Genomic DNA, 72,089 nt, shown 5'->3' on the forward strand with positions numbered 1-72,089 from the left:
GACAAGTAGTACTAAAAATTAATCAAATTTGTATCATCAAATCTTTGAACAAGATTTATATCTCAGTGTAAATTAATTAGCTCCATTTCCAAATTTTCTGTGACGTCACTCATGTTCATTTTTGGTCATGAAAATAATATAAAATTGGACCCCAAACCATAAAAATTTTAAACATTTTCTTCAAATTCTTTTCATAAGAATGCTAATTAATTTACGGGCAATGTATTCGAGAGCCGCATAAAGTTGCTTCGGAGGCCACCAGTTTCAGAGCCCAATGTTAACCATTTACACTTCAAGGGGGCATAGGGATGAATAATATTATACATTACTTTCTTTCCTATTTAAACGGAGTCGCTGAACACTGGTAGTTCGGTCCGAGGTTTGAATCCCGCAAACGGGCTGGCTGCATGGGCGTCTTCATGGTTTTCCCCATGTGTAACGTGTACACGAGCCAGTTTCCCTTAGAAGGTCCTCCACGAAGGCATCTCTCCCTTAAGGCAGATAGCCCTGGAGTGCTTTGCCGTAATCTAATAAACCAAACCAAACCTATTTAAATGGCAGCTAGGGTATGCAGGAGATACAGTCTTTCAGATCGTGAGGCGGACAAGCTATTACCCACCAGACTATACTTCAGGGGCTGCTGAAGACGTTATTAGTTATTCATTATTATTCATTATTAGTTATTAGTTATTCATTATTAGGTTTTCCTGGAACGAGGGAGGAAAAAGGGCCTCCCTCGTTTCCGAGGAAAACGGCCTGATAATTGCCTTTGCCGGGTTTCGAGCCACGGATCATCCAATAGTAATTAGAAATAATAACTATATACACATTCTTCATATGTCAGCCTATAATAAAACAAAAAAGAAACAAAGTCTTCCACACCGCGATTTTCGATGGACAGATCATAGACCATAGATTAAATATAGCTTGTAGATCATAGATCGAATGCTTACAAGAAACAAAGGATGGGCAAATGGTCAATCAGAGAGATATCGTTTACCTCCGAGAGCTCGGAAAGTGAGTGAACCAGTGATTTATACTGAATTTTCTTCGTTTTCGAATATACGTTAATATAAATTTTATTTCCAGTGGCTAGATTAAAAGTTACAAAGAACTAAAATCTGATAGACAAAGGGTACAAACAATAAAAGTAAGAACAAAAGGACCGAAGTCATTGCCTAAACAGCGTTCTTGTCTCCCAGTATCTCGTTAATATAAAATACAACTTAACAAAATTACTTCCGGATTTGAAACTCTAAAGTGTACAATTGCCTTTCTCAAAGATGCATAAAAGCTCATCCAAAATTGAGCTCTGTTCTCTTTCTTAATATACAGTGGATTAAAAAAGTATTGGTAATTGCCTATAATTGATCATATTAGCTAACAAAGGAAATGATTGACAATTTTATCTGGAGATAACGAACACAAGAGATTGTAAGGATTATGTTAATTTTATTAACAGTTAAATTTTGAATTAAACTTCCTTTCCTATCGATTCGTAATTTCAACTTACCATTTCCAGCCAGAACGTAGTTCTAGAATCACGTCTGAATGCTAATGAGGAAAAGCGGTATTTTACCGCGGAGTTCTACTGTCTTAGAGAAAGAGAGATACCAGATATTCTGGTTGCACGCTTCCGCCTTTTTAGGCTACTCTCTCGTAACCTAATATTACGCTCAACCGTACTTTAAGCCCTTGATAGCTTTGCAGTCAATTAGCGTGAAGGGGCCAACTCTGCTAGAATTTTGATAGCTTCGGCTATATCTCTTTAGTTAAGATTAGTTTAGTTTAATTCTTAGTTTCTTAAGTTGAAGCCCAAGTAAGACGGAGTTCTGTTAAATCTTGATTGTGATAATAAAGGGTTATTTTACCCTTCTATCTTGTTGTTTCTTGTCACACGAACTCAAGCGATTATTCGCTTATCAGTTCTTAAGATTCTTCACTTTCAACGGTAACTTAGAATGACACAGTGGAGAATTCTACAAGGTAATAAACACACAAATCTAATGAAACCGCCATTTTAATATGCTTTTTACGCAAAATATACTAGAAAAACGTAAATTTGCATGTCAAAACTGTATTGACAAAGTTTTTACTAATAAAAATGTGTAAGTATAAAATATGCAGTGATACTTCAAAACTTATAAAACGTTATTTTCTAATACTGTGATAAAATGGTTTCGAAGTCGAAGGATTTGGATGTTAATGTTAAAAACATGATTATTCAGCTCAGAAATGAGAGTTTAACTTATCGTGCTGGAGGAATATAACTGAACATAAATTTATTTAATGTTAGAGGTGTTGTAAAAAAGTTGAACCAGACAGGATGGACGGGAAATAAGATTAGAAGTGGACGTCCTCGAATATTTTCTGCAAGGGAAAAACGTGGCATTATCAAAGAGGTAAAAAAAACCTAAAATAAGTACACCCCAGGTAGCCAAACACGATGCTAATAATTCACATAAAACCTTTAGTGTACAGACTAGACGGATTATTTTACATGAAGGAAGTCATTATGGAAGAGCAGCTAGAAAGAACCCTTTTATTTCAGAAATAAACAAGAGAAACAATTGTTACTTTGGTGTTCCAATTTTCTTATAACATGCTTCCATTGTACATAGTCCAACAAGGGCCGAACACTGAAATCGCTGAGCATTGATAGTTCCACCTGTATTCAAACCCTGGCGAACGACTTAGCTACAAAAGAGGTTTCGTCCTTTTTATTCATGTGTAATATGAATATGAGCCAGTTTCCAAACTCTGGAAAACATGCGCCTAACCGTTTTTCTGGCAACCTTGCTCATAACAGTTCTTAATATTAAAGAACCTTGAGTCAGGCAACGCCGCCATTTTCTTATTTATTGTATTCCGAGCTGCAACAATTTTTCTACAAAAATCGTGATATTTTTTGCCACAAATTTACTTTTAAAATATGAGTTTGTGGAATTTGCGAGCAATGGAAGAAACCACGGTAAAATTTCTGCAGGAATATAGAATTTTGCTGAACATTTTCTAAAGAGAACAACTAAGAAATGGGTTGCCTAGCCGCCGAGTCTTTGCAATTTTCCTGACATTTTTCTATGAGAAAACAGATCATTGTGTAGGTTGAGAGAAGATTAGTACAAAAAACGTACAGAAAGATGTGAAAAGGAACGTAAGTGTTTTAATTTTTTTAGTGTATCACGTAATCCTTATTTAATTATTCAGATTTGTATTTTAAACTGTTAAAGTATGTTTTCTTTTCGTATGTTGATAATGTTTATCAACTTACGATAAATATCAATAGTTTAGGAATCTTTCTTAAAAAAAAAAAAAAAAAAAAAAAAAAAAGGCGGAAAACCACCAGTTTGGGCACCCGATAAGTAACGTTTACGTCTTCTCGTGCAAAAACTTGCTCAACTGAGCGAAGGTGGTTGCGTTAATATATACTAAATACCCTAACATTATGCATGTTTATCATTGACGTGACTATTTCGTCTAGGAAAAATCAAAATGAACCAGAAAATGAATCTTACTAAACTTCGTTAGATTCTTAGCTGCTCTTTAATTATTTCTGTATTATTATCTATCTACCTGTAACTCTCATGCAAGCAACGGTGTAATTTTCTTTCTTCACTTTTTTTAAAAACAACTTCCATGCATCAAATTCAAACCATGAATTATCATAGAAACGTGAAACAGCCCATCTTCAGCGTACTTTTGAATTAAAGGTTATTTATTAATTCACATATTAGAGGGCCGGAAGGTGTTTTCTTTCACTTTTCATTAATTTTAGAACTGTCTTTATTTTTAGAAATCAAAATCATTCTTTTTTTCCAAATATTGAATTTTTGAAATTTTTTCATCCTAATTACTACATGTGAAGAGGTAGCAAGTATGTTCTGTAAAGTCTTAGCTCAGAAGTACACATATTTGACGCAGAAACAAAGTTTTCCCTCCCAGTATTTAACATTTTTCTTTCAGATCAAATTTGTAAATAAAACGTTGCTCGCCTTTCATATTATGCGCTTCAGCACCAAAAGCATGGAATTTTTAGAAGAGTTAGGTTCCTCCTTCAATTTATCGCAGACATACAATAAGCATTTCTCGTAATACACACTCCTTGAAAAATTTTTATATTGTCACGTGATTCTTTCATAATGGCATTAACGTGTATATAGTGTTTACATTACCAAGAAAAGCTACTTCAAAGTTTCTTTCAGATGCTTGATGACGTATTTACATTCATCCGGAATGCGTTGGTGCTCCAAGGTTGCAGGCATTCAATTTGTTTTACTGTAGAATTAGTGATCATCACTTTTGAAATTAAGTGTTAGAGGTCTTTGTTTCTCTCATGAAAACTACACATTGTTATACCTTTTTCTGAAAGACTGCATACCTTTAATTTTAATAATGAAAGCTCGGCTATCTTCGATAATTTGAGATTGCGAATAAGATCCTCTAAGCTAATGCCTGACTTAAGTAAGACATTTCAAGTAACAGCCTAAGGATTTGGTACTTACGTATTAACGTAACCACCTTAGCATTGTTTGGGGGTTTTTTAAAGATGGAAAGTTAAAAGTCACTTACGGGATGCAAGTTAGTTGTTTTAGCGATTTGTTTTTTAATTTTCAAATTATCGATATTCATCGTAACCTGGCAAACATTATCAACATATGAAAAACCATGAACATATTTTAGCAATTTAAAATGAAAATTTTAATTATTAAATAAAAATTACGGGATACATCAGAAAAATAAAGCACGTAATTTGTCTTCAAATATTGCGGCATTTTTTTTTTTTTTTTTTTTTTTGTTATGCTGTTTTTCTCTCCAAGCATACAGAGATCTAATTTCTCTTAAAAAAACATCAGAGAATTGTAAAGACTTGGCATCGCACAAACCACGGCAATCCGAGTTATCTATCAAACGTTATTTCCTTGGTGTTCCCTTTAGACATTTTCTATATTTTCACAAAAAGTTTACAGTTTAATCTATTGCTGACAAATTCTCAATTTTTCTCAATTTCTCTCAATTTTTCTCAAAATCAAATTTTAAAATTAAATTTTAAAAAAATGACAAAATTTTAAAATTAGGCAAAAATATCAGAGTTCCTTCATAAAAAACATTGGAGCTTGGAATGCAACATAAAGAACACATACGAAAATGGCGACGTTGTTAAGAGATTACTGTGAGCATGGCTGCCTGAAGTGCACGGTCGCCAGAGTTCGGTACCTTCTCAAAATTTTTTGATTTCTACTACGATGGCTGCGATAATACGGAAGTACCAAGAATTATATAATCTAAATCATCACCACAAATTGGGCTAGGTTAAACAATAATAACAACAACAACAAAAAAAGACTGAGTAATTAAACTCCTTAAAACGCAGTATTAATATACAATCTCTTATTCTTTTCTGAATGACTGAATTGACTAGATTCACGGGTTTTTACTGGTTTTTCGTGCATGTGAGGTTTTCATTAGTTCGTTAGTTTTTATTAGGAGCCAGTTTTCGTTAGAATGCTGTCCACTGTTTTTCCAGGATTAAAAGCTATATCGGATTAGATCAAAATAATGGGACTTGTTTTAAATTAAGTAATATAAAATTGTGTAGCTTATTAGCTTCCGAATGAATAAACAAACGAATGATAATAATTCATCTGAAGCTCAATGGAGATCGACTACTTTCATGTTTTACATGAATGCAAGCCTATTTCGGTTTGGAAGTCTACAATAAAAGTGAGATTCCTAAGACAGAGATAATCCATTATGTTTCCTAGTAATATATAACCGTAATATTTGTGTTTGGGTTTATGTGATTACGGCAAAACCTCGAGGGCTAGCTGCCTAAGAGGAGGGATGCCTTCGTGGAGGTCTTCCTAAGGGAACTGGCTCGTATACACGTTACATATGGAAAAAAAAAAAACACACGGAAACACCCATGCAGCCAGCCCGTTCAAGGAATTTGAACCTCGGTTCGAACTACCAGTATTCAGCGAATTTACCGCTCGGACCTCATAACTTAAATAACCTAAGCGTACTTGATACGACAAACATATGTATGGACCATCATTGTGAAATGTAGGTTAACAATGTCAGACGTTCACGAAATAAAACATTTTTATTAAAAAAAAAAAACACAGAGCTCTCAAATATTTGCAATTTTTTTCACTTAAAATAGTATTTAATTAAACTTTTAAGACGTTTAATATATATTATTTGATTACTTCCTTACTTAAAATGCAAATAATTTATTTTAGTTATTCGTTTGCTTAAGATTGTTATGAATTTTAATGTATCGAACTTCGTATTAAGCTAAATGTCTCAACAAGTAAATTTTCTGCAGACCTTAATTCAACTATGGCCCTTTCTTAATCAACACTCTCCACCCTATTTCATTTTTTTTGCAATGGTAAAGAACTGAATAGTTCCTGTCGTCAGCCCGAAAGTCTGTTTACTGAGTGACCTATAAGCTCATGACGCAAACAATACCAAACAATGCCATCACACACCTCAGATAAGTTACGCAATTGAAATTGTATTGGACTTTCTATTTTTCTGATGCATTTCATCTCATTTGAAATGAGGTTTGATATAAATGACTTGCCTAAAGCAGGAATCACGAATTAGTATTTAGAAAATAATTATGCTGATTCTTTAGCAGTTTTAGTGAACGGTTAATAATACCTTCTTAAGAGAGAATTTTTTTTTCTTTTTGGTTTTGAAGCATGTCTTGATGATTGGTTATAATTGAAATTCATTGCTCAATTTTCATGTTGTATGTACCTGACCAAGAGGTCAGTAAGCAACCAAACACATTTCATTTCCAGTTTCTTTCTAGAATTAAACCATTCAACTTTCATCAGTTTTTTATTAATATAAAATCTGGTGGGTACACCCCTTGACTTCCTTATACGGAATATTAAATTATACGCATTTTTTTCTGCATTTCATTTAAACTTATTGAATTAAATCTACTTCGTCAATAGCGCGTAAACCACAATAGAATAAATGCGCTTTTTTAAAATTCACTATATTTATTTACCATAGCGATACTCTGGCGCTAGGTTCACATAACAGCGTTACATCTCATTAATTTTATAGCCCACCAGCGGCCGAGCGGTAAAGTCGCTGAACACTGGTAGTTCGGTTCGAGGTTCGAATCCCGCGAACGGTCTGGCTGCATGGGCGTTTTCGTGGTTTTCCCCATGTGTAACGTATATACGAGCCAGTTTCCCTTATAAAGTCCTCCAGGAAGGCATCCCTCCTCTTAGGCAGCTAGCCCTAGTGTGCTTTGCCATAATTAAATACACCGTTAATTTTATAACTCAGAATGCACATAAATTATAGCATCTGAAGAATTATCTAATCATTGCCACATATTCTATTTAAATACTATAATAAATCTTATACAATGTGTAAAAGAAATAAACAATAAAATAATTAAAAAAAAAAGTTTTTCCACAGACGATTCAACGCTGCTTACAAGAGAACCCTGCTACCCATTTTCGGGCAGAGGAGTATGTATACGAGTAGCGCATGTGCTACTCGTAAACATTCTGCCCGAAACAGACTGGCGACAGTATTTTCTTTTAATATCAAACACTTATTTCCTCGAATTTCATTAGAGATATATTTCTCATTCATTTAATTCAGTTCTCACTTCGCGACAAGTCAAAAATAATAAAAACTCAAAATATCTTCATTAGAAATTGAAAGATATAGAAAACATAAAACACCAAATACAGTTAAAAAATTTTTTAAATTAAAATTACAGTTTCTACGTAAAAACAAGTAATTCGGCCAGCGGACAAGAAGATAGATTTTTCGGTGCACAAAACTGAAAGTTTACTTTTGGTCTCACTTGGCATAAAAGACACTGAAGGCGTAGAAATTTGTTGTAGACGCTATGCTGAGTCAATATATGAGATAATTTAATAACTTAAATGATAACTACAGAATGGATTAAGCATACTTTAATTCGCAATAATAAAAGAAGAGGTTTTCTTAGCAGCCATTAAACAGCTTTTAAGTTGTTGATAATTCTACAGCTATAACATTCAAATTAACTAAAGGTATAAAAACACTAACTGGAAGGTAAAAACAAAATAATTCACTCATTTTTAAAGCAAAAAAGCACAATTTACAAACATCTATAAATAAAGAAACTGAGCCAGGTAACAGTATCCACACTGTTACCTGGTTCAGTGAGCACCAAAAGTATATATATACTTTTGGTGCGGCCGATTGCAACCAAAACGGGTGGTGCACATTTACATGTTATAGCAGTCGCCACATACAAACGTTCAACCTTCTGAGTTTATTCGCTTTTCAGTTATGTGAGATACATACATACGTATGTACGTACAGACGCCACGAAAAAAAAAAAATCTCTTCTGAATCTATTTTAAATTAGTTTTATAATTCCTTTTGGGGAAAATGTGTCTTTTATTCTGTCCCTTACGTACAGATGTCACGCAAAAACATAGTTAAATTGCATTCGATAGCCGTCAAAATGGATATTTTCGTTGAAATTCTATGCCCGGAATTTTTCGTGATAACAATACTTCCTTTACTTCGTACAAGGAAGTAAAAACTGATGAAAGATTGTTAATGTTAAATCTACTTTTAAATAATGACTTTAAAAAGGAATGCTTCATGAAACATCCTCGATTTTTGCTCGATTTGATCAAAGAAAATAGACAGTTTCGGATAATTAACTCATAAAAGCATTTTCTGCCAATAAAAATTCATTTGTTGCCTATAAACATCGACAGAAGTTTGAGAGTTTCCATTACTAACGTAATTGGTTTTTAATTCAGAATAGGCTGGATAATTAGGTGCGGCAAAAGACGCAAGGTTTTTTTTGCATTAGGATGAATGCTTTCATAGAGGGCATTCATAAGGTAATTATGCATATTCAAATTACATATTGAGGAAGTCGTGCAAGCGACGTACAGGAACCTATTTCATGAAAAGCCGAATCTGGAACCAATGTTCAATGCTTACCAACTGATGAACAAATTAATTATTTAATGAAAATTGTGCAGTAGAATCTTATTAATCGAGGCATTGTGAAGTATTGTTCTGTGTCGGACTAAAACTGAAGACTAAACCAGAGAGTCACAATAATTTAAAAATCAGAATATTAGTAAAATTTGCCTATTAACTGGGTATGGTCTTTGATTCACAACGTTTCTGTGTGAAGCCACACTGAGAGTGTATTCATGTTACACACGAGAAAAACCCATAGATCTCCCATGCCAGTCTGTTTGCTCGGATTTGACTTCTGGTCTACATATGTGCTTTGCCATCAAGAAACTATTACATCAGTTGTGTACAAATAATAATAATAACGGAACTGTAATCTCAGTTTAAGACTATTTTAACTTAAAGTATACTTATTTATATCAAATAGGCCGAAAAGGGCCTATATTAAGCAACCTCGAAAATAAAAAACAAACTGCTCTCTTTCTTTGGTAACTGAGGCCCACCAGCGGCCGAGCGGTAAAGTTGCTGAACAGTGGTAGTTCGGTCCGAGGTTCGAATCCCGCGAACGGGCTGGCTGCATGGGCGTTTTCGTGGTTTTTCCCACGTGTAACGTGTATACGAGCCAGTTTCCCTTAGAAAGTCCTCCACGAAGGCATCTCTCCTCTTAGGCAGATAGCCCTAGTGTGCTTAGCCATAATTAAATACACACTCTTTGGTAACTGCACTCATAAGTAAGCGAGTGAGTAACTGAACTGTGGTTGTTCGATTCGGGTTCAAATCCTGAAGAAAATGATAGCTGCAGGAAAATGTTCATGGTTTTTCACATACATAACGTGACTAGAAACTATTAATTTACCTTAAAATGATCTTCATGAAGGCATTATTGAAAACATGTGGTCATGGACTGCTGAGAGACTGACCCATGCTTACAAATATAATCATTTTGTCTTCACGACATACTGTTTACGTGTAATAAATATCTTTTTTGTATTTGCTTTCCTTCATAGTGTTGCAATTTTAATAGCCAGCAGTGTAGTTTCCCACGGATGTAACATGAAATCAGTTAGTTTGCCTTAGAAAGACCTCTATGAAGGCATTCTTTTCCTTAGTCAGATTATCTTCGTATAATTCAAATAACTAATTTTTACTTTCTTGTACGAAGTAAAGGAAATATTGCAATCCCGAAAATTTTAGAAATCATCAATGGAAATGTCAATTTTGATAATTCCGAATTCATTTGGACGATTTTTTTTGCTTGACATCTGTACAGACGGAGAAAATAAAGGACCGTAACAGCTTTAAATAATATTAAAATCTTGTAGTTTAAATAATTTAAATAGATGAACATTAGGGTATTTGTGAATGGCAATATTTGAAACCAGACTCGAGTGCCTCGTGCGACTCTCGCACGAAGAATGTAATTTATTTTTAAATGTTAGAATATGTTTTTTTTTTCTTGTTTGTATGTCGCCATTTTTTTTAGTGTTAAAAAAACGTTTTTTCCTGTGTTCCATCATTGGAGTTGCTTCATTTCGCCAAAGAAGTATTACAGGACTCTTTTTCCCAAAACGGATTGTAAAATGGATTTAGAAGATATTTTTTACCCCTGACATCTGTACTTACCTATGTAAGTATGTATGTATTTCGCAAAACTAAAAAATTATTAGCTGTAACACGCTAAAATTTTATATATGGAACTGCTATAGCGTCTTTAGTTGTGCACCTCCCTTTTTCATTGCGATCGGTAGAATGAAACGTATATGTATATATACCCACCTCCTTATTCGGCCATACTGTCCTTACCCAGCCTTTATTTGCGCAATCGTTTGTAATTGTCATATACTTCTAAATACAGAAATGTTTTAAAGGACGAAAATATTTATCTTTCGGCAATGTCAAATTAAAAAAAAAATAGTTCTCGATAAATAATAAAATGTAACTTTAAAAAAAAATCTCCAGGTTCCTGTACTTATATTTGTGAAAGATTTATACTCGTTATGCAAAAATAAAATTGCAAGATGTTTGATACCTATATGACAAAAATTGACTGAAATATTACTTTCAAAATTTACGATTTTTGATGTCATTTTCAACTTACTTTAAGGGGTCGGTTAATTTAGACTAATTTGAGAAAATAAATTTAAATAAGTGCAATAAAAATGTGTGCGAGGTCGTATAAGGAAATCATATGGCGTGCACATCAGACGTTTTTTTCTTTTATGTTTGAATCTTGTAGCTAGGGGTATTTTTCTCCCATCATTTCCAGTAAACAAATTTAACTTTTTTTTTTAGACAGTCCGGTTATTCTGCAGTGTGTGTAATAAGTCTCCGGTTGATTAAGATATTTTCAAAATCAGTTCATTTTCAATTTATCAACTGTATTGAGGTTTTTAAAAAGTGCACAGTCTCATTATTTAATTGTAATACTTTATAATTATTACACATGTAGTTAGTAGTTATAGTTCAACCGTCTCAAACCCAACTTTGGCTGCCATTTTGACAAAACACATAAACTCGTTCAAAAGGGAGCGTTATTACTTGCTGTGAAGTGAAAGACTTCTCTTCGTAGATTGTAGATCATTCTTTTGCCATTTTGTTTCAACTACAAGGAGTTTTTACCTATCGTTTTTATTTGCCATTGGCCATTTGCGGTAGTTAGAAAAATTTAGATGTACATTTGTAAATCTTTCACCCGAAGGCGTGAGTCGTGAAGTCATGCATTTTAAGATCAAAGTTCGTACATAGCAATTATAAGCAACTACATAGCATATCACTATGGTAGTAACCAGTCGTCCTTACATTTAAAACAGATTAAGTTAAATTCTTTCTAAGTATTTGAGTTCGAGTAAAGTTTGAGAGCACTGTCAGTTCCGTAATTAAATGCGATTTCATAGGCATTCTTTTCTTCTACAGGGTGTATCAGAACAGCGGTGACAAACTTTCAGGAGAGATAGAGTACACCTAGGTGACGGGAAATCACATAGGAATGCATGGTCAGAAACGCTTTCCTGACGCGGTATTGACGACACTAAATGCAAAAAAGGAAGGACACAAACAGTGAGACAAAACATGTTTTATTATGTTTAATACAGCAGAAATCTATAAATAAGAACAAAAACAAACAACGATCTTATTTAAAAAGGTGCGCGAAATTACTACTCCGGACCGTGATGGACATTCTACAATACACTTCTCTGGCGCATGGAAGATCTGCATCACGAATGGAAGATCTCATAGAAGATGCATGACGCACGGTTCTTGCATCACGGTCCGGGTTGTAATTTCGAACACCTTCTTTTAATGGTGAACGCTGTCTCTTTATGTTGTTTTCTTTGTTTTTGTTGTACTACAGATAATAAACATGTTTTCTCACCCCTTTCGTGTCCTTCCTTTCTTGACTTTTCTGTCGTCATTACCGCGCCAGGAAAGCGTTTCCGACTATGCATTCCTATGTGATTTCCTATCGTCTAGGTGTACTCTGTCTCTCCTGAAAGTTTGTCACCGCTGTACTAATACACCCTGTATATTATGCGGTAATTTTCACTTGACAACACTTTCGTCATGCGCTAGCTTAGGTAAAAAAGGTCCAGCAAAGAAAAATTACATTTAAAATCTTGATTTATTTTAGGAAAAACTGAATTCTCCCGTTGAGATTTTCAGAATACGTGAAACATTCGAACGAATCAGAAGCCTTTCTGATAAATTATGTTAATTCCATTTCTAGTTTCAATTTTTGTAAGAGATCTTAAATTAATTTTGCTGTTCACAATACTTCCTTGTACACAATATTAAAATGCAGTAGAATAAAATAAGTAAAAATATTAAATAAGTATAATAAGAATAATATGATGAAAAGCAAAGTCCTTTTCCTGGCTTTGTCAAGAGCACAAAGTCTACGTTTATCTGCTTTGTCAGGTAAAATTACGAAAAACACTAAAAACACAGTTCTTGACTATTTACATTTATACATCACCAGGAAGCATTGTGGTAGATGGTTTTTTGCGTTTAACCACATTTTCAATTGTTGGGTCATAGTTTATGAGACTTGTAATGGAGTGTAGGGAGAGTTACGTAAACTTTCGAAAAATCTGTGTGGGATGATAAGTTCATGAATTGATTTGATTTAAAGATCATTCTGAATTTGTGAGCTTCTCACGTATATTCACAATGGCACAGAGGATCGTGTTTTGGAGAACAACTAATTTAGCTCTTTCGGTCTTATTAGCAGTCGCCCATGCAGGAACGACGTATAAGATGATCGGACGAATTAATGTGAGATGCATAGTCCTTTTGATTTTTATGTTAAGTTTTGACTTTCTTCTAATGATGCAGTAAAGGGCCATAAAGGCTGCTTTAGCTTTATTCAGGATTTATTTAATGTGATACTTGAACGAAAGTGTTTTATCTACAGTCACACCCAAATATTTATATGAATCTGCTGTGGGTATGATGTCATTTCCGATTTTTACATTTATTTGCACATTCGCAGCTTTTTTATATCTGCGGAATAACATTATACAGCATTTATTTGAATTAAGCTTGATTTCCCAGTCAACACACCAATTTTTGACTTTGTTGACTTAAAATTAAGATATCGATGGCAGTTTGTGGGTTAAAAGAGTCTGTAAGAATAACCGAGTCGTCTGCATATTTTAATAGCTTGGCTTCAAGTGGATTTGGGAGATCGTTAATAAAGACGTTGAAGAGACTTGGCCTCAAGACCGAGCCTTGAGTTTTTTCTTCTCCGGAAAGACAGAATTTATATGTTGGAAGGAAAGAAAGTCTCCATTCTTCCACCCTATTTTGAGAATAATTCGGTTCGAATGGCTTATGTGTGTTTGCGCTCACGGTCGCTGATGAGACGGTTGTATTTCAATGAAGGTTTAATGCGTCTGGGAGGTTGAAAGATCAATCAATAGTGAAACAGATATATAAACTGCGTTACTTTCTCTCAAATTCAATTTTGGGTTCCCAGGTCTTTTTTTTTTTTTTTTTTTTTTGAAAAAAAGTTTATAATGTTTTTCATTATACAAACAAATCAGTTTTTAAATTTGATTAGATTAACCGAGCTTTCTTCTTTCAGGGACGGATAGGCCCCTAAACTGCCATTTTATACTCAGTTTTTACTCATTTTTTACAGTTGGTATTAAAAAAAGTGTTTACCTTCAAGATTTATTTTACAGCTCTTTTTTAGCCGGTTTAGTCAGCTTAAAATAGGAGTTGTTCAGCCTTTTTCTTCTACGTTACGTTTCATTTGCGGATTCACCGTTTCGTACTTTTTGGTATCACCCCTCTTAGTGTTTATTTGCTTTCCTCCTAGAGTTTTTAATTTTTCCTTAGGGCGAATTATTTGTATTATTTTTATTTCTGCTTGTATTTATTTCTCTGTGCACTGTTTTCATTTGAATGTGATATCTGTCTATTGGTTTTGAATTTTATTCTTGATTCAGCGGTGCTTTCACCATTTAAATTTCAGTTATTTTTCCTGATTTGTTTTACCTTTTACGATACTTGGGTTTCTATTTTTACTGAAGTTTTCCTTTTTCTTTCTTTCTTTTTTTCTTTAAACCTTGTATTGTAATGTATTCAGCAGGTGTTTTCTTATCGATCGCTTTAGAGAATTGCTCTTTAGGTAATAGAATAATGGAAACTTTGGAATCATCTTCCATTTTGATTGATTTAGGAATGAAAAAAAATCCTCAAAATTTATTCGGGCTGAAAGTAACCACAAAACTTTTATTTCTATTTTCTAAATTACTTTTATAGTGTAAAGTATGCTCCGATGTTTTGTACGTAAACTATGCTGTATTAAGCATACATTTTGAAAATTCGGCTCGAAAATTGGTTGCGGCAGAACAAAGCTTTAATAAATTTGCAATCATGATAAAAAATTATTTTTTGTAAGTTTCAAATTTTCCCTCTTTGGTTTTTAGTTTTATTATTTCTAAAAATAATCCACTTAAATAACGATTTGATTACTTTAGCTTATCTCAGAAAAAATGAAAATATTGAGTATTTGCTTTTACTTGGCTTGAAAACTTTAAAAAAACTTCTAATTTTAGAACTGTTGCTTTCAGCAAAAAACCTATTAAATTCAGAAAATGTCTGAAACTTAAAATAATCTATACGTGATATTATCCTTCATTACATGAAATTTAACACTAAAACTTAACTTTCAATTAAAATCTCAGAAAAAGAATTTAAATATCATTCTAATCCGGATGTCGGTACCGCCGAAACTCGTAGATGGCAAGCGCAAGATAACTATTATAAAGAGCACATATTCTGAACACGTATGCACATAATTAAACTTTTAAACTTCATGAACGTAATATAATGATATTATGTTTCTGGGATAGATATATGGTTATGTTACAATTCGTACCAAAAATAATTTCTTCTTCTTCAGTTATAAAAATAATTCCTACCTTCTGCTAGGCATATTTATATTTACTGCTTTCCAAAAATTCACAAGTCCACCAGCGGCCAAGCGATAAAGACGCTGAACACTGGTAGTTCGATTCAACGTTCGAATCTCGTGATTGGGCTGGCTGCATGGGTGTTTTGTGGTTTTCCTCATGGTTAACGGGTATACGAGCCAGTTTCCCTTAAGTCCTCCACAAAGATGTCTCTTCCCTGAAGCAGATAGCCCTCGAGGTATTGCCGTAATCTCAGTAAACCAAACCAAAAATTCACAAAATTAGATTTTGACTCAGACGTATTGCTTTAATTTAAACTTTCCCTCATATCTACTGCATAAATATCTAGTCACTAGATCTTTTGCATTATTGGCTCAGTAAATGCTTTTAATAGAAAATTTTCATCTCTTTGTATATTATGTTCATAACACTTTTATCACGATTTCATTTCATGTTATGCCTTAAGTACATTTCGATGTTCGATGACAGTAAGGACTAAGATATCTGGAAACTAGGAATAGAGAAGTTTCTTTTCCAAGTTTAAAAGTTAGTTCCAAGTTAAGCTTGCTACTACGTTACTGAAATTTAAGCAAATCTAAGGCTACTACTTTACTAAAATTTTTCTTATGCAAGTCTAAAAGTTAACTTCAAAGTCACATTATTGTGAAATAGAATGATTAGCTAATGAGAATCCTCTCAGGTTTTGTTTCTGCTGATATTACATCTCTGCTTGAAATCTAAATCGCTCAAAAATGTCCGATATAAATGTTTGAGTTTGCGTTTGGTTTTTTGACGACATATTTACTCTCTTTGAGGGCAACAATGGCTATCTAACAAAAGTGTATTAGTTATGAGTCAAGATATAAAAAAAATCAATTGAACTTTGAACTCGAAGCGTTTAATTTCCTTCCTATCTCCAATATTCCAATTATAATAATGAAATTAATTTTATTGATACATATCAAATGCATACAGCGGATGTTTACACGTTTCTAAAATGATTTCAATAAAGAATGAAAAAGAAAGCAATGGTTTTGAATTTCTGGGAATAGCCTATTATTTGAAACGAGAAATAGGGTCTGCTACTTTTAAATTTATTTTTCTTCTAAAATGTCGCATGTAAACAAGCTGTTGATTGTAGGATATGTTTTTGCATGTATCCGAAGAGAAATATTCCCATTCCATGAGTGAAAAACGCTGTGAAATGCACGGTATTAAAATTTCCAAGTGCGAAGTAAGAAACGTTTTTCATCGGAAAGGGAAAAACCGCCAGTCAGTATTTCTATATAGAAAGAAAACTCCAAACGAATACCCGAAAAGTTACGTCCTATTTTTAATGTTTCTGAAGTTAAATCTTTGGTAACAAGAGACAATCCTCCAACTCGGAAATCAAATGAAAAGTCTTTAAATGCATCTATAGCAAGAATAAACGAAATAATAAACCAAGGTTTACAATATAAAAGAGCTAAAAAAAGTAATGTTCGCCAGCTTTTGCCAAAGCATGTAACTCGACGCACAACAGTTTGTAGAACTTTCTATGATAACTACAAATTTGGTTTAATTTGGTTTGTTTGATTACGGCAAAGCACTCGAGGGCTATCTGCCTAAGAAGAGGGATGCCTTTGTGGAGAACTTTCCAAAGGAACTTGGCTCTTCTCTCTTCTGGCGATTATTTTGAAATAGATAAATTTATTTGAAAGTTAGTAATCTTTTCCTTATTTATAAGAAATTATCTGATTACTCTACTCAGTTTGTATTTAGCGGAAGATACATTATGACCCTTGATAAAACATGGATTTACTTAAATGATTGCAACAAATTAAGGTCTATTTATTATGGAAAACAAACCTAGTTCCTAAAAAAAAAAAAAAAAAAAAAAAAAAAAAAACTAAAAGAAAAAAAAACCTACAAACCTAGTTCTGTCAATGCTAAGTAAGTTTCAATAAGGGATTTATGATTGCCGAAGGATAGAAAATTAAAAATAAGAAGAATGTAAAAAAATGTTAACGTCAACTCAACGTACTATCAAGAGATAGTTTTCCTATATTTTCCATTTCTTTATCCCAATGAATTTCAAAGAGCGAAATTTCATCAAAACAAAGCAATATATCATACTTCAAAAAGTACCATTACATTCCTTGTTACAGGTAATACATATATACGTTTTAAACGTATTCCTGCAAAAATCTCCTGATGTTTCACTCTCGAAAACGTTTTTTTTTTTTTTTTTTTTTTTTATTATTATTTCTTTAAACCCACTTCGATTGATGGACCCTAGAATGTAGTGGGAGAAGAATGGAAATCAATATCTCTCGAAATTTTACGAAAAGCCTTTCTATCATGGAAATCACGATGAAGAATTGTAGTCCAGAAAAGAAGGTTATCAGATCGCTCCTCTACAAAATACTCTTCACATTTTAAACATTAATTAAATGTGTAAACGCCTTTAGAGACATTAGGTTATTTCGAAGCAGGAGAGATGAAAAATGGGCACGCCCTGGCCGAGAAGCGAACCACTGACCTCTGGAATACGCGCGCAGCTTGCAGACCACTACACTACGAAGGCATGCTAAGAAGGCGGGAAAAATACCTTATATGCTTCTCCTTTTAAAGGGCGGTTTTAGAGGACCCAGTCGCCAAATCCTGGGTGTGGAGCATCCTCATCCACCACCCTTTTAGTTCGGGCGCCAATGTAGAGACACTAGGTTATTTCGAAGCAGGAGAGCTGAAAAATGAGCAACGCCCTCACCGGGAATCGAACCACGGACCTCTGGAATACGCGTCCAGCGTGCAGACTACTACACTACGAAGGCATGGTAAGAAGGCGGGAGAAATACCTTATAAGTGTTATTAAATCAAATTAGGAAAAGAATATGTAGATTATTTATCGCTAAATTTTCTGCAATCCAGAATTTGTATACAGAGAAATTTTCAAAACTTTAATTTTAAAAGCATTTAAAACTTCATGCTTCTTCAATTTAAGTGGTCATTTATTTGACATAGACGATATTGAATGATGAAATCTTTTTGGTTTTCGTAGAAGTGGAAGGGGTTCGAAATATTCTCTGATCCGAATGCTAAAAGGTTTCAAATCTCTTGAACTTTTGGAATCCTTCACATGAAAATAACAAAAAGAAGGAAAACGAAAAAACAAATATTTGATATTAAAAGGATTTATTAAAAGCAGCATTTTAACCTTTTGCGTACGAGAAACGTATTTGGCTTAATAACTAAGAGGACAGAGACTGCCATGAATGTTTTCTTTCCAAAAGAAAACATGTCCTTTGTCGTTAAACTTAATTTATAGAAAACTGTATAAAAAAATTCTTTATTTAGAACTGATAAATAATAGCTTTCTTTAGAGCTTAATTACTTTATTCATGTACTTATGGATAAATATTTCCTTATTTTATCTTTTAAAGTTGTAAAAGATGGAAGGAACACTGCTTTTAAGAAATGAAATATTTAATAGATTATACGTTATACATTTCCCAGCATAGTATGTAAATATTACACCAGGATATAATCTTGAAAGTTCAAGGAAGGGATCATGAAAGAGTCTTTATAACAGCGAACAGGCTTCGTACGTATATATCTCACCCATTGAAACTGTTTCTGAGCTGTGAAGCCAGCTCTAGGAAGTCTAGGAGTCTTCATTATCTGTATCACTATCATTCACTGTCATTATTGATTATGTTGATTATGATATTGATTATAATTGCTGAACAAAAAATAAAATATCTTCTTGAAATAAACAACATAGATTTTATAAGCTTTTTTCATTTTGATATATCTATTCTGATATAAATGGAAAATTATTCCTTTGAAAAATAATAAAACAGAAACACATAAAAATTAATGAAATAACTTAGAAAAAATAATAACTGCCCCAAACGAAAGGGATGAAGTCTAATGCTTATAGAGAAGATGCGAGATTTTGTTTGTATTTCAAAAAAAAATTGCTTTTATTTCTCGTTAAAGAGAAAAGAAAAAATATAAACTAATAAAAACTTAAGTAAAACTGTAATAAACATTCTGTACTTTGAAAATGGCGAAATGGTAAAATACATTACATCAAATGCAGTGGATGAGGAATGCAAATATTATATGCATACAGACATATTGCATGGGATACGCGCACATGCGCTGCCAGTTCTTTTATTTTCTCTGCTCATAAGCAGCACCCGTCTTTTTAAGCGAGTTCGTATCCGCCTCGTATAAGTGACAACTATCTGCAGTTGGCTGACGGTTTGGCTTGGTTAATTTGATTATAGTAAAGCGTGTACCACATTGGATTGATGAAAAATAAATTTAAGAATATAGTTTTTAAAAACAGATTTATATTTGTTGGAAAGATGTAAAGGAAATTTAATAAATGAAATACATATTTAAAAATTTTGAATTTGATTTAATATTCTCACCACAGTTTGATAAGAAATATTGGGCGAAATAGTTCCAAAGGTTTACATTTTTCATAAATCTTTTTGAACTAAAGTAAATGTAAAGGAGGGGATTATTTCAAGAGTAAACATACGTTAACGCTAATCATGAAACCACCGAAATATCTAAGTACCACCGAAATCACAGGGATTTATTTATTTATTTTTTAAGAATTGTAAGAATAATTTTATACTTATAACTCATTAATTGTAACTTATTAACTTCCTTTAATTCTTATAACTTATTAATTCCCTTTCCTATAAAGCCTCGTTTCACTTCCCTGCCAGAATCCAAATTTTCAGTGCGTGCAGTATTCAAATTAAGTAGAAAGACGGAAGTATTTAAAAGAAGGTTTTGGAGGGTGAAATTAGAGCGTGTTCTGCCTGCTTGAAGGCTGCGTTGATAACTTTGATTCTCTAGCGATTCTGCGGCGTTCAGTTATTCTTGTCATTAGGCTTATTTACGATGACTTCAGTTAGAGCCAGCTTGCACTCTGGTTAAACTGTATAGCCGTTAGGCTATATTTAAACTTCATTAATTTTAAGTTTATCCATTATCTTTGATTTTAAAAGTTGGCTTCTGTAAGCACTACTTGGTGTCGACATTTGGAGAAATACCAAAGGTTGGCTCACAGTTTACAATAGTGAAAGACTTAAAAACGTGATAGAATATTCAAAAATTTCGGATTAAAACATTTAAAGTTGTTTCAAGACTACGATTTGAAATTCGAACAACGAAAAAGTGTCGTGGATTCGGCTCTTTAAATTCCAGATCTTTTTGAAAATTCACGAGACCGAAGGATTCAGATAATTCCTAATTTTGAGTTATGGCAAAGTACGTGAGGGTATCTACTTAAGGGACGCATTCGTGGAGAGAGTTTAAAAGAAAACCGGGCCGCATTCAGATTATAAACGAGAAAAACAGTGAGCTCGTTCGCCAGAATATGAACTCGGATTGAACTAGTGTTCAGCAGTTTTACCGCTTGGCCAGTGGTAGATAAGAAATTCGACAATTTCGATTGAAAGGATTATCCAAGCTTCAGTTATGATTTAAATCAAAATTTTCTAAGTCTTTCAGAAACATCCGTCATCTTCTTCTTCTTTCAGATTTTGTTTTCGGGTTTTTTTTTTTTTTGAGTATTTAATTAAATTTCTTTTAAGGAAATGTTTCAAAAAATAAGACTGGCAAGGGAATTTTGCAAAATAATGCTTTTTCTAAGCATGTAAACGAAAGGCTTTTATGATAGATTAGCAATTTTCTATAAACCTAGAGCAAGAATTTTTTTCTTGCTTTCATACATTTTGAAAACGATATGCATATTACACGTACAAGATATTTAAAAACGCTTGAGTGACTAAATACGTATTTTATATTTGATTATAATCATCATTTGGTTTCGATTTAAATGATAAATTAAATAAAAGTATTTTCAGGCTGTGATATCTTCCGTCCTTTAGTAGATTTTAAGAGAAAAGTACGAAATTTTAATATTTATACGGTCTTTGTATGAAGTTCCAATAGGTTGATCTTACCTTATTGAAGATATTTTGAGGGATAGGTAAATCTGACCATAATATGCAAGACTGTTCCCAAACAAATTGTGAAATTTATATTACTGAAGCTATTTTTATTTGAAGAAAATAATAGACAAAATCATTCGTTTAGGGGTAGTATAAAACAGAATGTCATTAAGCATAAAATTTCGTATTTTGGAATTTCCGCAAATGATAATTTGCAACTAGAGCATCTAAATTAACGATTCCTTAGAGTGTCGCGTTTTTTTCTTAAAATCCACATTTGAAAACTTCACATACATAGCTGTCTTCATTAGTACATCTTTCGAACAAATTTTAATTAATATCTTTTTCAGTGGTGTACTGAGGATGAGACCGCCCTGGACCTCTGATCTGGAGTGGCTTCCGAAGAATCTTAAATTTTTAAGTATATGTATCTATATATAGGAATATAAAAAAGGACGAAGCAAAACGTGTTCTGCATTGAAAATGTGAAAGCCTTTTGTGGAAATGAACTTTCAAGATTAAATGCCTAACATTGTAGAGTCATTAGGTTAATTGGAAGCAGAAAAGATGAAAAATATGCAACCGCCTTCGCCGGGAATCGAACCACGGACCTCTGAAATACCGTCTCAGTGTGCAGGACCACTACACCACGAAGGCACGCTAGAGAAGTGGGAGAAATACCTTATAACATATATTTGGCGGTATAAGACATTTTCGACTGTGGGTCTTTCATTTGCTTCTAGTGAGGGAAGCTTTACAAAGATGAAGTTGATTAAAAGCTGTCTTTGATCAACAATGAATCAAGAAAGACTTAACGTTTTGGCAATTCTTTCCATTGCAAATGCAGTAGCTAAAAGCATTAATTTTGGGGAAGCTGCAAAAAATTTCAGAAGCCCCCCCCCAAAAAAAAATATTTTAGGCCTTTTCCATTGACAGAAAAACTAAAAACATTTTTTTTTTAAATCATCAAAAACTGTAGATCAATAAGTTTTATTAAATATATGTCTGTCTATGAGATGCAAATTGTTTTTCTTTAGTCTTGAGATATTTTCTTTTCCAAATAATTTTACTTATTTAATTTTAGTCAAATAAATGTTAATTATATATCTGTGTTCATTTTGTATGGTGATCATTACCATAAGGGGAGGCAGGGACATTTCAGCCCCACGCCTCGGTAGTTGAAGGTCTGCCATTGATTTTGGGTGCTTTTAATTGCATTAAGATAGATTTTTTCTTTTTCTGTTTTCGCCCACCTGTGATAGAGCGGTATAAAGTTTCTGATAACTAGTAGTTCGACGTGGGTTTCTATTCTAGGGAAACGGGCTGGCTGGATGGGCGGTTTCATGGTTTTCTCCATGTGTAACGTGGATGCGAGCCAGTTCTCTTTAGAAAGTCCTTAACGAAGGCATCCCTCTGCATAGGCAGATAGCCGTAGATTGCTTTGCTATAATCAAATAAATTAATGTTTTCTGTTTTTCTTTCTCGATAAATTCGGTTATGGAAAAACTTTTTGTAATGAAACTGTTTCTACAGGGTAGCATAAAAAATTAAGTTCCGGATACTTTTACTGAAAGATGTAACGAAATCAAAATAAGCTTAACGGCTTATTATTCGATGTGTTTCTTAAATTTAAGCGATTCGTCTACGACCAGTGGTTGCTTGGGAGCTATTTAGTTATGCATTTGTTTTCTGAAATATCATGTATAATTTAAACTCTATTAAACCTTTTTCTCTCTTTTTGTATAAAAACTTTACAATATTTTTTTTGCTTACAAATTTTTCATTAAAATTACAATAAGATGTTCGACAGTTATCTGAGTAAAATATTCCTTCTTGAAGTGCTTTTCAAGAGAAACATCCCATATTTGTGTTACATATGACAGAAAACAAAACAACTTCCTATAATCAGCCCGCTCATTGGTCAAGAACTGAATCCAGGACAAATGACCATGGCCTCGCGGCATAACCTGATCAGATATTATAAATAAAAAAATAATTGTGTTTTAACGCCACATAAATTATAACTAGTATATTCTTTAACGAATGTTTTCATCATATTATTGGTTAGGTGTACTAATAAAAAATCTTAAAGTATTTTGAATACATACTTACAAATTTAAGGAACATTTTAAAATAATCCATATAGTGTAATTATATAATCTGACTGTTGTCTGCGAATAATTTCAAAATCATATGTAGGGTACAAATCAATGAAATGTGGTGTTGAGCATTATATCTCTCATTAATATTCTGAGTTTAAAAATTTGTGCCCACAAACCACACATATTAGCTACAAATCTGAGAAGAATTTTCCTCCAACTAAAGAAAAAAATAAACTGTTAAAGTTTCTAGAAAAGAAATAATTACATAGTGAAGCAATAAAAGTACTTACACTGAAATAATGATACTAATATGTGTTTGTTATTTTCTTGTTTGTTCAGCTAGCTATGGCAGAGCCCAGGAGGGTTGCATTCGTGGAGGATTTCCTAAAGAGAAATTGACCTTTTACTCATATTACATATAAAGAAAACCATGAAAATACACATATACTCAGCTTTTTCGCTGGAATTCAAATCCAATGCAAATTATTAGATTAGGTAAAATTATGTGTATATGACAAAGCACACAAAAATTACCTGCTCGAGGGAGGGATGCCTCCTTGCAGGACTTTCTAAGGGAAATTGGCTCGTATTCACGTCACACATTGGAAAGAAAATTAATTATGCAGGTTACCCGTTTATCTGGGTTCGAGTCTAGATTGAAGTGTCAGTATTCTTTGATCATCATTAAGGCTACTATACAAGGTTTGCTTTTTTGTGATTTCACGAATTCCTTGTCTCCTCAAAAGTAACTACTCCCTTTCTGTCAGTCAGAGACATCAGTGTTGAAAAGAGCGTAACCTTGTTTGTCTACTGCCTTTGGTCTTAGCCACTCAGCGAACAAGTTGGCTGCATGGGCATTTTCGCGGTTTTGGGGTCATGAGTAACTTGTATACGAGCCAGTTTAGGTTAGAAAGTCTTCCACGAATGCATTCCTCCCTTAGACCGAGAGCATTCGAGTGTTTTGAATTTAATTAAGTGAGCCAAATTAAACTTTAACCAGTGATGGGGCCAGTTGAGTTATTAGAGTTCAGAGAATTTATCCAAGCGACCACTAATGGGGATGGTAGAGAATGAATTGACGATGAAATTAAAATACCTTTTTAGAAATGCAATTTGTATAGATCAAATTTATTTACTATTTCGTATGGTTAATTTTATTTAAAGCCTTTGAATAATCAATACTTTTTTTTTTTTTTTCAAAATACTTCTGTGAATTATATCGCTTTCGAAGCAGTTCTGCCTTTCTGTTTGCTCTCAATTTGTCTTTGTCTTGAGTTTTGATCCTTGAATAAGTTCTGAATTGGAACAGAAAGGAATAATTTAATATGGAATTCAATCTATTAATTGGGAAAACAGAGCACTAGGCATCTCATTCTCAGACCACTTGAAAGAAACATCACGAACTTCAACTCTAATTGGAGAAAATCAGTAAGCGTGGAAAAGCAATTTAAGATTTCATCACCGCAGAGGAACTTCTAGTTTCCTTAATGAGAAAGAGGAAAGTATTTATTATTATTATTATTTTTTTTTTTTGTTTGAAGTGAAAACATACTAATCTTTCCTTCCTCGGATCGCGTCGTTTTAATTTTACATAAAGCCTCTAATTTGAGGAATTGAGAACTATAATTGTTTTTAAAAAAGGAGTTAAATTTTATTGAAGACACGAAGAGCAGTTAATTTTAATATTATTTTTACAAGGTATTTCGAGTAGTTTTTAGTTAATTTTACTTCGTATAATAATTTTTTTCAATTCTAAATTTGCTTCCTTTTTAAATATTTAGAACAAAATATAAGATAAACAATAAGTTTCACAGTTTTTTAATCAGAAAAATTCTAGAAAGAAAGTACTAAAAGAATATACTAAAAGATATTGGTTGAGTAATATACATAATACGGAGTTATAAACATTGCTTTTATCAGGACATTACAAAATAAAACAAATTCCAAATTCGGGCTTCCAGGTGCCCATGTTCGGCCGGATGACTATATTATTCAAAATTGGATGATTGTAGGTACCGTTGTTTTTTCACAGTGCGAGAAACATGCATATATTCATGCAGATTCTTCATTATTTAGTTTCTTTAAATTTAAATATATTATAATACAGGGCGATAATATTGGGTGGCAACAATTAGAAAAGTGATACATCGCGTTTAACGCAAAATGCCCTTTCGAGACTAATAGCCCTTTCGGACTAACGCACTTTGGGCTAAAAATGTGTATTGTTTTTACATGATTAATAATTTCGTTTTCTTGAAAAGCGCTGTACTTCGGAATATTTAGAAATTTCTTATTTTGGCTAGTTGTGACTGATCCATTGATACCAACCATCTAATTTAATTTATTCATAGATAATAACTTTTGAGCCTATGATCTGATAATTATCTGACATAGATTACATGAATTAAACTTTTTAATAAATTCTGAAATTATTCTCAGATGCTTTGTTCATTGTTGTTCTTTTAATTTTCATTCAAAGTTTTCAGGGGTCAGATAGTAACGCATATTTTTAAGCTGGAAACACTGACTTTAAATTTAAACTTAAAAAAAGCTTAAATGAAAATGAAAATGACTCTTAATATAGGATGTCATTTTAATATTTTAACATATTTTTAAATTTATTTTCCCTACGTACCCACATCGGATATGTCTACCATTCGGACTATGGTAACGATGTTGTACGGCTCATGTACGGCTGCTAGAGTAACGATGTGAGATTACAAAAATTCTTTATTAACATTATGGGCTCAATAAGAGAACGTAAAAGTGCGTGAACTGGCAACGCATCTTATTTTGAAGCGAAGTCTGTTGTTCTTGAGTTCTATGAAAGGGTTTTCGGTCGTCGTGGATGCAATACATTCGTTTTCTGGTGTTAAATATTTTGTCACAAAAATAGGCTATCCAGAAGCGTATAGGACATAATATTATTATTACACATGAAAGTATTGACAGATTAAGGGCCAAAACTGTCTGTCCCCTAACAAAGATGTTGCCTTTTTACTATTTCCAGAAAATTCCTAAAAAATATAAGTAATATGTATTAATTTCTGCTTTAAATAAATTTATTAATGGTATGATGTTGCAATTTACTCTCTTACAATATGCAGATAAAAAATAATGAAACATCTATACGTACATCTACATTGTGACAGCTATACGTACGTATCTATGAATCTCGGATAATTCAAAAACGATTAGCCGTAGCACACTGGAATTTTGTAAATGGAACTACTAGTACATTTAGTTGTGCACCTCTCGTTTTCCTTGCAATCGATTGCGCCAAACATATATATATATTTCAACCCTGTTAACTGGCACGGCGAGGCCAGTTTTTTTTATTCTAAAGTATAATTGTGGACGTTTTTGCTTTAAAAGTAATCCTCCCCGGGGGGGGGGTCGACGTAAATAACTTTGCGAAGCTACTGGCTAGGATCTGTATCTAGGCAGTCTCGACCACGGGGATATAAAACTTACGAACCTAATGGTTCTGGAGGCCCCGGAAAGGTCACTCACTGGCCGGCCCGGTGGTCTGGCGAGTCCTAGAGAGGTGTGATTCTGGTAGCCGGGGGGGGTAGCGCGCTTTGCTTCGCTGGGTAATGTCCCACTGTGATGGGCAGCCCGAGCAACTGGCAGGAATCTGACGACCAGTGCCGCCTAAGGCAATGCATCCTTCTCTCCAAGGTGCAAGGGCGGAGGTTGAACCTCTGTGCCTGGTTCTAAGGGCCGAAGGAACTTATAGTGCGGTTAAATCTCGCGGAGTGAGGAATGCCCGTATCTTAAAAGCGATTAAATTATGTTGTTATTATGTTCCGGTTAGGGTTTTTATGCCTCTAGTTAATTTACATGCAATAGTTGTAGAATTATGAGCAATTTAAAAAGTTTAAGTTGTGCTAGGTCTAAAGAGGCCCCCCATTGGTTTACATTTGAACTATTATTAGAATAGTGAATTCAGTTGATGCACCAACTTCAGTGTCTTTTTACCCAGTGGGACTGAAAGTTAACTTTCAGTTAACTTTTTTGTACACTGAAGGTTTTTGTCTTCCTGTCCATTGGTCGAATGGCTGATTTTTGGCGTAGAAACTCTAATTTTAATTATAAAAAATGTTTGTTTAACTGTTCTTAACTATATTCGGCATTAAGTTTTTCTGTATTTTACAATTTTTTATGAAGGTGTTTTAAGTTTTTGCCTTGGCGTGAAGTGAAAACTGAACTGATTGAATGAGAAATATAGCTCTAATGAAATTCCAGGAAATAATTTTAAATCAAGTGCAGCCAAAAATGCGTACATTTTAGTAGTCCGTAGTAGTTATGTGGTGTCAACATCAGATATTTTTAGGCTTATCCAGTTTGATTTGTTCCAGTGTTTAAAATGTTAAATGTTTTTTAACTTTTCCAGACTGGGCCCAATTTCATATATTCTTCGGCAGAACTCTCTTTGATATATATTCCTGAAAATTTTCTCTGTCAAAAATTCCTGCTTATAGTGAGTTGTAAACATCATTCTTCACTGAAGATGATTGAGCATAATTCGAAAAATACTGAATAAACTTTCCGTTCTTTCTTCTGTTTTGGCGATTTCTTCATCGATGGCTGCGACACCTTTTTCAACAACACTTTCGAAATATCTGTTCCTTACGTTTCTAATGTCCACTTGAATACTTTGAAGGGATCTATACTTTATTTGAGTTTCGTTTTTATTCGAATTACCACCATATTCCTTCACTACATTTTCTAACCTAGTTAGTTTCGGTTTTAACGATGTTTTATTTCGGTCCGAAATCATTGTCAGCATGTCAGCATTTAGTTCTCTTCTCCAGCTGGGCTGTGCTTACATTTGTTGAGAAACGCAGTTTACGAAATCTACAGTCTGTACAGTGTGAAATAAATAGAATGGATAATTTTTGATCCTAGAAAAAATTTGAATACCAGGAAAATGTTGAGAAATTCCAAGCATAAGAATTTTGAAGAAGCACTATAGAAATCGTTTACCATTCACAGAAACCGTAATTTTCTAGATTGCGGCTTCTGGTAACGGTGAACTCTCTGATGAAGTTATCCAGTGTTTGGTCAAATGCTTCATGTAAACAGAAATAATTTTTTAAACTACTTTGGAGAGATAAACCTTTGTGCTCAAATGGCTAGCTGGATAGATTCAAGAAGCGGGACATTTCATAAGGTCAAAGAGAATCAAGGAGTGTTTCAAAACTCGATGCCATGAAATAGGAAAAATTTGGGGTTATACCTTTCGCCACTGCAATGAAAAAGACACTTTCAGCAGCTATGAAGATGGACAGTTCTACTATGATGCTTAACATATGTTAAAGAGCAAAAATGCACTGGTAGAAAACTGTAAAAACTGTGAATCAGAGTTTTTGTGAGTGCCAATCTATGTTTGCATGAATGGCACTGAGCTTTCTAGAATTTTTCAAATTAGAAACTCTGAAAAGCCAAGATGCTTAATATTTTGAAAATTCTTCTGCTTTCTGACAAAGTTAATCAGAAGGCATGGATGATATCCAAACTCTTTAGAGAAGGGCTAGCAATGAGTGATGAACTTTCGGCACCCAAACACATTTTTTCACTCTTTATTGGCAATTCCCTTACATACTCAGATGTCGAAAAATTTGTCCAAATGGGATTGGATTAGATCGTTTTCTTGACCCCGAATGCTGCTTCTATATTTCAACTTACACAGCAGGGAGTGATCAGGAATTTGAAGTGTCATTTAAGCATTTCGAAGTATAGTAATCAAGTACATTATGAAATGCTAGCATTAGAAAAGTCTTGGCAACTTGTTACAGAATCAGCCATCCCAAATTGTTTTCGGTACGCCAGTCTAACGATCAGTATTGAAAGGACAAATGATGAAGTCAAGGATTTGTCTGTAGCTAGGCGGCTATGAAAAGAACGGCATTTCAGTATTATATGGTTGTGAAATGATGCCACTGTTATACATAAAAATCTGATTGTTGAAGATTCTATGATAGAAATTAAAATGAAAAATGCTGACTTCAAAAATTCTTCTTCTGTTGCAGATGAAAATGTTGAAGAAACACAAGATACTTAAAGATAACTCCCAACCATAGATGATGCCAAAGTTGTAAGAGTTTGTTTAATACGACTTTATTCACATTAACGTCGGTCCGAAAATAATCCAGTCTCTTCGCATTTTGGACAAAAATATGGATAAAAAATTTCTGATATGAGCATAATGCTACCGCAAAGCTCAAGAAATGCTATCAGAAAGTTCTTCAATATTTTTTGTTTTTTGTATTTTTTGTTTTTATATTTTTAGTTAATAATTACATGTGTGTAGTTTAGAGATGAAGCTATAATTTCGAGGGAAGAATCTGAATCATGATTTTTATGCTAACTTATCGTGCGAAATAGTTACTGAAGAATAACAAAAATTTAATAATTGAGAGTAATTATAATTAATTCTTAATATTTTTTTAAATTGAAATTGTTATTCATTTCTTTGGATAAATGTGATAATGCCAATCAGTTTTAGGTGATTCAGGAGTCTATTTTTATAACTTTTGAGATAATTCACTTTTCGTTTTGGACAGAATATAGAAAACTACCAGATATATAAAAACCAAACTTTCGGTTTCTTGAACTTAATTGAGTTGGATTTGATTGTGTTCGTTTTAGTAAACAGTTCTGACCTTTTCAGTAAGAAGTATTATTAAGATATTAGAAAATAAGAAATATTTTCAGCAGATATCTGAGTAAATATCTATCTACTTTCTACACATAAAAATGTTGTCGTTTTCCTCAGATTGAATAAATATAGAATTTTGAGGGGAAAGAAATCCAGTCCTTAACAGTTTTCTACTACTTACATTATTTAATATTAACAAATAATTATTATTAATTCTAGCAACTAGATTTATTTCCTTGCAAAATATGCTTTCATTCAGTTGTTAAATAACGAAGAAGATAATAGGTTTAAAAATGTAGAAAGTAGTATAACGTAAAATTTTATTCATTTGATCCAATATCTATTAAATGATGTAAACATGCCATGTTTTACATTTCTGAAAGCATTTGGTCATTTCTTTTAGTAGCCAACTTTCAACAGTGCATTTTCTTAATCAAATAACCCACTCCAATCTCAGTTACTATTTTAAAACATTCTTATTTACCTGCTTCTTTTATTTCTACGCTTCATAAAAGTGCTTATTTTTTCATATGGGAACAAACGACTAATTATTTCGTAATTAAAATAAGGGATGTAGTGTGTTAAAATATCTGATTACTATTAAATACTTTTATATAGTTCTTAGCTTGCTTTCTTGCATCTACAGAGCCTATTTCAAGATTTTCCGATATGGAAACAGATCTATATGTGAAAGATATATACCACTGGGTAAAATGAAAAGTTAAGGCCTGAAAAAATAGTTAGGAAATCGTCAGTTTCTTTGAACCCTACATTTATATAAGAAAATGTAGCGTTCAAGGTATTTTATTGTAGAGTGAATTCCAAACTTTGGGACCCACCAATCACCAAGTGGCAAAGCCATTGTACAATGTTGGTTTCTACCTAGGTTCAAATCTTGGCGATCGGGTTGGCTGCATCGGAGTTTATGTGGATTTCTCCCATGTGTAAGGTGAATATATGCCAGTTTACCTTAGAAAGTCCTTCTCGAAGGCATGCGCCTTCTGAGGCAGTTAGGCTTAGAGAACTTTTCCATAATTTAAATAACCTTAATGCATACAAATGTTTAGAGTCGTCATTTGTGGAAGATCTGACAATTATAGCAAAACGCTAGAAAGGTGATTATAAGGAGAAATGCATCTTTAGGATGACTGAATGGGCTTCAAAATACTTTGCGATATCAAATTATGCATACGAAATTCTTGTATAAAATGTCCATTAAGCAACATTAATGCCCAATAGTAAGACTTCCAACCTCTGTAAAAATTATAGTTATTCTACAATTCATGCATAATGCATGTACCTGCTTATTTCCCAGCTTGAATTACAATTCTCTATGTATTTGGTTAGAATATATTTGATAAATCTGAAGCATTCATTTTCTGCTTGTGCAGACTGCTTGTGTCCTGACACTGCCATTTGTGCACTGCTAAGAGATATAGAATTCAGTCTTAAAAATTACTGCACTGATCTCTGCGAAAGACATGAGTCAGTTCTAATTCTTTATTTAACTTTGAATATGAGTAATGCATTTACATTCGCACTTTCTTATACTCTAAATTTACAGTAAGACCATGGAATGAATTTATTTCAGTATGAAGATTTTGTACTTAAAACGGAGATGCTTTTGTAAAGGACTAACTGGCTCTTACATTACCCGTTTATTTGAATGTTATTTGAATTGGGCAAAGCGCACTAGGGTTACCTGCCTAGGAGAAGGGATGCCCTTTGTAGAGAAATTTTTAAGCTCGTATTCGCGTTATACAAGGGGAAAATCACGAAAATCAATGTACCCTGCCTATCGCTCTGGTTTCGAATTCGTGTCAAACTACCAGTATTCAGAAGTCTTAACCACTCAGCCAATTGTGGGGCTGAGTGGTTAAGGGATAAGGGATAAGTACATATTGGGAAATCATAAAAACTTATAGACAAGCCTGTTCTTCCGATCAGTCTGGGTCAAGCTATAAGTGTGGAAGAATCTTGTCTACTTGGTCAATGGTAGCCTTTTATAGAATACAAAATCAAAATTAGAATATGGCGATTTTGACAATTGTCTCGATCTGTACGCGAACTTCCAAATGAGCTGGGCAGATGCTGCCGACAGTAAAAATGTTATCTAAGTTGTACTTAAAAATATTTTGCTAATATCCAAGAGCATGTGTGGTATGCTGAAACTGAATTTCTGCGAAATATGAAGCTATTCGCATTAAACCGATAGCTCTAATATTAACCTCTCTATGATTCAAATTTTTCGGATTCTAATGAAACCCATTAGTCACAAAGCGAAGTATTATTGTCACTTACTGTTTTTATTAGCATATAAAAATGCTTAACGACTTTGAAATTTTTATTAAAATTCATTTAGAAAAAAATGCTGAGTTAATTGTTTTGTTAATGCAATAAATTTTACATCCAAAAGGAGATTTCCGACACTACTGGATCTGATTTTTTAAACTAAAATTAATATTAAAAATTTTAGAAAACATATTTTCTTGATCAGCAAATCCATATCGCCAGTTTGAGTTAATATTTTAAATGTTCTTCGAATGATCTCAAGTTTGTGTTAGCCCAAAAATATAATACGTGAGTAAATAGAACGAACTTAATATCATTTTTAAAAAATAATATGGATGAATATTAAATTCATGAAAACTTCTGTTAGCTTTTTATAACATGCAAACTATATTTACTTGCTATTTTTAGCTAGTTACAGATTCTTTTCTATGTTAAATTGTTACATAGCTATGTTTTTACAGTGGCAGTTGAACAGATAGCATCTAATTTCCCACAAATAAAATACTTAAATTGAAAATTCAGTTTTTACTAAAGAATCCAATCGAAAAACCATAAGGCGCCCCCCCCGGGGCCAGCGCTAGGTTTTTTTGTTGCCCTTTGCAAACTCTACGCGTTCTGCTACCCAGTGTCTTCCTCAACTTTAAAAGGTTTGGCGCCCCCATATTCTGCAGTGTGACAGTATCTGCTCTAAACCAAGTGTAGTTAAATTTAAAATGAATCATTATTGAGTTTCAGGGCACTAGTGGGCCGGACATGCAAGACATTTGTGTTGCTTGTCATAATAATGTCAAATTTGTAGTCCTTTTAAAAGGATATAGAATAATTGACATTGAATCAAGTGATCTTTAAATTAAAAGTAGCACTTGATACAGAGTTTGTCTTCTGTTAGCTTCAAATTTTTATAGCACAGCATTTGAGTCGCACGGTATTTTTATGTATCAAATATTGCAATAAAATGTTTTCTGCTGTATTTTAACGAATACTTCAATTTCTGACAAATTTAAGACAGTTAAAGTATTATTTTTCTCCGCATTAACTAGAAATCTATTGTTTCATTTGATTTTCTTTTTAACAAGAAGCTGTAAACGGTTCTTCCTTACTTTCACTGAATCTCCTCTGAAGCCTGAAGGGCCGGTTAAAGTAGCTAGCTAGTTCACTGGGGAAAAAAGAACTTCATAAAGTAAACAAGCATAAAACATGAAAGCGAGAAGTAGTAACAAACTAGAATCAAAATAAAGATCAGACAGGATCAGTGTTGCGTGGCCGCGCCCCTTTCATAGTTACGGTGATGGGTATAAAAGCACGGATTCCGTCAGTGAGCGGAATCACTTTTAACAGTTTTTTCCTTTAGTTTACTTGTGTCACACTCGTTCCAAAGCACTCAGATTCTGATGGTAAGTTAGACAAATGATAACTTATGAATATTTTGATATTTTTTTCAGCAGTTTTGTAATTTGAATATTTGGCATTCCTATAATCACTGGTACAAATGTGGATAAAGCATAAATATTGTTAAAAAGTGTTAAATAATACTTGAATTATAAATAAGCAGAGAAAAAGTTCTGTTCATAATGTAATGTAATGAAAAAATAATATTTTTTTAAAGTGATCTCATGCTCCACTGAATCATTTAGATGTTTCTTGATGGAAAGGGTCTAGATAATACCTTTCAAAGTTCCGAAAAGATATTTTCAGTTTTAAGAATACAATCTGATTCATTTAATCTGACATTTATTTATTACCATGCAGTAAAATTTTAAAACAATTCCTCGTAAATATAAAAAAAAGTTAAAAAAATCGTAAATTTTCTCAATATTTCTGCTCTGTTTTTGTAAACAAAGTTTAGATATACGAATACTTTAAGAAATTATATATAAATGAAAAACATATAGCCTGCCATTCACAACGCAGTTAAAAGTATTTTCCGTAACTTTACAACTGCTGTTGCCATATGTATGATCTTAATTTTCTTCAGAAGAAAATTAATATTTTTCTGTAATTTAACATTGAAATATTTGTTCTTTTTCACCTAATAGCAGGAATTCTTTGTGTTTCGGCTTAATATATTTTTGAGCTCCCTCTTTTGTACGTTTAGTGATAACATAAGAACTGTAACTGTAAATGTGGGGGAAAATTATATAACATTCTTCGCTATTATTTTTAACCCTATTCCCTCTTACATAGATACTGTTTTATAAATACATATTAAAGAAATATTATTTGCATAATATTTTTTATTCTTCTCTTAAAACTAATATCGATTGTTTTCGAAAATTGGTTTATTAGAAAGTTAAAAGCCGAGGTAAAAAAAAGTGTGTCACATGTGTTTTAATTTAGAGTTTTTGGTTATAATGTCTCTATGCCTTCGAAATCTTTCGTATTTAGGAGCATTTATTGTAATAGCATGTACACATGATTTGAAGATAAGCAAAATAAAAACCCTGATTTACTTAAATTTATCCCTATTTATCTTGTAAAAGAGATTACGATGCAAATTAGCATTAAATATTCATAACAATTAACCTTACTTTTGAGGAATGAAAATTTTGACAAATTATTCGTAGCTATTGTTCATGTGATAGCTGAGATACATTGTCCATATTGCAGAGGACATTTACAAACGTTGATAGCATCCCAGTCGAAAACTACGTATATACAACGAACTTTGTTTCAGCAATATTGTCATTGCAATAGACATATGCCACGATTTTATTTATATTTTTACATAAAATCATAAAAATTGCCGTATCACTTATTTTTCTCTAATATTAAATAGCATGTGAGAAATTTATATAATTTAAGCATAAATTCAATTAAAAGTAATTTTAGTTAGATACCTTATTTTTATATGACAGAGATTTTAAGAAATTCCTTTCTCCTGCAGAATTCAAATTTTATGACATACATCTCCGTCCGTCTTCGCACATTCAATTGTTATACCTCATTTATATTTAGATACCTTTTATACCATAATTATGACCTAGAAATAGATGTATATACTTATTTTTTTTAAATAGCTGTGAATTTGTGCTTTCGTTGAATGTAAACAAACGAGATGAGAATCGTGTTCCATATATTATTAAGAGCTCTGAAAATTATGCATTAAAACTTGGTTTAAATTGGCAGTTAATCTGTAACAGTTATGACCGGTACCTTTGGGTCCACAGACAAAATTATAAATTATGGGAATGATTTAAAATAATATTTAATAAATTATAAATAACTATTAATAGGATATTATTCGTAATTTTATTTTAAATGAATGAAGAATTAATATTCCCGCTGAAAATGAGAAAGGCATCGAGACACACGTGGCATTCCGCAAGTAAATAAAAATATCTTTAGACCAAACTTGATGCTCAGGCCTCTGAAATCTCTAGCACACCAGCTAATGTCTAAACGAAAATCTGCAAAATTTATTAAAATGAATTATAAATGTGTTTCATACTAGTTATTATCAACGAAAAAAAAAAAAAAAAAAAAAAAAAACAGGTTCACGTTTTTTTAGTTTCATACAACTCAATATTATTAACAACGAAATCTATTTTTTTATATATTTATATAAATCTATATATTATAAAGCGTTTTACCGCAATTAAAGCTAACAAATTAACATATTTTGTTTATTGAAACAGAAAAAAAGTTAAAGTTCTAAATTGCATTTAGTTAAAAAAAGGAACTAGAAACAAGAGTATTTATAAATAGGAATTACGTTTCGAAGGATTAATGTATTGAAATGACAAGATTTTTTTTTTTTTTTTTTTTTTTTTTTTTCGGGAGAGAGGGTAGGGTTTGGACATAATATAAAATACTTTAAAGACCGAAACTCCCAAATTTAAGGCTATTTTATTGAAGATTTATTTTTTGATTTTAAACCAAATAAATCTCTATTAAATTACTTCTCTTAAAAGCACCTATTTGGATTAATGGTGTGTGACAAAAAAGCAGGTCTTTCTGGGTAAAAAAATGCCTAAAGCATGATTGTATTTGAAAATATAACCAGACTTAAAAAAATATGAAGGAAGATTTGGCTGCAAATATCATGTAATTATTTAGAACGTTTTATGGGAAATAAAGGATTAAAAACAAATTAACAGCAGCTCTTTCTTAATATTGTTTCTGTTCAAGCAAATCGCCTTTTCTAAAATAGATGTTATTCATCTTGTTTCCGAATAAAGATATTCGTGCCAGTAGTTTAAAGGAAAAGGAAATGCGCAATTTTCCCAAGAAATATGATCCCAATATTGTGAATAATTTAACAATCAGGGAGGAAAGCGCCTATTAAGTGCTTTCAAGTTTAAACTAAAAAAAATTAAAATCAGGTTATTTTCTTCACACATTTTATTTCCTTCTGTTAAAAAATGTAATAGCTCAACTTTGATTGCGAAGCTAAAAATTTGCTTAATAAGTGAGCATTAGCATAGCCTTTCTAATACCAAAATTTTGTATCTTACAGATTTCATCACTGTAAAATTAGGCTGGTTATACATATTCTTTATTTTTACTCTATTCTTATTCGTATGCATTTTCTCAATATCACATATCTCTAATAAAATTATAATCTCTAATGAATCTATCATAATCTTTAATGAAAGGTTAGAATGGATTACATTAAATGTAATCCATCCTAGCCTTTCATTAGAGATAATCGACTGCGCTAATTTTAGCAAAGTTTGGAATTAATATCATATAACACGAGAAAGTCTTGCTTTAATATATGATATCAGGGAGTCGATATGAGTCTCATTTGTTTATCAATGTTTACATTGTAGGGATTTTCTTTTAAAATCACACATTCATAAAAGAACAGAATGAAAACAGCCTTTATTTATTACTAGAAAAAAAATTAAAAGTAGCGAGGCAAACCAGTCACGAGTCGAGCATTGCTCTGTCAAAATATCAAAATTTCTAATCCAAATAAAAGTAATAGTGAAGTTAAGATCTGCTTGTCTTGCAACATCTAACAGAGAGAGATAAAATAGTTCAGTTAAAAGAATTTAAGGAATTATCCTAATATTTGCTTTTTTTCCTTTTTTAGTTCATGATATATTTCTCCCCGTTGACTGAAAAATTAAAATACACTGAGATTTTAGATTAGAGCTCTCAGTCGAAAGGGAATTCTTCCCTAGGAGGGAATTTCATAGTTCCAGAGGGAAAATGCGGTCAGCCTTTTAATTGCCTAGTGTTAAGAACTTAGTTTTATTTTGTAAATATACAAAACTAATTTAATTCAAGTTTCGGTACTTGTTGACATTTTCTTGTTTAATTTATAAAACACATTAAAAAATCTTAATTTAAATAAAGGTATATGTATTTTTCGAGTTTAGGAATAAGGAAGAAGGAATGATCGTCTAGCAATGATGAAAGGGATGCAGGGAGCAAAAAAAAGTTGAAAATAGCTACTTTAGATAATGCGCAGGTATTTACAATGTGTTTGACTATAAATCCCCCACCCTCCACATGTGCAGAGATAGCAGAAGTTCTTTGCAATTTCACGAAAGCTATCCCTCCTAATTTATAATCATTACGCTTCTAGCATATCAAATAAACAAAATAAAATAAATAAATAAATGCATTTAAAAAAGGTTTAGACTTTAAAATTTTTGAATGCTGCATAACTTCTACAGTCCACTCAATGGATCTATAACTATAATGATGCATTTTGCAAACACGTTTTAATATGTAATCAGTCGTTTTAAGAAAAATTATGCTGAAAAACTATTTTAATTGAAAATAATGAAAATACCGAGATTTGTGCATTATTACTCAGGTTAAAAAAAGAAAAGTGATGGATTAGACACCGGTCTGAGACCTGTACGTTACCAACTAAACGTTAAGTTTGATTAAAGAAAAACGAAATTAATAAGAAATACATGGCTGGGGATCAAGTCTCGGAATTTAAAATTTCATCAAACTTTATAGCAAAGATTTATAGGTCAAGAAATAAAAAATAAAAGTTCATTACAATAAACATAAAAGTTTAACTGCTTACCAAGAATTAAAAAGAAAACAAATAAAAAATCAGAGTAATGTCTATATTATGCAACAAATTGAAATTAGTACAATATGCTTAATTTTTTTAAATTAAAAACAGTTATTATCGCTCATAAAAAACCCCTAAAAATTACAAGCTCAGTTGCCGTGAAACAGTTGAACTCAAGCAGTTCGATCCAGTTTGAAATCCCAGCGAACGGAATTGCTGCGTGGAAGTTCCCGTGGTTTTCCAGTATGTACTTTGAGTTATACACTCTAATGAGTCCTCCACAAAGGCATCCCTTCTTTTCATAGCTCATAGGGGATTTCATAGTTTTAGGAGAAAATGTGTTCAGTTTTTTATTTAGTTATAAAATATTTAGTTTTAATTTCTGAATATTAAGAGTAATTTTATTCAAGCCTTGGTATTTACTATAATTTTCTGTACTTCTTTTGTTTAATTTATAAAACCACGTTAAAAAATAAACTAGATCTAAGTAAATGTGTATGCAATTTTCAAATTTCAGAAAGGATCTTCTAGGAACGGTGAAAGAGATGCAAAGGCAAAATAGGTTGAAAACCACTAGGCATCATTAAAAAGATATTTAGATTATGAAAAGTTTTTAGTCACATTCATAGTTAATGCAAACATTTTCATTCAGAATTACTGATTAATATCTAATTTTGGAAATATCATTTGCGTGAAACATAATAATAATAATAATAATAACATAAAAAAGATTCTGAGAGCTTTCAGATTTTATATTACACTCAAAGAGGAGGCTTCTTTTCCATTTTCATAAACATACACGTTTCCAGAGCATTTGGATTAATGTTCCTTAGGGCAAAAAATATTTTAAAACAGCCTCTCTTTAGAATTTTCGTCAGGCAGTTTTGCGCTGGAGATAAAATATAATTTTCCGTATATTGTTGCCATTGCTCAATTTGAAATCATTGAGGTTGTTTATAAAAAAATTTGATGAAGTATAAAATAAACTTAGGAAATATGAAAATCGAAATTCAAAATTCAGGCTTCCAGGTGCAAATTTTCGGGTTATTCAAAATTTGATGGCTCTAGGTACCTCTTTTTCTTCATAATGTGAAAAACATGCATATATTCATAAAAATGATTCATTATTTAATTTCTCTAAATATAATACAATGCGATAATATTTGGTGGCTACAATTTGAAAAGTGATTCAAACTTTTATAGTGATTTAACGCAAAATTCCGTTTTGAGACTAATAGCCCTTCTGGTCTAATGCTTCTTTGGCCTAATAATAAGGTATATGACGATGATAGAAGAAGTTGGCTTGGGTATAAGAGAAAAACTGCTTTCTTTGAAGATTTTTCTGAAAATCGTAACCTTTTATATAGCCACAGCATAACATTTAAAACTATAGCATGCTATTCGACGTGATGGTTAGCGGTACTGGTTGCATAATGCTGGGACGGATTCGATCCTTGAAAATGGCATATAAGTTTTAATTGTCTATAAACCCTTCCGCGGATGCAATAATTGTCCACCCTCAGGAGTGCACCATGAGCAACGTTCTCGTTAGTAAAACTGTTACGTGATGGAAGGGTTCATTTATTTTCAATCAGTGCTTAATAGTATCCGTAAAATTCTTTATTTACTCATTAATTATTAGGCTAAAAGAAAACGTATTTATTACCAATTCCTCCCTTAAATGTATGATGTGTAGATCATTTAATTACTTACTAATTTTCTTGCAGAAACTTTCAACATATCGAGTTCGTATACAGGAAGGCCCGCACATATACTTCCCCTCTCTTCATTTTTTTTATAAAACATCCTAAGAAATTAAAGGCTATTTCATTAGTGTTAAGCCATCTTATGTTCGATAATTGATTTTATGAAATCTGGAGTACATTTTGTGAAATTCAGAAGCATATTTATTTATTTATTTATTATGGGATAGTACACATTTATTATAGATGAAACATTTATGGGACTAGTGCACATTTGTCATATATGAAGTAGAAATATATTTGAGTTCTTAATAATTACTAAATAAAACTGGCTTTGTTACATGGGTTAGCAGACCAAATAATGGGACATTTATTGCGACTAGCCACTAGAAAATACCTTGTATTGGGATCAAGTAGTGTCCAAATAAGGACATAAAGTAGAAATAATATTAAGATAATATCTTTTGCGAAGAACTTCAGATCAGTCTCTACTAATTATCTGATAACACGAATGGACTTCAATTAATTGGACCGTAGCATTATTTTGCGCATCAGAAACTCTACGGCAATCTGGGTATCTGTTTAACTGTTGGTTTCATTCAATAGATTAATTTATCATTCATGTGGTTCAATAAACAAATAAATGCAGTTCACATGGTTTCATTAAAGAAAATTTCGTTGAATGAAAAAATTAATTTTATTCTTTTTTACCCTATTTAGGTGTAACGTGGGCTTTGCCGCAATTAAATAAACCAAACCAATTAGGTACATAATATAAATGAAAATGAAACTCTTTCTGAGAAATCAGTCAGCCAAAAAATAATGTATACAAAATCAGGACATGCGTGTACTTTTAATAATGATATTTTCTAAACCACTAAAATAAGACATATAACAACATATTAATCGAAACATGATTAGCAGAGAATAGAATATGTAATTGAACTTTAACCTTTACTACGACTGATTGCCGAATGAAGTTGGCAATGAATAATATTACCATTCCAGAATAAAATAATATTACAAGCTCGTTTAAGCGTCATAAAATACATTTGCTGCATTTTCGATAGCTTTAACAATACATAGCATAAAATAAATATCATACACATACATAGCATAAAATAAAGTCTCATTACGAAATGTTGACTATGCGCACCAGCGGCCAGCGATGACATCGATGAACATATGTAGTTTAATCTAGGTTCAAATTCCGTTGATCGGGTGGGCTGCATGAGAGTTTACAAGGCTTTCTCATTGTGCAACGTAAATATGAGCCGATTTTTCTTAAAAAGGTCCTCAACGAAGGCATCTCTCTCTTTGGAGAATACCCTTAATGAGTCACCATAATTTAAAAAAATAGGCCAGCTACAGATTTTGAGATTAAAACCATGAAACGCCCTTAAAATTGCATCAAGCTCTATTTTGACGGTTAAAAGCGCTGGCTGTATAACGTTCTTATGGTTTTCCTCTTACGACATGTAAATACGGACCAGTTACACTTAGGAAATATCCTAGGAAGGACCCCATCACGCAGATAACTATATGAAGACATTATACTACCTGCGTATAATGCCTTCAACAGCATCTTTTGTTTCGTAGAGTCTAGTGTCACTTTCCTAGCTTTCTCTCTAGCTCTGCCATCTAAATATTTTTTCAACTCTCATCTTTCTTCTTTTATGTCAAGTTCGTTCAGTGCTTTGCTTTTCTTATAAGGCTAAGTCGGTGTCACTTTTGCATGACCTGTAATTGCAGTTCTGCGCATATATGGCATTGCTGAACACTTATGTAATTGTAAATTGATTAGCAATGGCTACTTAATTTTACTGTTTTATTTTCAATTTTAGTATCTCGTAAAACCAGAAGTTGTTTATGTGAAATTAAATTTTATTGATCGTTGCATAATTCATAAGAAGATAAATAATTTACAGCTTCACTTCGAGACTAATGTCTGGAATGTAATGCAAAAGTTACTAAGATTAAAATTTATGTTTAAATTTGCATTGTAAAATCAAGCTTTATTATAGAAGCACCATGGAAATATTTTGAGGAAAAATTATGACTAAAGAATTTTTCTCAGTCTTCCTGTTTCGAAATGTACCCGAAAAGCTTACCTTTAAACTATTTAAGAGAAGTGTTTCTTTCTCTGACTACAGAAGTTCATGGATTTCTGTAACATAATATATTTCAATAATACAGGGTAAATTCTACCAGTTCTTGTGTGGATAACTTTGTGAGCGCTGGTAATTCAACCCATGTTCAAATTCCGGCCAAAGAGTTGGTTGTGCGTTTTTTTTTTTTTTTACAATATTACTTATTTCTGTATAATGTAACTACGAACTAGTAGGTAGTAGTTAATCTCTTCCTAAGACAAGTAGTCGTTGCGTGCCTTAAACATTTATCATGTCTGTGCTAATTTATTTTGCATACGGGAAATCATGCTATTTGCCTGAGGAGAAGGATGTTTTCATGGAGGTCTTTTGGAAAACAAAAATTATTTTTTCTACATACGCATGAGGCAAGCATCTATACAGCCAGCCCATTCTCTGAGACTCGAACCGAGAACACTGAACTTCTAGTGTTCGACAGTCTTAATCACACTGCCACTGCTAAGCATCAGCTAACTAAACCTAAAAGACTTAATGCTTTAGCATTGAGGGCTCATATTTTCTTCTCATCGTCGTGCCTTAATGTTCCATAATTTTCTTCAGTTGCCATCCTGATCTGTACAGTAGTTAGCAATATTGTTATCACAATGTTGGGCCCGAGTTCGAATCCCGGGAAGGCATGGATGTTTCAAAATATGTAATGTCTGTGCAGTATGAAGGCACATTAAACAAACGGCATGCTGAAAGTCCTTTGGAATCATCTTATTGTATGGGAAGAGGAGTGAGAAACTCTCAAATCGTCCTCGGGGTACTCTCCATCAAAACTTTGCAATTAGAATGGAGCTGCACAGTTAGTGCTGCGGGACTAGTGGTGAAAGAGAATGTTAGAATGTTGAGAGAGTGTTAGTGCGTGTAAGGTGGTGGGACGTGTAAGATTAGTGGTAAAATTTGTGTGTCCTACTTACTTGCACCTGTATCTGTACTTCCTTTAATAATTTTCCATTTTCTCATCCTGGTGCTATTGCCCCTAACTATTTTCATCAAGTTATTTTGAGGATTATGGAAGACCTCTATATTTCAGATTTATTTCATAAAATATTCCTAAAGAAAATAATTATAAAAAAGTCGTGTTTTCTGTTTATATTTCAGTTCAAATTTTAACGTCTTCCTCCCAAAGAAAAGTAAAAATACTAAATAATAATAATAACAGTAATAATAATGATAATAAAATATTTTACTATGACAGTTTCTTAGATGAAAACACGATCAAAATGCATAAAAATGTTTCATAATACGCACTAACATTTACAGTTACTAGACATGAATTAAGGATTTATTAGAAGTGATTACAGTGCGAAATTTTTGACTTATCGCACAATGATTTTTAGTAATTGACGATTTATTAAGTTTTACTTTATTGTCACATTAGGGAAATATCTCTATTTTTTTCCTTATTCAAATAATATTCATTTCTGAAACTAATGAATGAAATTGTGTTAGGCTTGTTAATCTTTGGCGTTTTGAAATTAAAAGCTACTGAAGAAGTTACAATAATTATATCTTTGGCAGATAGATGTATTTTAGAATATTTCAATGTATAACACAGAAGACATTAATGGCATTTTATAACGTTGCTTCAAATTAGTAAAATGATTCTGCGTAGAAATCTTTTTGTATGATCAGCTGTGCATGATTTCGTTAGCAATTCCATTTACAATGTTAAATATGTTATAAATTATATCAGTCAGGTATATTGTTACGAATAAAGACATAAATTATTAAGAAACTCATTTATTGCTTTTAAATCAGTTAATTGACCAAGCAGCTATACCTATAATTTGGAAGAAAAATTAAAATCTTACGTCACGGTGAGTGGGAACATTTTGTGAACTAGCTATAACGTCTGGCGACCAAAGATAAACACAATGGTACAATAACATAATGTTTTACGACAACGAAACACTCTATTTTGTTTTCATATTAAAGCAAAGAAGTCGCAGAGGCTTGGATACCTCCAATTTTTGTGAAAACTGATGTGTGCGCTATGTTGGGAAGAAAGGTCATGGTAATGAAATTTGCAATTCAAAAACCCTCATTGCATTAATTGTAAACGTTACCACCTAGCCTACATCCAGAATCATAATAAAAGGATACTAAGGAAGGTAATTCAGACCCTTAAATTGAAAAATAATATGACATAATTAAATGCTCCTAAAATTGTAGAAGACCGATCCCCCGCAGCAGGTGTATCATTAGCCTTCCAAACGGAAAAAATTCCAAACTGAAAGTCGTCAATCTCTAAATAAACTGACTCAGCAGTTCCTAGTGCAGCTCAGACGAATTCAAATTGCAAAATAAAAGGCCAAAGAATGTTTTCCGAAACATACCTAACATCTCTCTTGCAACAGTCGAAAACGTTATAGTCCAAAAAAAGGAGAAAAAAATAAGAGGAAAAAAAAAAAAAAAAAAAAAACAACCACCAGAAAAGAAACTTATATCAAAACTTGATCAATTGAAAGCCCAATATTTAAAGAAGAAAAAACAGCCTAAATTTGAAATCTTGACTGTTAATCGGTAAAGGGTTGAAAAAATTATGAGCTTAAGTTGGAAACTTCCAGTTTAAAATTTAGCTTGACTGAGACTGTTTAGTTGGCATTGAACAGTTTCTATAAATACAATTGTAAACTGATATTTCTTTTGTTCAAGCGCGCAGTAATATTAAGCATTGTTTACTTAATTACGAGATATGCATTCTTTTAAGCTGATTTTCAGAAATGTTGTCTGATTGAAAGGGAAATTGCTTAGCCGAATTTTCCTTATTCCTTCAGAGACTTCTTACGAGAAGAATCTTTTAGAATTTTCCTTTTGCCACCATCCATTTAAAAAAAATGTATCCTTAAATAGAATAAAATGAATTTCAATTTAAATTTTCCGTTATGTGTAAGTTTCTTAAAAAGTTAAGTCATAAGCATTATTTATTTAAGCCTAAGACATCGGTTTTGAATGCAAATGTATCGTTGGAGGAAACGGAAAAAAAGGGTCCCTCTAGATTCACTTTCACGCTTATTGAGTCACCGCTTGAATGCATACCACTAACTAACGGTTGCCGGTTTACGAAATGGTAGGCGACATACATGCTTGTTAGCTCAACACTGAACAAAATTCAACGCTTCGTGGAATAATTCATTAATGTTCGCAGCGTGCTTATCTTTTACTTTAGCGAGTAATTTCTCAAAAAGCTCATTGAGTAAAAGATCCAGGTAGTTCCATGTTTATCTTTTGCGGAAATCTCTGAAGAAGAATTTGAATTACATACTTTTTTATGTTATTCGAAAACAAGTAGTATATTTTTTTCTGGTATCTGAACTGGAGAACAGATGAGCAGCTTTGAGACCGCAGTTAACATTTTTGTTATGCTATGGATATGTAGGGATATATACAAAATTCTCGGAATTCAGATATAATATTTTTATTTCATCAATTTTCATAAATATTACAAAGCAGTTTTCAACTTAGTCGCATTTTAATTGAATACACTTATCCTAATTAAAACTAATTTTTGGTGTCTCCTCAATTCACTTATTTATAGTAGTGTTAAATTCTCAAATCGAACACCCTTTAAAGGTTCTTTTTTTGGATGTGAGAATAAAATACCCCGCGCAGACGTTGAACAATTTATCAACTTTTTTCATATTCTCTTTCCACAAAGGAAAAAAGAAATAAAAAATAGAAAATGATTGCTCTTTGCATCTTTCACGGTTGCAAAAACAATACTATAATAGTACGCCTGTATCAATCACACAACTAAATTAGTCTAAACACTATAACGTGGGACTGTTGCATAAACATGTTCTGCTTGTAAGTGGTAGGAATTGAAATTAGAGCTAAATTCCTAGAACTTTGGCAACACCTACGTACATTAAAATATTTCACCCCAACTTAATGAACAGGTTTTCTTTAATATTACATATGCATTTTAAACACCCCAAAGGAAATGTCTCCACGGGATTTAGTGCTTTAAGTTCTCACATGGTGTCCTGACAAAATAATAAAGTATTGCATCTTGAAGGAAATATTTATTCTAAGGTTCTTTTCAGGTAATTCGGAAATAAATTCGTAGCAGTCTCTTGACTAGTGAAATCGTTTCTTTACTAAAGATGTGCACACGTTTCCGTGTGACAAAGTACAATGAAATAATGTCACAATAATTCTTATCTCTACCTTTGGTTTTCCGATTTTGAAAAACTCGTTTAAAATCTAAGATTTCATGTTCTTATCTTTAATTTCTGGGGGAATAATTCTTAAACTAGTATTCTAACGTATCTTCTTCGTTTAAAATTATTTTTGGTATTTAACTGTAAGCTGCATACGAGTATCAAACTACAGCTTCTGTTAAATGTTTCTTTATATTTTTAAACTTAATTAAACTTTTTGAAATTTGAATGATATTCTGGAAGTGTTAGTTAATAATATAAGTATTTAGTTTGCAATCTTTTAACAATTTATAAACTAACCAAACTATATGAAAAGAGATCTCATAAAACTTGATGTATTAAGTTTTCTGAGAAAATATTTTAAAAATGTTATACTATGGTTACGCTGTACGTACTGTTGTTGAATATCGTAAACAATCATCAACAATTTCTCCTATAATGCAACTTCTGGTAAAATGATTAATCGAAGTAGTAAGTAGGAAGAATAAGTCTGTTCTATTTAGAGATTAATGAGCCATCAATAGAATTTCCTATTTCGGTTTCTTTCAGCATATGGTGTGTGATATGAAGTGAAGCGTAAGCATCAATAGAATTTCCTTGTTTCCTTTTAAAATCTGGTTGAAGGAATATAAATCTTCAGGGAATACCTAAACCAGCCCATAATTTTACTCACTTGTGTACCTGGAGAAACGCTTTAGAGTTGAATGAAACAACAGTTCGAAGGTCAATCAGTTACAGTTGAAGTTTGGTAAAAAGGAGGAATAGACGATGGGGAAGAAAGTTATAGTTCAATCATCTCAAGGTTTCTTCAGTACTACTCACGTAACATCATGAATTTTGCTTCCTGGAAAAGATTACCGTTATATCATGAACAAAATTGTTTTGCTGTAACTGTTTACTGTTTTACAAAGTTGTTTACCGTAATTTCTGTGATGTATGACTATGTGCTTTTCAACTTGTACCAAAACTCCTGTTCTGGAACATTGAAAACTCTAATAATTTGTCACATATAAAGTACACATCTAATGCTGTACTTTGTTTCCGGGAAGGTAGGTTGCTAAAGAAAACGTATCTACAATCCATAATGAATAAGTAAAAAGAAATTTTTTTGATTTGTTTGCTTACTCGAGCTCCATCTCTCGAGTTCCGCAAAGTGTACTTAGGAGTTTACTCAAGTTAAGCTATAGTGCTAGCAAAATAAATAAACAAAATGGAAAATATCAATGCACATAATAAAAAAGAAATAATAATTTAAAAATAAATAAATATTTAAAATGTCAAAAAATTCACTACAAAATCTCGAAAATTTCATAATAAGGAAGGAATATAAGATTCGCTTCAAACCTGAAATTCAAGTGCAAAAAGTTGTTTTCAAATAAATGATGCTAAAATCTTTATATTTAAATTCATTTTTGTTCATTTAAATACACTTTTACACATATGTTGTCTAAAAATGTCCTGAAAATCCGAATCACGAAGAAAACATTTTTTGAATACTTTTATAAACATTTTTTGAATAATAATTCGTTTGCGAACTTAAAGCGATGGATCAAACGATATATCAAACTAAGACAAAGTATCAGAGTTTTGTTCCTTTTTTATAATTACTTTGAAAAATTTCATAATTAATGAATAATGTCGAGGCGATACTCACGATGAAGATTCATTTCATGATCGCTCTAAAATACCTTTGCTACTGACTTATAAGGAGTGAAAACAAAATTTTTAACTTTAGCGCATTTCCCACAGAATATCATCCCCCCCCCCAAGATAAATTTCAACGAGGGAAATTTATTGCGTTTTCAGACTACTTAATACTACCTACATAGCATACTACATATATTGTACATCTTAAATTGTCACCAATGAGAGCTTTGAGTTTTAATCAAGATCAAAGTTAATGAATGAACTTAAGTTCATTAAAACTTACAGAGCACTGAGTGCACAAGATAAAGAGTACACAATAAAAAGAGATATATATAGCTGCTGTTATGACTGATAAATCTTTTAGGAATGGGAACAAATTCTTTACTATTTTTTAGATGTGGGGGTAAGAATTTGGCACTCCGAGATAAAAAGCATTTGAGAATATTTTACTAAAAAAAATTCAAACTAGACTCTAAAGGCTCTACTTGTATATTAGTCTTTAATGGTCCTGAATGAATTAATTAGTTGAATTAAACTATTTTTTCATAAATGCTCATGAGCTAATTCTCTCCTTTATGAGATTCAGAGATGGCAGAGTTTTCTGGGGGTGTCAGTTAGATATACAAAACTATGCATTTTCTGAAAATGACCAAGTTTGTAACATTTCACTATTTGTCAAAAGTTTTACGCAGGATCGCCAAATTAACAAAATAATGTATTGTCTCAGAAACTTTTAAAAGGTCTTACGTATTATCTCAACCACCTTATTAGAAGTTGCCGAATTTTCAGAATGTGCCAAACACTGGCAGCCATGCTCATAACAATGCTTTAGTCAAGCAAAGTCGGCATTTCCATATACATTCTTTTTATTGAAGTCCAACTACTTTTAGAGACAAATCGTGATATTTTTTGCCTTAAACTCAATCTTAAAATATGCAGTTTTTGGACTTTGACAGCAGTGCAAGAAACTTTGGTAACATTTCTACGTAAATACAGTATTTTACCTCGAAATTGCTGAAAGGAAAAATGAGGAGATAAGTTTGGTTAATAGCTGGTTTCCAACGCACCAGTTTGTGCAATTCTCTGATTCTTTTTGAAGTGAAAATAGATCGCTGAGTACATGAGGAGAAGAGCAACAACTCAATCAAGGAATTTTGCGAATTTGAGAGAACGATGTTTTATTTTTTAAACATATCATATAAATATTTAATAGCCAAAATTTGTATTTTAAATTTTTGAGTCTTTTTTTTCTTTTGAGGTGTTGATAATATTTTCCAGCTTATGTCAAGTATTTATAATTTCGAAATTCTTATTAAAAAACAAAGTAGCGAAAATCGCCATCTAACACCCGACAAGAAACCTTTACCTTATCATCTATAAAAAAGAGTCAAATAGAGACAAGGGGTTGCATCAATACATAAGTACCCTGTTAAATATTTCTATTAGAACGATGGTTCTCAACCTTTTTGTCCCATGCCCTTGTCACTATTGCTAGAAGATCATCACCCCTTTCTTTCCAAAATTGGAAAAATACATATGTATACATTTATTTACCTTTAAATTGTTTGCTAACGTGTTGTATAAGTTAAACAACAAAAAACTCTAGAAATTAGTAAGTACCAAAACTTGAAGGAAAGTAGATCTTTATATTCATAACTAAAACTAAATACTTGTAGAGACATTAGATAATTTTTGGAAGCAGGAAAGATGAAAACTATGCAACGCCTTCCCCGGGAATCGAACCGCAAACCTCTCAATTACGCGCTGAGCGTGCAAACCACTACACCACGGAGGCTCGCTAAGTAGGCGGGAAAAATACCTTATATACTTCCCCTTTTAAAGAGCGACTGGGGTTTTTTGGGGACCCAAACTCCAAATCCTAGGTGAGGAGAATCATCATCCAACACACTTTTAAATCGGGCGCCACTGTAGGGACATTAGGTAATTTTTGGAAGCAGGAAAGATGAAAAATAGACAACACCTTGGCCGGGAATCGAACCGCGGACCTCTTAATTACGCGCTGAGCTTGCAGACTACTACACCACGAAGGTTCGCTAAGATGACGGGAGAAATACCTTATATACTTAACAGCTAAATAAAATTTAGCCCTCATTCCCCCTTAAAACTACGAAATTCCGTTTAGGAGGAATTGCTTCTGCTAAAGAACTTCCTGTATTAGAATTTATGTTTAGGAGAAGCAAAATAAATAAAATATTTGGCAGTGAAGCAATAGTTGAGTACACATATGAAAAAAAAAAAGTATCTATATAAAATTTATGACATCATGTTGGAGCTACTATATGTAGATATCTTGCGCGGATTCTGTGAAGCATTTTTCAGCATGATCCCATCAGCGGCCGAACGGTAAAGTCGCTGAACTGTGGCAGTTCGACTTGGAATCGAATCCCGTAGACCTGGCTGTCTGCATGGTTGATTTTCGTGGTTCGTACATGTGTAACTTGTATACGTGCTTGTTTCCCTTAAAACGTCTTCCACGAAGGCATCTCTGCCTATAGGCTGGTAGTCGTAGTGTTGCTTCATCTTAATCAATTAACCTAATATGAAAAATTCTTGTGCGATATTCAAAATAGGGCCGGTAAATTCTTTTAATTAGTTAAATGAAGGACTGCGTAACGTGGACTTTATTTTCATATTTCATTCAATTTAATAGGCACTTGGCACTTGAACTATTCGGGTAAAATGTTTATTTGATTGCAGAAATTCATATATTAAGTGAACGAATATTCAAATCCTTGTTTTTTTTTTTTTTTTTTTTTTTTTTTTTGTTTACAATTAGGGAAAAAAGTGATTATAGGATAAATGACTTAATATTGATTCCCTAGACTTTTCTCTGTCTCGCTTTTTTTTTTTTTTTTTTTTTTTTTTAAATTCACGTTTTCATCTAACAGAAATCGCTGAATTTAAGCTGCTTTAGAGATAATGATCTAATATAATAAATAATAATCTAATGTAATAAAATTAGTGAAAGTGAATTAAAATTGAATTTAAGTAGTTGAATAATAAGATTTTTTTTAACTGAAGAGTAAGGAATTTTGCAGTCATTAATATGCTTTAATTAAACAAATTTAATTACATAATTTTCATACAAAAACTGTTTCATAATAAGAACTTTTAAAATTGGACGAAAAAGCAACCTTTTTTTTGATGTATATTTTGAATAAAATTCCACCAGTTTTGAGAGCACTCAGACAAGTTTTGTAGGAGAGGGATATGTCTGATAGCCTCTTTGGCCTGTTTCTGTTCCATTTAAATAAATACTTTCTTTCACCAGTATTTTAAAAAATAGCTTAGGAATGTCTTAGAAAGTCTTGTAACGCATCAATTTTAATTTTCTTCATTTCTCTACCTTTATATGCAATTCGAAATATGCAAACGCTTACTGGAAAAAGATTATGCAAAATAGCTCTGCTAGACTCTGCTAGGTAAAGTTGAAATGTTTAACAAGTGGTAAACTAAACTACTGGACTCAGCGAGATCCCAAACTTCAACTCCCTTCTAAAACTAATGGCAGCAGATAAATGGAATTAAGCCATTTGAACCAGCAATAATCTACAGCAGAGACGGCAGCTAGCGCCTAACTCTCTAACTTCCCTTTTAAAATCTCGGTATTTAAACTTTCCTCCTCAAGGTAGAATTTGCATTCTTCCACGCGCGCTACCAAATTTAACTATTCTGGCACTGACAATTAGGGGAATGAAGGCTTATAGGAAAGTCTGAACTAAAATTTTAAATTATTAGTTAAAATAAATATAAATCCCTACAGTTTTTTCAAGTCTGGGAGCAGATGTGTGAACAGAAATATGGAAACAAAATAATCATCGCCAAACGGTGAGAAATTTTTGATATTTTCACTCCCTCCTTCCACAAAAAGAAAATGATTGTTTTTCGCATCTTCCATGATTTCAAAAACAGTGCAAGAAAAATGCTCTTTCAAAGTCAAACAACTGAACAATATTGCATGATATAGCAGTATAAATATGTCAAGGCTTGTCTGTAGTCGCCTATTAATTCTACAAATTGACCTTTAACACAATTCTTAGATCTTTGGAAACAGCCTACGTACTTGATCATATTTTGCGATGTATGTTTGATGAGAGAATTAGATGTTGTTTTTGGGTTTCAAGATAAGTTACAGAATTTTGCGCTTCAAGCAATCTGATTTCTTTGGTATTGTTATTGCTATTGTACTGCAAGGAGCAGTTTCTTTATTTATATTGCTTTATGTAATGATCTTTAATTTTATCTGTTTATATCCTGCTTTGTTTTGCGCATGATTAGTAATGGTTTGAATAATAATAAACTGCTATTTTCAGCCATTTTATAAAATCGTCGGTAGATGAAAAGTTGACGTACTTAACAGACTAGAGAAATTACAGTTGTATAGTATATAGAGAAATTACAGCTGTATTGTATATAGTATATTTTGAAATGTCGAATAAGTTCCTTGTAAATAATTACTTTATTGAGGGTAATATTTATATCCAATATTTATTGAAGATAATATATTATATTTATCTATAAATGCACAAAGCCATTATCCCGTCCACCCTGAAAGTTGCCTGTTATCGAACCGTAAAAGTTGTCAGAAATGCCCCCAAAGTTGCGCTAATCACTCCTGAGGAATTCTGAAAACTAGGATCTCTATAATTAACAAAACAGTCGGAATTTGACGCTCTTCGTAAGAATACTTTTGTCGATTTTACAGCTTTGTTTGGCCATCTGATTTTACCCAAAATTCTGTTTAGAAAGCTATGAATCCAAACTTCCCTCAGATAATTGGGTGCTCTTCAGAGGACCGGATTCAGAAGTATGTGTATATATGTGTACACACACATATACATATGTATGTACATATATACATTGCGTACCTGAACACATCCATATATGCATACATGCATACATTTTGAGATCCGGTCCTGATAACAGAACAGTACCGGTAAGTGTTCCAATCTATAACTGTTTTGTTGCTCATATTTAGCCGACCATTATAGAGTTAATTGATACACACTTTTTTGATAGGATTCCACATTTTTGAAAATAATCCATTTTATTATGTAGAAGACAGATCTCAAATTTTAAACATTAATTTTCACAATGCAATTAAAAATACAGCAAGAAGAGTTAATTTATATCCTTGTTTCTGAGAATATAACGTGGCTAATCGAGAATCAATCGGGTTACATCAAATGAAAGTGCGGATGTTATGAGTATGCTGTTATGTCCCGCTTATCCATAACTGACGCTAATTCGCGCTGCTTAACGACAGTTTCACGGTCGACGGGTTAACACATAAGTACTTTTATCTACTTTAAAATGTCCTTTCTTCTTACCTTTATTTTAATACTCTTAAACCTTTTCTTTAATAGAAGCCATTTTTAATACTTGCACTATGCACCTTGCTGGTTACGGCAGAAAACCAGGAGAAAAAAGACACAAAAGCTGCACCCGAAAAGAAATCTGATGATTTACAAAGCCAGGAGTCAAGACGCTCTTATAATAGCTATCAAGGACCACCTCCACCATCTTCACCTCAGAAAAACGAATATGGATTGATACACGACTATCCTCCAAGTGGTTATGGCAAGCTTAGCGACAGTGGCCCCAAACCTTACCGAAAGGGTGTTGAATCGTCTTCTGATTATCATTCAGGGTATGCGCCTTATGACAACAGAGGACCGGCCTTGCCAAGTGCGTATGGGAAACCTTCAGGAGGATATGGCGGTAGCGCGTACAGCAGCCCCAGGTAAGAGAGCATGCTATCTGCAAATGTATACGTTTGTGATTTTCTAATGACTTAATATTTGATGCACAGGATGTTCCCAAAAAGACTGCCAGCAATATTATAAAGTGCCACCAGTGTTATGTTATAAAAGTATCAAAGAATGCAGAATGCACTATATTTTGTGGTTTAAAGAAACATATATCTAACTTTTACAAATGTTCTTTTTATGAAAGTGTTTTACAGAAATCTATAGAAAATCTCCATGAAGGTATTGCTTCCTTTAAGACAGGCAGTCCTATGCCGTAATTAATTAAGCCATATCAACATACGACTCTCTAGTGTGGATTCTGTTACTTTATAATAAAAATTTAATTTTAACCTCTTAGGAACAGCATTATCTTTAAAACAAAGCACTCCAAAATAAAATAAGTGCCTTCTTCATTCTCCCTCTACAATCCAGGCATTCAATATCAGTAATAATACCCAAAATTGTTTACGGATTTATTTTCACTCTTTGGTTATAACTAGCTATATTCTGTTCAAAAACTATATGTAACTCTACTTTCTCATTTAGAAAGAACCTAATTCAAATTTAGTTGATAGATGATTAATTATTGGATCCCTAATTCTGATACAACACTTTCTAATTACTTATTTTATAATAAGTATGAACCATAAGATAAAAACAGAGCCTCTAGTGGAATTGAAATCAAACAATCTTTGCTGTGCTTTGAAACAAATGTACCTTAGCTTGTAACCATATGCAGAATACAAAATTTCTATTTGATCAGGTTATATTTACCATTAGTTTTTGCTCAATGTATGAGACTACCATTGGCTGAAGGCTGAAATCTGCGAATCAGCTAGTTTATGAAAACAAAAACTGTTTTTCTTCGAATTTATGAAGCAAATACGAAGAAGTTTTCTCAAGATCTTCCTAAAAGGTGCCGCTTCTTGAACATCAAATATTCCTTATCAAGCATATACTGAAGACATATCATGGCATATTAGAATCTGTACGGTTGGCACCAAAATAATTACTACTAGAAAAAGAAGATAATTTACATTTATCGCATTATACAATTTTTCTGCAAATATTTATTCTGAATTTAGCCTTAAATTTTGAAATTACGAGACACAACGTTCTGATGTTTCGTTTTCAGATTTAATATGAAATCTGTTGGAAATCAACTTTAAAATTGGTTTCAAACATTTTGCAACATTTTAGGTGTAACAGAAAAGGAAATATGACTTATTGCTTTCAATTTAATATCTTTTTTAAATTTTTATTTATCTCAAACATACTTCTGAATCTATTTTCTTACTTGTTTATTGCTTATTGAAAGAACTTTTGGCAAAATTAAAAAGGAATTGAAAAAATTCATTACTTTCTAGATTATTTATTAGGTATAAAAATAGTTCTTTTTAGAATGTTAATTTATCAAACGTTTTCAGCTAATTACTTCAAGGAAAATGTTTTCTACCGTATCGTTATACTTGTAATCTGCAAACTAAAGAACTAAGAATTTTAATAATAGGAATTCATGCATATATATCTAATTTAAGCATGTGTCTGTCTGAATGTTTAACATATTTTTTAATTATTTTAGTTACAGTCCTGCTTCTGCTCCACATCCTGACTCCTACTCCAAACCAATAAGTGCTTACCGAGAACCAAGCAGTTACTCAAAGCCTTCTAGTGGTTATTCCAGACCACAAGGTGGATATGGTAGCGGATACAGTAGTCCATCCTCTTCTTTGTCTAGTAGTCATTCTAAGCCATTAAGTGGATATGGTAGCGGATACAGCGGACCTTCTTCATCATTATCTAGTGGCTACTCTAAGCCACTGAGTGGATACGATAGCCTATCGAAATATTCAAGTGGTTATTCGAAACCTCCATCCAGTGGTGTTCTATATTCTAAGCCGACTTCGTCGTTAAGTGGACCTTCCAAACTCTCAAGTGGTTATGACAGCGTAAGAACCTATGGAGCATACAGCTCAGCTCCCCCAAGTGGCCACGGTCCATCCATCTCCTCTGGTTATTCCCCTAAACCGTATGCCCCTGCAGTAGCACCCAAAACATCGAGTGGCTATGTTCCACCACCACCTCCAGCTTCTGGAAGCAGTTATGTTCCACCACCACCGCCAGCTTCTGGAAGCGGTTATGGAGCACCCGTTCACAGTGGATATTCTGCTGCAAAGCCACATAATGCTTATGGACCTCCATCATCATCATCTGGTAGTTATGCACCTGCTTCTCATGGTGCATATGGATCACCTTCTTCTTTGGGCAGTTATGCACCTGCCTCTCATAGTGCCTATGGACCTCCTCCTTCTCATAGTGCTTATGCTCCTCCTAGTAGCGCCTATTCTGCTCCTTCTTCAGCAGGTGGCTATGCCCCTAAAGTACCTGTTGGATATTCCGCACCCAGAGCATATGCTCCTAATGTACAAAATGGGTATTATGCTCCTGAAGCACTTGGGGGATACTCAGCACCACCATCACCTGTTAGCTATGCTCCGAAGGCTGCAAGATATTCATCTTCTTCCCAGAGTGGAGGTGGCTATGGTAGAGTGCCTTCCAGTGGGTATGCATCTGGAAGCTATGCGCCAGAAGGTTATGGAAAAGCATACGTTACTCAGAAAGAATATAGCAAGACCGTTGAGACATATGGTTCAACAGGAGGCCAAGTCAGTCATGGTAGTCCTTCAAGCTTGTATGGAAGTGGACTAGCCAGAAAAGCTTTACATTCCGATCACGGAGTATATGGAGCTGCCAGTTATGGTAAGAGGTACGATATAGCCCGTGACGAAAAGCTTGATGAGCCTCAAATTTACAGCGCTGATCAAGCTATTTATGGGGGATATGGACATTTATATTGAGTAGAGAATGCACAAAAGTTCAAAAGATTCTTGTGAATAGAATACATTGTTTGTAAACACTGTTGTTTATAACCAGATATTATTTTATGTTACCTGTTATATTTGTATATTTTATTACCAAAGAATAAAGTTCGAAAGGATTTTTACCTTTCAATGCTTCTGCTCTCAGTGACCTCCTAAAATATCTAAGAAAGTGTATGTCTTATTTAAAAAATTTTAAAAAGCAACACATAACATATTTAGAGCCGAACCTTATTACATTTTTAAAGAGACGTATTGCTCGCACTTGGATAAAAGCTTTTCCTGGGGAAAAATCTGATGGAAGGGAAGAAGGAAAAGAATTCAGAAACAGGGCTTTGTTAAATACTGCTACTGTAGGAAAAGAGCGCTGAGGAGTCACATGGTGTTGCTTCTTCTCATTAAAGCATAACATCTTAATTTCAACTTTCAAATTTAAATCAATTTGTTATTGATTACGAAACAGCGATTTAAAATATACAGCTAATAATTTATATGAACTTTTGCAGTTATTGCAAATTAATAAAGGCTGTTTCCAAAGCCTTATACTACTAAGTAATACAAAATTTGCTTTTTAAATTGCACAATGTTTTAAACTGAAATTGAAAAATTAAAAAAAAAATAATTCTTGAATTGGGAAAAATTGAACGAATATCTCCAATAAAAAGTTTATATCTTTGGCCAATAAATACACATGTGATTCAGAGAAAATTCCATTTCTGGAGACCTATAAATACGTGTGCATGTATATGTTACAGGCACTGAGGGATCAAGGAACATATGTCAAAATCAGATACACAGGATATTTTGTTGAAATAAAAGACATACACAAACGAAGATATGTAAATTTCGGCATTTTATAAACTCATTTTAATAAGTAGGCTTATATGTGCATTGCATGATCAACGAATAGAGTACCCTTTCATGGTTTTTAGATCTGTTTTTATTTCGAATTCTTCTGTGTTGAGTAAAACGGGTTCTATTGTATAATAAAATGAAATAATTCGGTTTTATATATGTTAAAAAAATTAATTACTCATAAAATTATTCTCAAATTCTAGTATGCATGCTCCCGGGAATATAAACTAGGATATTTAGCAGCAAACTAATTAAACAGTAGGGGAAAACGGCACTTAAGGGTAACATGAGAAATCTCGATTTTTAGTTCAGCATTATGAAGAATGGGCAAAACGTTTTCCTTCCTCTTCCTAACGTCAGTAAAAGGGATGGCTGGAATTCTTTTCCAAAGTTTCGGTATGTGAGATTAAAATAACATTAGATACATTAATTGCCCAACATTTCGCTAACAGTAAGAGCTGGTTTATTTGGTTTGGTTTATTTGATTACGGCAATAATCAAATCTGCGTAAGGGGCTATCTGCGTAAGGGGGGATGCCTCTGTGAAAGACTTTCTAATGGAAACTGGCTCGTATCCACGTTTCACATGGGAAAAAACACAAAAACACCCATGCAGCCAGCTTATTCGCAGGAATTTTAATCTCGAACCGAACTATCAATATTCAACGACTGTACTACTCGGCCGCTGGTGGACTAACGATAAAGGCATTCAATGAATTAAAACGCCCCTTGTGCTAATATTTTATTACAGTAATTGGCTGGCAAGGACTACGTAAGTGCAAAATAATTGGCAACTACTGATCTAAAATACTGATGCAACATAAAGGCAATACATGAGAATTTCCCCCTTTATGTACAACAATGACTGTGAAACAAAATTGTCAATTATAAAATGAACTTAAATACAAAGCAAGGATTACGATACTTTTTGCTGTTAAACTAACACTTTGTTAATATTATGTTTTTTGATTGCTTTCAAAAATATTAAAGTTTTGCTAAAAAAACGAGGATAGTATGATAACATATTTTGGCAACTTCTGATTCATTTCCGAATTTCTGATTTATCACTCAAATTAATAGCTTTTTAAAATATAATATATTATATTGTGTAATAATAAAAGCCATTAATTTGGGTGATATGTGAATCTTGAAGTTAACTGCTTTGCCTACCTTCTCTTCAGGTTTAAAATTTCTAGTTTACCTTTCATCAAATTAGGTCTTTATATCAAATTAGGTATAATTTATATTTTTCAATTTCCATTACAAATGGCCTTTTTTTTTTATTCCAGGATTTGTGGTAGCAAAGCTTTCAAAAGCATAGACTTTTTTTTTTTTCATTTTTATTTATTTTTTAAAATTTTATGACTGCGAGCATAAATCTTCCGTTTTTTTAGATCAGATATTATAACATTATCTGAATTATATAATCCTTTATGTAATTAATTTTATTTGGAGAATGTTATTTTTCTGCTTTTCTCTCGCCGTATAATTCCCATTTCTGCTAGGTGATAAAACTTCATGTAGTGACGTATTTGAAGTAAAAAGAATCTAGGGTTTAAAACAAGGATATTGGCAGGTACGAGAGGTAAGATTTATGAGAAAATGTTGGTGGTAGAGAAAGAGGCATGCGAGACTCTCGGACTGCAGCCCGGAGGGTTTTTTTTTTCCCGAACTCCATGCGGTTCAGAAGCTTAGCAGTTAGCAAAGTGAGGTGTTACTTGGATGCACAAATGCGAGGCTTTCTTCAACCGTACCTGTCCCCTCTCAAAAAAAAAAAAAAAGTTCTGTAATTGAAAGAAAGAACCAGAATACTGTTAGTTCCAGAATATCTGTCATTTTTATTTTGCAGATGATACACAAAAGTATTTAAATGTTCAGATATATTGATTAAGCTTTGATTAATTCAGCTTTCATTAAATTAATTTGATTTTCCTTGATTTACAATAAAACATTGCGCCCATATCTTAATTTTCAATTTCTTCATTAATTTTTTGGATCCATATTTTTTAAATGAAAAAAATGTAATAAAGTAATATACTAGAATATAACATGTAATCTGCTTTCAAAATATTATGAATCATTGTGTTTGGTTGTCATTCAACTAGCATTTAGATGTAAGAATGCGAAACGCTACCCGCTTCTGGTATGTTGAGAAGATGCTTTTTTGGTCTAGAAATCTAATTTACTGCGTTATTGTTCATGATTAACCAGCATTCGCAAGTTCTTGTCACTGTAAAGCAAAAGTGGTCTAAATTAAGGCCTGGAACTTCGTAAATGACTGAAATGTTATGAACCTTCAAAAGTTTGAATGGTGTTACTAAGCAAAAGCGTTTGATTCATTACTAGACTTGTAACACAGATAAGAATTATACAAGGAAAGAAAATACGAAATATTGTCAAATATCAACAGCTGACAAAATTTTCGATGGTGATCAATTTCAATCAGTTTCAAATATTATTGATATCAGACACTCACATGATCGCTCTACTTTTCTAATTATTTAAAACATTTATGAAAGAAGGAAGTTCGTTTCTTATTATGCGTATCTGAGAAATAACGATGAAAGGTTTACTCACAATAACAACATGCTTTCTTGAACTTTTTAGTTATCAATCATATTAAATGTCTCTATGAAAAAGAAAATTGTAGCTTATTGTTATGTTTGTTGCTAATCTCATTTATCTGATCTAATTAGGAGAAGTCCACAAACTTTATGGTGGAAAGGAGCATAAGATTGCGCTTTGTCCTTGGCTTTGAGAGCCATGTGACACAGTACGAATTTTGAAGGTATATTTTGAGTGCTCTCCCCTGTTGCACAGACCAAACATGCAACTTTTTTCCACGATTCAAGCAATCGGTACCCTTTCGGTACGGCAAGTCGGCGTCACTAACCACTATCTGCAGCATTTATGGCTTCAGAGTTTAAAATTATTTATTGTTTGTTTACATATGTCCTCTTATTTAAACAAAACGGAACTTAAAAATGTAAAAGCTAAGTATTTTTTTTAAAGTCAAAGAGATGTTATAATACCTATGAAGCGCAACTCAAACTGTTGAACTAGCGATAAAAAATCAATTTAAAATTATTTTGTGTTTCAAATTTTGTGTGTTGCAAAATTGTTGTCGCTTTGAATTATAACTGTCGTTTCGAAGAGAGATAAATATTTGGCGTATTCGATTCTCATTTTAAAGAAAAAAATGCATTTCATTCTTTAATAACAGTTTAGCACATATTATTCTTATTATTATTACTTATTTAAAATAGAAAGAATGCTTTAGAGCAAGAATTTTAAATTAATGATAACAATTAATAAGTGTAATTGATTGCTTTGTAAATGATTAATATAAAATTAATATAAAATTATATACAAAATATTCGTTAACATCAAGTTGCCTTTTAAATTAAAATCTTTTAACTACGAACTCTTCGGTATTTTTATAGGTGAAATATTTAAAATCTTTAATAAAATTTTGAATAGCTGGAAGTACGCTAATAATATCATTACAGGCTAAGAAGAATTCTTCTCAGAATATCAAATAGTTTTCTTTATTGTCTGAACCTTCACGACTTTCTTTTATAAGTGGAACTCACAACGTTTCATCCTCGTCGTTAATTTCTAAAGATTTCATTAATCCAACCTAACTAATATTTCAGAAACATCACGACACGTTCACTGTACACGATAGTTTAGTTTTAATCAAAAATTATTTAGTAAAAGTTTTGATTAAAATAATTATAGGAAAACTGAGAAAAGAAGGTAGTAGAGTAAACCATTGCGAGCAAGGATTTGTGGATTCTTCACATATGCGTTATCTGATTACTTTCATTTAATTTTTCTAATGCTAGAGTTACTTCATACGCGGTACACTGCAGAATGTCCGCCATAGCCAGAGAAGTTATATATATTGTGAAATCAATTGGCGGCGACGTATTTTCAGATATAGAAGAAGTCAAAGAATTAATCGAGAATGACGATCGATAAATGACTAATGAAGAATCGAATGATCTTATAAATATCAATGAAAGCAGTAGTAGTGAAGAGAATGATAAAGCGCTTTAAACTTATAAGAAGTTAAACGATTTGTTAAAAAAAACGTGTAGGAACTCTCATATTTTGCAATGGACATTAACCAAATCAAAAAAAGAACAGGACTGATGCTGATAATCTCTGCGCTCCCCATCGCGAAACTTAAAAAAAAAAAGAGTTTCATTAGTCATTGTCGCAATCAAAATTTACCAGCTTCTTTGAAAAGTATTTACAGTAATAAGAACTCCTTCAATTAACAGTTAAAATGTTTCTCATTTAATTCCAACAATATTTAGGTCTTAAAATTAGTTAAAACAAAAACCTAGTTTTCGGTTTAGATTTTAATCAAAGCTTCGAGTTCGTACAGATACAAATGAAACCGTTAGAGTTCCACTTATAGATTCTACGTCAAATACAAGGTTGTTTAGACTACTTTTGAGTTTTACTCTGGCGTGTTTCTCTTCTTAATATTTAGGTCTGCGTACATGCCTTTTTTATTTACCTAACACGTTTTCCAAAATTTCTGAAAATTTATGCGTATTCTTAATGAATTAATTTTTTAATCATACATTTGCTTCTAAAATTAAGACATTTATAATTAATTTTATTAATTTTCATCATTAGCGTATTTATAAATATTAGTTATTATTGAACAATTCAGAATAAAATACTTTTTTATTATTTTGTATTTATTTTATTATATTGTAATTATAAATTTTTCTTTTCTTATTCAAATTTCTAAATTTGATTGCACGGCATTTTCGCTTTTAGAAAATACATATGTTTTACATATCTCTTATTGCATGTGAAAGAATTTTCTGCTCGCGAAGTATTCAAACATTGGCAATCATAATATGAGGAATATCATATGCGTAAATGTATGAATATTGCCAAGTTTGGAAGTGCGTGTACAAATCTAAAGACTGCTATTACTTCCGACCTATTTCAAGGTGCCAGTTATATAGAAAGCGAGACAGTTGATTACCGAAACCTCCAACCTACAAATACAAGCAAAGTGAATATTTTGTCCACTCTCTGAGTTACATCAGGGTCTAGTTTTTTAATAGGAGTAGGATACCTATGAATTGACGCCAGAGGCATCAATGTTCTCCTTCCTGGAAGTGAATTGTGGTCGCATCTAATTAACGAGGTCACCAACGCCCTTTTTGTTCTTTTCGGAATCCGCTGGGTTCAACTCGCTCATTGACCCGGCGGGCATAACGTGTTTGCACTTGTGTGTAAAATTGGAGCGTCACCAAAGAGCTAGAAAATAATTACCAAACTGCTCGCTAATAGACTTTTAGGGTAATTTGTATATGATTATGCTAATTTAATTATGGTGGTAATTGAAAGCAGTTTGTCTACAAGAAATGTTAGCGATTCTATACATAAAAATGTATTAAATACTGTAATTATGCTTTATTTTTAATATCGATTTTTAATGTTTTTGCAGTTTAAAGCTAGATGAACTACGCCTAATTTCATGATATCTTTCTTTTTCATAAAATACGTTTAGCGGTTAACATTGTCGGCTAGGGGGTCATTGGAAACAGTTTCGAATATCGATAAAGGCTTGGGTGTTTTGGAGGTGCACACTATCTTTGCGACATGGAGATTTAAAATACACGATGAGCCAGAAGTCTTCCATTTGATGATAGCGCAAGAGGGATGAACGATCCTTGGATTCGTTTCCTGAAAGATTCCATATAATCGTAAGTCACCCACTTGGTGCCCAAGGTCCAGAAAAATGCAATCCTACGCTCTTGCCTCAATAAAATTCGTAGAATTATTCTCACTCTCAGACAAGTAAGATATGTCACAACAATAGCAACATTACATGAGACAATGGCGGCAGATGCTTTCTCTTTCAAGATAGTCTGAAATCAGTATCAAGATATTCTGATCATTTTACGTATACACCGAAACAAATGATACTATTTTGCATAAGTCAGAAATAAAGTACCCATAAACATAACTATATTTAGTATTCATAACTCTGCCTTCCTTATTCACTTCCTGAAGATGTATTCTAAGCCCTTTTTCGACATCAAACTCATAATACTATTACAGCATTATTCAGTTTAAAACATAACACGCATTGGAAATCATGAAGCTGTTATTTAACTTAAGGTTATAGTCATCTGACATCAGATCTGGTGGATACGGTTGTTACAGTATGTTTCAATGTTTGGAATGCTGGCAACCAGGTGGATAAGCAAACCGCGCTGTGAAGAGCACTTCAGAACTAACTTTAGAACTACATTTTGTATGTCAACTTTTTCCTCAGAATCCAACTCTTTTTTTCAAGTCACATATTTTCTTGAAACATTTGCAGTCTGTGGCTAGTAATTTAGTGAATAGTTTTAGACGCCTCCGATACGTGTTTAATCAGAATGACGAAAGGGATTAAATTTTCACTTTCGGATTTAAAAAAAAAATGAAACACTGCGGTATAAATGCTTCATATTATAGTCTAACACTTCGAAGAACTTACCAATAAAGTTTTAAAGAAATTAATTCTTAAGATATCAAAAATAAATATAAGATTGAACACTAAAATCGATCTTATCTTATACAGCAATTTCAATTTAATTCGTGAAACAATTTTAACATAATCAGTCTTAATAGATCTATTAGTTTTAGAATAACCACCAAAAATTAAATATAAAACAAATCCATAAAACACCTTTTAATTGAAACGAGCTTTTCAAAATAATAAAGCTATATAGTAGGAAAAATATTGCTCTCATATTTACTGACACCACGTGGAGATGTGCAGTTTTAATGCATAAAAGACTAATCATTCAAGACGTGATTGTGAACTTATTTCATTGAAATTTTTTTTTTTTTTTTTTTTGCAAGTCTTGCAAGAAATATTACGCTTACGCGGTGACACCTATTTTTTTAGGACATGGAATCTGCTTAGTCAAAGCAGTAAATACCTCTAGGAAGTTTCCTTCGAGGTATTAAGAAAGATTCGCAGAGCAAAAAAGTCTCATGACACAGTGTAACTGTATCGTTTTAAATTAGATGTATAGAAATCTACAAAACGTCTGGCTCACTAGCGGTTGAGCGATGAGCCAGAATTAAATGCTGATAGTTCGACTGTTAGTCGTTGAAAACTAGTAGTTCGCCCAGTCGTCAAATCCCTGCGAATGGGATGACTGCATGGGTGTTTTCATGGTTTCCCCATGGGTAATGTAGATACGAATCGATTTACCATAGAAATTCTTCCATAAAGGTATCTCTCCCTTTACGCAGATAACTCTAGAAAGCGTTTCCGTAATTAAACATATCAAACTATCTTTCTCGTCTCATTGTAAAACTGACAATGTCGATACAAATTAACTATAACCATTTTTACGAGAAAGAAAAAAATACAGTTGGTCGGTGCTATTACCTATACATAATGGTGAGTTATACAAATACAGCATTCTCCAAATCCTAAAAGTTTTCCACATATTTCTTATTGCAACTCTGTTTAAATATTGATTTTGTTTGCCTTTCCATTCACCCAAGATTTGTGTTACTTTCGCAAAACAATGTAGTTTAGGTTTTTTATATTAAACTTTTAAAAAGTTTAACAGAGCCTTGCTTTGAACACCTAATGTCTGTTCTATTAAGTCATCCTATTCTGCAGGTTTAATTCAATTCTATCACTTTTCTATATGTAAATTGACAGCCTAATGTAAAATGCAGAATACCTGGATATCTGGTGCAATCCTAGTAACAAATACAGACGAGTGTATAATTTTCATGTTAGAACTTTTAATACTACGTTTCGAACATAAGTAATTTGTACGCTGAGCGTAATGAATTTAATGATCTGATGCACTTCATCACAGTTTGTCTTTGTTTAAAGCTGGGAGACAGTCTTATCTGATGACAGCAGTTGGTTGTTATCTGAAGATGTAAGATATGTTCACTAGGTGATGGCAGTTGGTTGTTTAGGAACATGATGGGCGATATTCTCATTAGACGTTGGAAAATGGTCATTATTTGATGAGGGCGGATAATGGGAAATGAAGGCGGATAAAGGTGGATAATGGCAAATGCTTTTTATCTGACGATGGGAGATACTGGATGATGACAGCTGGTCCTTCTTGGATGAGAGGAAGTGGCTATATTATCTTACAGAAGTTGATTTTTCTTTGACAAAAGTAATAGATCTGCCGAAAATTTAAATAAAAATAATAGATCTGCCTAAAACTTAGAAACTGCCAAAAAATTCTAGTTATTATTCTCTGTACAGATCTTTACTTCCTTCTACGAAGTAACGGAAGCATTGTAATGGCGAAAGTTTCCAGAGAAAATATCCCTTATGACCGTTGCCGAATCCATTTCTAAAATTTTTCTGTGATGTCTGTATGTACGCAGAAAATAAAGGACTCTTTCACCCCCAAACGGATTGTACAGGGGAATTAAAATAGATTCCAAAGGGATTGTTTCGGGACATCTGTACGTTTAGAAAATGTGTAGAGAAAATTCTGGTACATTTGAGATTTGAGTTTTTGGTTTTATATGAATTTTTAAGTCTTTAGTAAAAAAAATTCATGAAATCTTTGTTTTTGTTTTCAAATGGACCAGGAGAACGAAACATATTTTCGAAATATATTATTCGACTTTTATTAAGTTTTAATTCATTTTCCCCTGATGAGTTCCCCCTGAATTGGAGTTTCAATGAAAGGAGAATAATTTTTATTTCTTTTATTTAGCATTTTTATTTTTCGAGTTTGTACTGCTACGAATTCTTTCTTTACCTGGAATTGTTCTTATATCGTGTTAAACCTCTTATATACGGTTGCAATTATTATATTACAGAGGAAGTGCCTTGCTTTTATTCCAATTAAATAATAAATGTAGATGCTTTACTTTTATTCTACTTCAATCCTGCAGCTATAGCGCAGGACGAGTTTAAAATTTTTTAATTATAATTTTAAGCCTTTTTTTATATTTTTTACATGTGTATCTCGTATAACTCAAAAAAATGATTAGCCGTAGAACGTTGCATTTTGACCGTTTTATCTAGTCGTACACTTTTTTTTAATTGCAATTAGCAGCAGCATACACGCACGCAAAGGCATACGCATATATATATATAACGCATATATATATATATGCGTATGTGTATATATATATATATATATATGTCATAATAAAAACACAAAGAAAAAGACGGAACACTGTAGATGCGTGCTTAGATCCATATTGAAGAAGAATTTTGATTGCGTAGTATTTAAAGAACTTGGCAGTCGAGGCAGTTTTAATTCCATTTTTATTTCCAATTGATATTTGTGGCCACAATCACTTGGCACTCTAGTCGTGCCTTTCCACAGAAGATTTACATTTTTGATATTGTTGGGATAGAAAGCAAGCCAGCGAAATTACATCTTAACGGAGTAGAGGGCAAAAGCTGAAGTACGTAGTTATGAAAGATGGAGGCACGCGAAGAGAAAAGTTTTGGTTTACAATTCGGTGATTGGTCGTAAAGAGGCATCTGGTATTAACGGTTACGTAAGATCGCATGATTAATTTGAATGACGCAATGCAGATAAGTTATTACGATTTTAGAATAGAGAGAAAGAATTAATGTTTATAGTTATATTATAATTCTGATTCATACATTTTTATCTTACATATTTCCCCCCTTCAAAAAGAAAAAGGCGTAGCGACAGAGAAGCCTTTTTAAAGAGAAAGAGTTAAAGCACTAGCAAATAAAAAAGAAAAACATAAATCATAAAATTTTGACTCTATAAAAGTATAATTTATAAATATCAATTTTTTTTAATAAATTTTTAATTTTTAGAATCCTATTGAATTTTTCAGCATTTCAGTCCAAAAGTCTTTTTGTTTGAGAATTCACATAATCATATTCTTCAGGGAAGGTTCTTGTTATCGCAGAATATCACAAAATAAACTTTTACATAATCATTACTTATAATTAAATGTAATGCACATAAATATTTATGATACTTATTTCCATACTGATAAATTATATTTTAACAGCATATAATAATAGGAATAACAGTTTCAGAAATTATGGTTTTCACCGTTATTATCTTTCATTTGCAATTCCTGATTTTACCAAACTGGAAGTCTCGCAATACTTCTTAACAAACATATCCATCAATAGGGCTGTCCTCTTGAGCTAACCAGTGTGTTCTCTGCACTGGTGGCCCAGGGTGCCTAGACAGTTACTTGAAAAGGCCTTCGTTCCTTGCATTAAGGTAACTGGCTTTTGAGAACTGCACTAATACATTCCATAATAAAAAATATAATAATAATATAAAAAAATTACAAACACTCATAAAATGAGAGCCTCCAACATTATCTTGCATGAAGAGGGTAAAAGGAACAACTGTACAGAGGTAATAACAGGCCTCTGTTGAAGGAACCAATACTCCCTCGACATACACTATACTTAACATACAATCACCCATAAATTTAACATGCATTTACCATAATTTCATATTACGTATCTGTAATAATTTTACTTATTTTTAACATCTTTATTTTTAGAATAATTATAAAATTCGTATTCAAAATTCTCAACAAAATTTCAAAAACATAAAAACTCATCTTAATATCCTTCCCTATGAATAATTTAAATAGCTTAAAATTCATTACTTAATTCGCTCACACATAATTATGAAAAATTAGAAAAATTAATGAACAAGAATTTCAGATTTTCTCAAAACAAATTGCAGAAATTTTAACCAAAGTTGAAATGAAAACTATAGAATCCGAAGCACATTAAATAATTTAGTTCCTGAGCTAGATTCACACGAATGTAATACATTTTGAGCTGTTGAAAAAGCGGAAGTGCAAATAATTTTCTGTCGCACATACTTGCAAACACTAATTCAGATCGACCTTGAACTCGCTGTAATGCTGAATTCCTAAACGGTAATACACTGATGATTTAAAGCACGTTTTTTCTAAACATTGTAGACATCGGCGAAGCAAATTCAATATTCCTTTTTACTAGCATTCGAACTTCTCAATTTATCGAGATATTACTTTCAATCTGTAAACACTACGCGTGATTATTTTTTGAAGCACTTGCAAAACACCACAGCAGAAGAATGATCTGTTATTTTTTAAACACTGAAAAAACAAACTTGATGATTCACTTATTTCACATTATCTTGGATTTATCACAAAACGATGATTTGAAGAGCTGAATTAAATTTTCCATTGAGGTTTCAGGCTGCAGGAAACTATCCTACCGGCTTAATTGTCATAATAAAAACACAAGGAAAAGGACGGAACACTGTAGATGCGTGCTTAGATCCATATTGAAGAAGAATTTTGATTGCGTAGTATTTAAAGAACTTGGCAGTCGAGGCAGTTTTAATTCCATTTTTATTTCCAATTGATATTTGTGGCCACAATCACTTGGCACTCTAGTCGTGCCTTTCCACAGAAGATTTACATTTTTGATATTGTTGGGATAGAAAGCAAGCCAGCGAAATTACACCTTAGCGGAGTAGAGGGCAAAAGCTGAAGTACGTAGTTATGAAAGATGGAGGCACGCGAAGAGAAAAGTTTTGGTTTACAATTCGGTGATTGGTCGTAAAGAGGCATCTGGTATTAACGGTTACGTAAGATCGCATGATTAATTTGAATGACGCAATGCAGATAAGTTATTACGATTTTAGAATAGAGAGAAAGAATTAATGTTTATAGTTATATTATAATTCTGATTCATACATTTTTATCTTACATATATATATTTACGCGCATATATATATATTTGGTAGATAGATAGATATATCTTACCGAGCTTAAAAGTCTTTATCTTGCCTTTTATTTTCACAATCGTTGGTGGTAGTCATATACTTTACAGAACTGTTTCAAATAAGGAAAAGATTCATGTTTTCGCAATACCAAATATGGAAACAAGTTTAATTTTCGACAAATAACAAAATCTAGCTTTTAAAGCTGTCTCATGGGAAAGTTTTATAGTCGCTATGAAAAAAATAAAATTACAAGAAATTTGACTCTTGCAAAACAAAAATTTACCAGGATATTTAATTTGAAAAATTTGTAATTTTTGATGTCATTTTCAAATTTTTTTGAGGGATCAATTAATAAATTTAGAATAATTTTAAGAAATAAGTTTAAATGAAGTGCGGCAGAAATATATAAAATTTTTTAGATGTGAAGAAGATATTCAGAAATATTCTAAAAGCATTTTTTTGAAAAAATTACCTTGAAAATTAACTCTTAATTTTATCTAAATATAGACATGTTAGAGTTTTAATTTTTCTGTTTTTCTAAGTCTTTGCATGTTTATTGACTCCTGAATTCTCTTTTTTAATCTAATTAAAATTAATTGTAAATTATTCTTAAGTGCATGTATATTTAATTTTACTAGTTTTTCTCTGAGACTTTTTGAATTAAAACTTTATATCAAAATAAATAAAAAGCAGCAAAACATTTGAAACATATGCACAATATTGTTAATCAGGTTTTTGGATTTCATTAAAATAATAATGCATGTAATAAACAGGTTTTGCTTTTTGTTTATTAAAAGAATTAAACTTTTGACCGGAAAACTAGCTTTATTATGCCGTTGCTGTATATTATCATACCTTGTTAAATTATAGTCAAACCAAAAAATTACAAGTAATAATCTGGATGAAGGATAGATGGCAGCACCATACAAAGACTGCTGAACTGCTCCTATGACCCATATTTAATATATACATTCATTCGACATAAATATTTTTTAAAAATTGGTCATAAATATAAACCTTAATATAAATCTTGTAACCTGTTGCCTTAGATGAACCATAATCAGTGCTAGAGTAAGAGTATTAAACAATAAGAATTTATGCTATGTAATGGAAAATTATCAGAGATCTTTTTATCATGCATTTCCAACAATCACTTTTGTAAGATTTCGGTGCTCAGATAAAGGGCTTTGAGACTCCGAAATAATATTTTCGAAGATGATTAAGAAAATAAAGAGAAAAAAAAATGTGTCTAAGTACATAAACACGCGCAAAAGAAAGCAAATTAGGGGTAAATTCAAACTACTTTAAGGGAAAAACAAAGTTACATTGAAAACGATTAAAGTGCTATAGCCATTAAAAGAAATAATGCCAGTGGATCTCGTAAAATATTACTGCTGCAAAAACATCAGCTTTTAATATAGGTCTGTTAAATGATTCATCGGATTTCAGAGTATTGTATTTTCAAAAATATTACATAAACGTAATAATGATACATAAAATAAATGAACCAGAAAATTTCAAGTTACCTCTTTCCCATACCCTTAAAATATTTGCTATGCGTACATCTATATCCTTAAAATATTTGCCATATTCACACGACATACGTCTAAGTGGTAGCAGAGCTCGGGACATACCTCCATGGCACATAGCATTCCTGGTACATAGCATTCCTTTAGCTTCTTCATTTTGGGTATATGGTTCTGAGGTACGTGTTGACATTTGTGATTGGGAGATTTGGCACCTATGGATATGCTGCTGTTATCAATAATAGCGCGAACTGAAATTCGCTTTCCTTTTGAATTACAAACATATGCTATTATAGTCGTTAATAACAGTTTTTCTCCTTGTCAATAGATGGATTTTTATGAGAACCATCTGTCTTTTTATTTTTAATTGCATCGCTGGAAGTTTCCGTTTTTGGTTTGTCTAACTGTTGATCGATGGCGCCATTGCTGAGTAAGCCATGATTATTATGTTTATGATAATAAAAAATTCGCTGCATAACACTTTCAATTTATTCATATTGCTTTGCGTTTGCGGGTTTGTTCTTGCTTTCCGTGAAGTTCCTCTTCAGTGATATGGAAATGTGAAGCTTTCTGTACAAGAAGGTAAGATTTTTTTACTTTTCATATAATTTTTCAATGTGAACAAAATATGTGTATCAGTGAGGTGTTAACAGTATTTTAATTGTTACTCATAATCAGGGGCGTAGCCTGAATTTCCATGAAGGCATGGATGGCCAAATGTTTCGAAAATTACATTAACATATGAAAATTAGAATTACATGTATTGGAAAGTGGAATATTCTTTTTGCGTATTAATATGTTGTTTTTAAGGTCTGATTTAAGTTTTTTTTTTTAAATTCATATTAGTGGTATATGCAAATATAAAATTATATATGTAGTGGTCCGTGAAGTTCTAAAGGTTGACGACCACTGGTCTAGATGAAGCTCTGATCAAGTTAGATTGAATTGTTGAATTTATAGCAGTTGTGAATGGAAGTCGAAGAAACGAGCGAGAGAAAATGCATTTGTTTCGGCCTTTTCGGCTCGAACAACTATTAGAAAATTTGAGGACACTGGGAACCATATCAAGAGCCAATCCAAGAGAAGGCAAAAAATTTTAGTTGGTTGTTAATATTCGTTAGTTAATCGACAGACTGCCCAACTGCTTCTGCTTATTCGAGGGATCATTATTATGTTTGAAGTGACTGTAGAATTAGCTTCTATAAATACTCAACATGGAACAACTA

At 32.4% G+C, this 72,089-nt stretch overlaps 1 protein-coding gene across 1 annotated transcript; it reads left to right on the top strand.

Annotated features, from left to right (window-relative positions):
• Positions 1-33,650: 33,650 nt before the first annotated feature.
• On the top strand, positions 33,651-56,845 carry LOC118190434 (uncharacterized). Its single transcript, XM_035361143.2, has 3 exons — positions 33,651-33,804; positions 53,450-53,826; positions 55,416-56,845. Exons 1-3 carry the CDS (start codon positions 33,802-33,804, stop codon positions 56,689-56,691), a joined length of 1,656 nt encoding a protein of 551 aa, XP_035217034.1. The 5' UTR covers positions 33,651-33,801; the 3' UTR covers positions 56,692-56,845.
• The last annotated feature ends 15,244 nt before the right edge of the window (positions 56,846-72,089 follow it).

The sequence above is a fragment of the Stegodyphus dumicola genome, chromosome 7 (assembly GCF_044657685.1).
Source record: "Stegodyphus dumicola isolate Sdum_Otavi_A_Nest chromosome 7, ASM4465768v1".
Classification (NCBI taxonomy): Eukaryota; Metazoa; Arthropoda; class Arachnida; order Araneae; family Eresidae; genus Stegodyphus; species Stegodyphus dumicola.

What these genes read in the sequence shown, in the direction of transcription:
- LOC118190434 (XM_035361143.2), top strand. An exon ending in AGCGCGTACAGCAGCCCCAG is followed by an intron (nt 53,827 to 55,415) that starts GTAAGAGAGCAT and finishes TAATTATTTTAG; the next exon opens with TTACAGTCCTGCTTCTGCTC.